This window comes from Globicephala melas, chromosome 10 (assembly GCF_963455315.2).
Source record: "Globicephala melas chromosome 10, mGloMel1.2, whole genome shotgun sequence".
In the NCBI taxonomy this organism is placed as follows: Eukaryota; Metazoa; Chordata; class Mammalia; order Artiodactyla; family Delphinidae; genus Globicephala; species Globicephala melas.
In genome coordinates this window covers 44,098,832-44,170,920 of record NC_083323.1, presented here as the reverse complement: position 1 = coordinate 44,170,920, position 72,089 = coordinate 44,098,832, and positions in this window count along the sequence as shown.

Genomic DNA, 72,089 nt, shown 5'->3' with positions numbered 1-72,089 from the left:
GGAACCTTCCTCAACACAATAAAGGCCATATATGACAAACCCACAGTCAACATCGTCCTCAATGGTGAAAAACTGAAAGCATTTCCACTAAGATCAGGAACAAGACAAGGTTGCCTACTCTCACCACTCTCATTCAACATAGTCTTGGAAGTTTTAGCCACAGCAATCAGAGAAGAAAAGGAAATAAAAGGAATCTAAATCGGAAAAGAAGAAGTAAAGCTGTCACTGTTTGCGAATGACATGATACTATACATAGAGAAACCTAAAGATGCTACCACAAAACTACTAGAGCTAATCAATGAATTTGGTAAAGTATCAGGATACAAAATTAATGCACAGAAATCTCTGGCATTCCTATACACTAATGATGAAAAATCTGAAAGTGAAATCAGGAAAACACCCCCATTTACCATTGCAACAAAAAGAATAAAATACCTAGGAATAAACCTACCTAAGGAGACAAAAGACCTGTATGCAGAAAATTATAAGACACTGATTAAAGAAATTAAACATGATACTAATAGAGAGATATACCATGTTCTTGGACTGGAAGAATCAATATTGTGAAAATGACTCTACTACCCAAAGCAATCTACCGATTCAATGCAATCCCTATCAAACTACCACTGGCATATTTCGCAGAACAAGAACAAAAAATTTCACAATTTGTATGGAAACACAAAAGACCCCGAATAGCCAAAGCAATCTTGAGAATGAAAAACGGAGCTGGAGGAATCAGGCTTCCTGACTTCAGACTATACTACAAAGCTACAGTAATCAAGACAGTATGGTACTGGCACAAAAACAGAAAGATAGATCAATGGAACAGGATAGAAAGCCCAGAGATAAACCCACGCACATATGGTCACCTTATCTTTGATTAAAGAGGCAGGAATGTACAGTGGAGAAAGGACAGCCTCTTCAATAAGTGGTGCTGGGAAAACTGGACAGGTACATGTAAAAGTATGAGGTTAGATCACTCCCTAACACCATACACAAAAATAAGCTCAAAAAGGATTAAAGACCTAAATGTAAGGCCAGAAACTATCAAACTCTTAGAGGAAAATATAGGCAGAACACTCTATGACATAAATCACAGCATGATCCTTTTTGACCCACCTCCTAGAGAAATGGAAATAAAAACAAAAATAAACAAATGGGACCTAATGAAACTTCAAAGCTTTTGCACAGTAAAGGAAACCATAAACAAAACCAAAAGACAACCCTCAGAATGGGAAAAAAAATATTTGCAAATGAAGCAACTGACAAAGGATTAATCTCCAAAATTTATAAGCAGCTCATGCAGCTCAATAACAAAAAAACAAAAACCCAATCCAAAAATGGGCAGAAGACCTAAATAGACATTTCTCCAAAGAAGATATACAGACTGCCAACAAATACATGAAAGAATGCTCAACCTCATTAATTATTAGAGTAATGCAAATCAAAACTACAATGAGATATCATCTCACACCAGTCAGAATGGCCATCATCTAAAAATCTAGAAACAATAAATGCTGGAGAGGGTGTGGAGAAAAGGGAATACTCTTGCACCGCTGGTGGGAATGTAAATTGATACAGCCACTTGGAGAACAGTATGGAGGTTCATTAAAAAACTACAAATAGAACCACCATATGACCCAGCAATCCCACTACTGGGCATATACCCTGAGAAAACCATAATTCAAAGAGTCATGTACCAAAATGTTCATTGCAGCTCTATTTACAATAGCCTGGAGATGGAAACAACCTAAGTGTCCATCATCGGATGAATGCATAAAGAAGATGTGGTACATATATACAATGGAATATTGCTCAGCCACAGAACAAAACAACATTGAGCTATTTGTAATGAGGTGGATAGACCTAGAGTCTGTCATACAGAGTGAAGTAAGTCAGAAAGAGAAAGACAAATACCATATGCTAACACATATATAAGGAATATAAGAAAAAAACAATGTCATGAAGAGCCTAGGGGTAAGACAGGACTAAAGACACAGACCTACTAGAGAATGGACTTGAGTATATGGGGAGGGGGAAGGGTAAGCTGTGACAAAGCGAGAGAGATTCATGGACATATATACACTACCAAATGTAAGGTAGGTAAGTAGTGGGAAGCAGCCGCATAGCACAGGGAGATCAGCTTGGTGCTTTGTGACCGTCTGGAGGGGTGGGATAGGGAGGGTGGGAGGGAGGGAGACGCAAGAGGTAAGAGATATGGGAACATATGTATATGTATAACTGATTCACTTTGTTATGAAGCAGAAACTAACACACCATTGTAAAGCAATTATACTCCAATAAAGATGTAAAAAAGATAAATAAATAAAAATAAAAGGAGATTCAAATCTATAAAAAAAAAAAGATGTTAAAAAAAAAGAAATTAGATACCTAAAACTAAAAAAAAAAAAAAAAACTTTGCATCTGTGTGAGACCATATGATTAACTCTGCATAATGGGCTATGAGTGGAAGTGATGGGTGTCACTTACATGTGTAAAAATTTAAGACCCAGTCAACAACACTCTTTCAATTTTCCGTCTACCATAATGATAGAAGAGGAAGCACATTCCAGAGGTGTAGCTAAAGATGGTGGAACACTGGGACCCTGTGTAATGGTGTGGAGTAGAGGTCTCTGCTACTTCCCTCTACAGAGTACATCCAGGGTTATGTACTCTGGATGAGGAATATATTTAGTCTTACAGTAAGTCCTGAGAATTAGAGATTAATACACAGAAGATTTTGTAAAAATTAAATGAGACAATGATTGTAAAGGCATCATTTGATAAATGGCATATTGTAAGAGCACAATATTTAACTCACTGTTTGAAAAGCTTTTTCTGTAAAAGGCTGGAGAGTGAATAGTTTGAGCTTTACATGTCATACGGACTTTGTCACAAGTACCCAACTCTGCTACTACAATGCATGAAGTGCCAATACATTACATGAAAGCAACCACAGAATATATGCAAAGAATGAGTGTTGCTATTATCCAATAAAACTTTACAAAAATGAGTTGGTGAGTTGGATTTGGTCCAACGGTCATAATTTGCTGTCCCCTCTATTAACTCACTATTATTTGATTCTGATGATGATGAAGACAATGAAAGAAAAGGGCTTGGTTGAACTGAGTTGAATTCATATGCATTTAGGAAGCACATAAATGTACTTGGAACTCTGTTATTCACTATGGGAAAGACATTTACGTACACTGAGCATTCTCCACGTGGCGAGCAATCTGTTAATTTCTTCGTATACATAATTGCATTTAATCTTGATATGTTGGTATTTTGCACATAAGGATCTTGAGACCCAGAGAGTTTAAGTGAGAACTCAAGTTAACTCTGTTAGCATCAATAATTCTCAGATGTAGGATTAGAATCCAATCCTGTTTGACCCCAAGTATTGAGTTTGCTCTTTGTTCTTGTAACTGTTACGTTGAATAAGCAAGACCCAGAAGCACAATCACAAAGACATTTCCTCTTCATAATTGCCTCTACAAACCCAATCTCCGCGGCTGTTATTTTACTCTCCTGAAATAACATTTTGGCAAATAGCTCAGATAGCTCATCTGTTTATACTAAGATAATAATAATATTTACAAAATTATTCTCTTTTCATTTCAGTCACTCCAATAGTCTCAGCTCAGTATATCTTGTCCTGCCCAGTGTAATAATAAAAACTGAACTTTTGTCAAAGTGAAATCTTTTGGATGTTAGCTGAACCAAGTGTGGTGATCATTTCACAATATATGTAAATCAAACCTTCATGCTGTATACCGTAAACCTATACATTGATGTATGCCAATTATTTTTCAATGAAACTGGAAAAAAAAGTGAAATCTCTGCCTCAACTTTAGTTCAGGTCTGCTATAGGCAGGAAACAAACATCTGGGCAGGATAGACAGTGGGGAACTTTTTTTTTTTTTTTTTTTTTTTACTGATGGGGGCCCATCAGTCTTACCTCACTGGCAGTGACCTGGCTATGAAAGGTGTTTAAATGTGAATCTTTCTCTTCAGATACCACCAACCACTGCTGAGGATGTGGGGAGTGCACTCATCTGCATTTCCCTTTCTCCACCAAATGCATCCCCTCCTGCTGATTCCTTACTTCCTCAAGCCTCCTTCTGTCAAGGTGTATTCCTCCCCACAGGTGATCTAGGGCAGGATTTAAAATACCTCTGTGTCCTCTGTCTCTCTGTCTTTTTCTTTTTCTCATAAACACTGTACTTAAGGGCCACATCAGGGTTTCTCAAGCTCCAAGCCTCTCTTAAAAGCACTTCTTATTTCACTAGAGGGGGAGTGGAGGCGTCCCGCCCACTTCATCCTCATCCATGGTTGGGGTTCCTTAGACCAAACCTACAATCCTCTCCAGCCTCTGATTCCTGGCAGCTTCAACTTTTGAATGACTTTCTCAAATCCACCTCCTCACCTGTCCCTGTCTAGTTGGTCAAACACCTCCTGATGAAATGTGGGGAAAATTAGTGTCTATTATTCTAGAATATCTATAGAAACTTTCTAGCAGTCTTGTATAAAAGCCTAAAATACTCTGTTTTTCCTTAAGGCACTTGCTCTATGGTTGTGAATACAAAACTAATACTCCAGAAATATTTACAAGTTTCTTACGGATCAGAAGGGACTTAGAGGTCAATAAGTTCATTCCTTGGCTGAAATAATGAATATTTACTCAGTACATAGTATTTGTAAAATGCTGGACTAGGGCGTAGGTAAGACAGAAACCAAATGCAGATACCCTTACAGTCACTACTTTAAAATTATTGGTTTGGGAGAATTCACTACCCCTTTAAAAGTCCCATTTCCATGTTTTAAAATCTTGGGGTCTCCCTATTATTTTGAACAAATATGCCTGCCTTGCAGAGAAATGTTAATCTTTATAGAATAGCCATTTAAATGTTGAGAACAAGGCTCACCTGTCCTCTCATCTTCCTTAGACTTTCCATCGCTAGGTCTTCTAATAATTCCTTTTATAACATGTGTAACAGTGGTACATGTGACTGCCCTCCAATTGCCCTCAAGTACAGATGCTGGAGCTCTCTTTTAGAGACCACCCTTACTACTAACCACTGTGGGTAAAAGAATCCATCCTGAACTTCTGGGTGCTTACACATAGTTTGGACCATCTCTTGATGCTGACTCTGCATCTGTGCATATAATCTGTCTAGGTCCAGTTCCTCATCCCCGGCTTCCTTGACTTTCGTTAACCAAAAATGCCAAAATGGTGGGTTTCAGGTAACAAATATCTTTTAAAATGAAGAACTGGGTTCCAAAAGTAAAGAAAATTCACAGGGCATGGGAAGGTAGAATGTGATAAAGTAAATCTAAACTAGTGGCTGCCCACCAGGCAAGTCTATCACATCATAGTAGTAATGGGGAAACACAAACATAAATATCAATATCATGGTATAGTGACTAGATTGTCACAACTTTAAAAGTTGACCAATAGCAAGTGTCGCTGAAAATGTAAAGTAAAAAATGCTCCCTACTTCTGGTGGGAGTATAAATTGGCAAAATCACTTTAGAGAGCAATTTAGCAACACCTAGTGAAGGAAAAAATGGGCTGACCCTACAGTCCAGCAATTTCTCTCTTAGATAGTCTTCTCATAAAGACTTGGTCAAATTTGTACACAAGGAGATCTGTAAAATAATCTCTTAGCAGCATTGTTCATGACCAAACACAAACAAAAAAGCAAACAAACAACAATAACAGCAACAAAACTTGAGGCCAGCTTAATGTCCCTGGTAGAATAAATTTTAAAATGTGGCATATTTAGACACTGGAGTACTATACAGCAATGAAAATGAATGAATCAGATTTAATAATATAAATGTGTATGGATCTCACAAATATAATTTTGAAAATAAAAAGGAAATTGTATAAAAATAATTAATAAAGTTTAAGAAACATTTAGAATGGTACTCTATTTTGTGTAGAGAAACATACACATGTAGAAAATGTACAAAGGAATGTATGATGTAATGGAACTCTGGAAAGCCACATAAAAAACTAAAATAGTGTTTCCTGAAACAGGGTGAGTGAATAGGAGGAGACATACAAATGAAGGCAGGTATAGGAGTAAACTTTAAGTGTATGCTATTTATATTTTTAGTTATAAATTCTATGAATATATTCCTAATCAAAAAATACCATTGGAATGATAAGCAGCTAAATTCTGGATAGAGGAGAGGAAAGAGAATGTAATTGGTTGGAGAGATCTCAAAAGGAGCCACAAATTATATTCATAACATTTAAATTATTAAGCTGAATGATGAATACATATTTTTTTATTATTCTTCATACCTTTTGCACGTTTGAAATATAATATTTTTAAATAAAGCTTTGGCTTTCAAAACTATTGTTTCTGCTAAGGGCTTGAAAATCCTATTTTGGAAGTCAAAAAATAGGTATTAATGTTTTATTCTTCTTTGTAATTTTACTGTAATATTATCAATTTAAGTCAAAGAAACATAGATGATTTTGTCAAAATATGGGAAAGGCAAATTATCAGGAAGTACAGAGGTGTGGAAAAGAAAAGTAGATTAATATTTTAAGGTATTATTATTTTATCCAGTTTACACATCCCTCACTCTCCTTAACACTATTGATTTTGATATATTTTTTTTAAAAATCTTTTTTCCAGAATTAAACAAATCATTTCAGATATTACCTGAAATCTTTTTTCCAGAATTAAACAAATCATTTCAGATATTACCTCCCAATGGTAGTATTTATACTTTCTGTATTAATCTATCTCATAGATGAACTAACATTCTATTTATGTAAGTATAAACTATGGTTTATTTCTTTAAACCATAGTTTCCTTTTCAATTATTTTATGCACAACTTCTTAGGACAAGTGTTATATAAAATGAGTTAAACACCTAATACTGTTTCTCAAATGCTATAAGTAATGAGGTAAGTTCCATTTATGGCAAAAAAAAAAGTAGTAAGAAAGAAATTTAGGCCTACACATTAAGATATCATTTAAAATATATTTAACAGGAACTCTATAAGAAATTTAAAATGACAATTTTGTCTTTAAGTTTTTTTTCATTTAGAGTGAACAAATAATGATGTGTTATACTCAATGTCTACATATTGAAATAATTTAAAACTAGTACTTCAGGTTGAAGTAAAGTCTTTTAGTCGTGTTTTCACTGTAACACACCATAGATTAAGAAAAGAACAACTTAACCTGGCACCTACTGAGACTGTGTTTTAACACCATAGCTCATGATGCATTTCCCCTGTCCTGGCAAACAGGTAGTGGTGCTATTTTTGTTCAAAGCATATAGTCAGCTTGTTTTGAAATCCAGTTATATATTGGACGTGCTGACCCCCTGCCATAGTGAATTCCACAGGCAGGAGCTCCATGCTATGAAAAGTGGTATTCAACTAGAGGGGTTCATGAAGAAAGTGAAAGTTTCTCAAATTAATTTCTCAAAATGCCCTAAGCCACAGCCATCACCCTTCTGATATTCTTTGCAGCTGCTTAACACTTCTGGACTAGTCGAACCTGAGTGAGTTGGCTGTCTCCCCCTTTGGCAATATTTCCTTTTAAAAGGGCAGTTGCCATGGTTGTATAATTTTGTGCAGAGCGGGAGCCTTTCTGATTGACCAAGCTGTGCTGAAAGATAACAAGGTCAAGAGCTACAAGTTTAAGCTGAGGAAGACTTAAACTCTCAGTTGAAAGTTGAAGAAAGAGTGTTTTCCACAATGAAAATGTGTTACACTTTTAAATATCACCTAACTGCAAGAAGCTCACATGCTTAAAAGGTTTTATTGAGATTTTATTGTCAGATCTTTGTCTCCTAGTGAGCATGTGGTGAGCAGAAGAACTGTAGATAGAATTAGTGCAAAGTAGAGAAACAGAGGAATTGACTAAAACTCTTAGCTCTTTTACTGTCACATCTTGAACCATGTAAATGGTTGGCAACTCCTAGTGCCCCCTTTTGGTCTAGGTTGATGCCCTATCATTCGCTCTGACATTCTCATTATTATCTGTTATCCCTGGCATCAGGCAATTTCTTCCACTTGGAATTCTTTTGTTGCAATATTAGGTTTGAGCAAAGTTTTGGACCCAAGTCTCCTTTCTGCTAATAAAACAGTAAAATACTGACTGGCTAATGGTAGTATTGAATAGATTTGAAGATAGAGGGAGAACATTCAAAGAATGTTGATCAAAAATAGGCTTTATATATACCAAGCTGCCCAATATGTGTCAAGAACTGTGCTGGGTACATTTGCTTACATTATCTCAATTAATCGTTTTGACATACATGTTAGTTGACGACCACTATATCTTTTTTCTTACTAAAATAACTCTAATTTTTTTTAAGCCTCCACTTTTTCCAGCTAAAATTCCAGATTCAGCAAACTGCATTTGCATATAGTCCTGGTCATATGCATAGTTCTGGTCAATGTAATGGAGGTGAATGTCTCTGGGGGAAGGTTCCCTTTCAGAAATTTAACTTCAGTTTAAAGAAAAGGCAAATCCCTGGAAAGGAAAAGCTTTGCCTTTTGTCCTTAGCTGTTCCCTCACTCCTTCTTCCTACTTGGGACAACAGTGTGATAGTGATCCCAGAGGAAGAGCAGCCATCTTTGATGAAACCACATAATAAGAAGGGCAGAGTGGAAAGATAAACTAAGCCTGAATTTTAGGTGACTTTTGGGGCAGTTCCACCAGCCCTGAACTTTCCACTGCCAGCATTTTTGTTATATAAAATTTTTAATCCTATTTAAGTCTTTTTCTTTTTTTGGTCAAGTTTTCTGCTACTCCCAGTGTAATGCAGTCATTACTTATGCACATATCATAGTAACTCTCCAAGGTATGTGGTAATATCCCACAGTTTGGAAACAGGAAAAGTAGGTAGGATTTGGAGCTCTCTTTATAACTCTAAATTCCATTATCTTTTCACTCACTTCTTATGGTCCTATATAGCTTAACATTCAAAGACTTTTTTAAAATAGATTTTTGAATATAATCTTTAAAGGTTACACTCTATTTACAGTTATTACAAAATATTGGCTATTTCCCCATATTGTACAATACATCCTTGTAGCTTATCTTACACCCAGTAATTTGTATCTCCCACTCCCCAACCCCTATATCCATACCCCCCTATCCCACAACTGGTAACCACTAGTTTGTTCTCTATATCTGTGAGTCTGCTTCTTTTTCTGTTATATTCTCTAGTTTGTTGTATTGTTTAGAGTCCATATATAAGTGATATCATACAGTATTTGTCTTTCTCTGTCTGACTTATTTCACTTAGCATAATACCTTCCAAGTCCCTCCATGTTGCTGCAAATGGCAAAATTTCATTCTCTTTTATGTGAGTAGTAGCTTAACACTCTTTGGTTAGTGAATTAAATGGAGAGATAGAAGAGCAAGTCATCAGATTTGCAGTTTCCCAAAGCTTGATTGATAGCTAATACATCACAATCTGAGGCTGCACATGTCTTGATATATTGGATTTCCTGTGTCAAGCTTTTCACCATTGGTTGAATTTATATTCACATAATTCATGGTTTGGTAAGTCTATTAGAATCCAAGTAGAGATATTGAGTAGGCAGTTGTATGTAGTAGCCTTGAATTCAGAAGAGAGATCTATACTAAAAATATAAATTTATTCATCGATGGCATATAGATAGTATTTTAAACAAACCACATGACTGGGTGAGGTCACACAGAAAAAGAGAGTAAATAGAAAAGGAGATAGGATTAGTGACTGAAGCCTAGGCTTCCATAGTAATGTTGTTGTTAAGAGTAAAATACACAAAGAAGGAGCAATCAGTGAATGTGGCATCCAGAAAAACAAGTGATGAAACTCTATGATCTATGGTGTCAGATACTGCTAATTTGTCAAGGAAGATAAAAACTGAATTGGCCATTGGATTTAATTGCATGAAGAATCTTGGTAGGGTGACTGTGCATCCTATTCTGCCTGTGACACTCCCAGTTTGTACCTGTTGTCTTGGTTTAATTAATAATAATGTTCCTTTCATTCTTAAGCATCATAGTTTAGAAAATAAATTAAATGATCATCTTAGTCATTGGTGATCTTCGCAAGGGTAGTTTCAGTGGAATTCTGTGAGATAAAAACCTTACTGGAGTATATGTAAAAACAAATGAGGAAAGAGTATGAGATGCAAAGGGTAGTTTTGTTGCATGGGTATGCAGAGAAATGGGATGGAAACTGGAGTAAAAAAAACAATGCAATTATGTGCCAAAGGGACATAGTATAGTGAAAAATTATTGATGTAGGAGAGAGAAGGAAGAAGTCCTCAAATAACTGAGAAGGAATTGGATTTGTGTTTAGTTGGAAGGATTGGTTTAGAATAAATAAATATTGGAGACCATTCTCCAAGGGTCTCTTGCATTTCTGCATGTTTTGTGGTTGAGGCATTGATTGCCCTGTGTTCTGGACTACTATTTCAAGGATATTTATATAGTCAACAGCCTTGGAAGGGAGAAATAGACTTTCTTCATAGCAAAGGGTAGATTTGCTTATAGTCCTGCAGAAAAAAAGACAGTGTCTTCTTCTGGAGGAAAGGGCAGACATATTTACTGCCGTTTATAAAAATGTGAGTTCCCTAAACTCAGAGTTCCTCTCCTGTAATGTCATCCACTGCATGTTTAGGTGGCTATGGCCTTCCTCATGTTACCTGTGGGAATTGGGGCTTGGAGAATTGGAGCCAAGCTTCTGATGTACTGCTTGTTGCTGCCTGTGTGAGTAATAAACTGTTTTACATTTCTCATCCAGGAATTATGTGTCCTCTCCCACTATCCATGAAACATGTGGGCTAACTTGTTTGCTTGGAAGCAGGGTAAAATATTAGACCCTTGATGATAAGATCTTAGTTCATCTAGGATAAAAAATACTGCAAATATAGCCTCACTTTTTACTATGTTTTTCACTGTATACATGATTTAGCTTTTTATGTAATCAAATCTATCAATCTTTTATAACTTGTGGGTTTCATGGCTTGCTTAGAAAATTTTTATTCACTTTCTAATATATGAATGAAAGACTGTCTTTTGTTTTCTTCTAGTCCTTATCTTTTATAGTATTTTTTAAAGGTTAGATATTGAATCTACGTAAAATATATATATGTTTTATGAGACAAGGTTTTCCCTCCAAGTGATGGCTATTTGTCCCAATACCATTAAAATTCACCCTAACCTGATTCTTTGAAATGTCTTTCTGTAATATATTAAATCTCTAATATGGAAATGTTCATGTTATGGACTTTTTGTATCCATATATACTTAATCCTTTCTTTCAACACATGTCCAGTTAGTGCCTACTATGTGCTATACACAGGGTATACATTATTCCACAGTGATTAACAAAATGGACATGGTTTCTGCTCCCATAGAAGTTGGAACCTGCTTGGGAAAATAAATATTAAAAAAGTAAGCAAATAAATATATAATTTAAAAGTATAGTAAGTGCTATGAAGGAAATAAAAAAGATGCTTTGACAGAGTGTTGAGGCAGGAGAGAAACCTATAAATGTAGATCTCCTCTGAGGAGGATATAATTCAAGCCTACACTCAGACTATAAGAATTGAGGATTACAAAGAGCAGGTAGAAGAGTGTTCTAAGCTGATAGAACAGAATGCCATAGATAAAAGTTGTTTCAGAAAAGGGTCATGCAATTGTTTTTGCTCATCAACCAACAAAGTCTATCATATAAGCTTGATCTTTCAGCTGGCTGAGTTCAAGTCAACTTCCTTTTACAGTTAAGGTCACATCATTGTTTATATAGTAGTGGTCATTATGATTAACTAGGCAACTTCTATTTGAAATAATCCATCTAATCTCCTCTTCTTGCTAGGAATTGTTTTTAAGGATAAAGTCAAGTTTGGAAAATAAGATGTGAAGAGAATTGTACTGGGTAGATTTTGTTAAAAAAAAAATCCCAACTTCTGAGAAAGAATCATAGAAATAAAAGGATACTGTATGCTTAAGAGTTTGAATGTAACTTTTGACCTCATGCAGGTACTTGCTGTGGGTTTGACAATCAGTCAACATGTGGGAGAGCAGAGCAATGAGAACTGCAGAATAGCAGAGCCAGAGCCCTGGCATATAGTGCCTGGAAACTACCAAACTTCTGGGCTTACTTTTAAGGGCAGTAATGCATTTCATTTTAGTTAACTCAGTTTTAATTGAGGTTTTCTGTTTTTCTGCAGCAAAAAAAGCATTCTAAAACTTGTAATATTTTAAAGTCTGAGGCCTCAAAAGGAGGAAAGGACTATCAGAGAAGAGTGGCTGATAGAGTCAAAACTCCCCATTCCTTTTGGCCCCGAACAAACAGGTTTACATAACATTTATTGAAATTATTTGACCGGGATTGTGGAATTGCAACACTTTGTGTTTACCATGTTTTGTTAGTCTTTATTACGATGTAATGGAATTTTTTTCCTTACATCTGCTGCTTCGTAAATAAGCATGGCAAGTGGTGTTGGGCATTATACCCTTAAAGACACACTCCTTCACTGTCTGTTTCATACTTGAGCAAGCCCTGGGAATAAATTAGACTTATGATTTTTCACCACAGAGCTGGGATTTATAGTGGAGAGTGGGATCAAACTGTGCTACTTGGTACTGAGTCCTTCGTCTCCTGTGCTCTTGCCCTGTACCTATGTATCCCAAGGTTCTGTATTCTCTCTTTGCGTACTGCTGAGTGGGAGTCCATGTCATTTTCATCATCATCATTAACTCCTGACCACTCATTCATTTACTTATACCTTAGTTGCTTCTTGTAGGCTGTAAGTTTTGTTAGACCTGATATTCAAATTTTTCTATTGTTTCTGTTTACCAGGAGAATAGATATCTCCTTCTTTTTCATGCACCTTCTCTTTTTGGGTTGTTTTTCTGCCCTGTATAGTGCTAGAGTTGTAGTGAAAATATCTATTGTTAAAATGCATACTATAAAATATATTTTATACTTGGAAGATGTACTGCTGAGATAATTTCAGCCCATAACTGTTCTTTGGTGAAAATAACTGCTTGAGTATTTATGACAACTTTTTGACTTGCACATTTACAATTTTCCTGGACTTTATAGTTTTGTTTTGTTTTGTTTTGTTTTTTTGCGGTACGCGGGCCTCTCACAGCTGTGGCCTCTCCCATTGCGGAGCACAGGCTCCGGACGCGCAGGCTCAGCAGCCATGGCTCACGGGCCCAGACGCTCCACGGCATGTGGGATCTTCCCGGACCAGGGCACGAACCCGCGTCCCGAACCCGCGTCCCCTGCATCGGCAGGCGGACTCTCAACCACTGCGCCACCAGGGAAGCCCTGGACTTTAGTTTTAATTCAATTATATAAAAACATAAATTCACCATCAATAGAAATTCCTATACATAGGAGCAACAACAACAAAAATAATCCCTCAATTTGTTTTGCTGCTTTCTAAGATATTTTCAGAAATTATATATCACAAATAACTCATTGGACAAATCAACTTTTTGATTATCACTGTCTTTATGTTATGGAATTCCAAGTTGAAATGATAAAAGTGTTTAAATGAGCATCCAACTTGCCACCAAGATGATTTGTGCTTGTGTATTTGTTACTCAAGGAATGTAATTAGTGTGTCTGAATGTTAAGGACAATGGAAATAATTGGTGGTTGGAAGAAGGTGACTACGTGGAGTGATTATTAATAGCTGTTAAGAATATAGGGGATGGAAGTAGTAAACAACTGAATACTAATTTTCTTCATTTAAATCATTATATTTCAGTAGCTTCAAATTCTAAATCTAAAGTTTGAGAGATCCATTGGAACCTCTTCATTTCACGAATGGAGAAAGAAAGGCCCAGAGAGAAAAATATTTTCTCCTGGTAAGTAATGAGGTATAAAAAGTAATATTGATTTTGTCTTAATTGTAAATGTGTGAATGGAAAAACAAAATAAAATCAGTCTTTTTAAAAAACAAAGAAAAAGATTTAAAAGTAAATAAAGTCATCAGTCCTTTATTGGAATTTTTCTAAATCTCCTTTGAAATGGGATTGGCATAATGATATGTGAATAATGAGACTATTGGTAGACCTCAAAATGTTGTAACCCTAGATAACAAAATTTTGGTAGGCTCTTATTTAAATTATGTGATACTTGAATTGTGTATATCCTCCTTGAAGTTGATTTCAGTTTGAAAAGAAATTGAGAAAAGCCTTAAAAATAGTTTACTAGCACATGGAAATCTTACATGAAAGTCAGTATAACAGTTTGCCTTGAACTGCACCCAAATATACTAATTTAGTTCATAAGTCAGTTTAATCCATTCCTATATATTCCAGGAAGAGAAATTAAAATCATTCCCTGGCTATTTTATAACTTTTCCATTACTGGATAAAAAAGCTGTTAAGTCATATAGATTATTTTCTAGAAACAAGTTATTGATGATCGTTTTACAATCACTAGCATATATGGATTGTGCTTTCATATCTTACTTCGGAAATGCAGATGCAAAATGAGGTGGTTGTGAAATGACCTGAAGGAAAAAGTTTTGTGCTGTATGAACAAGATTTTTAAAGGCAAAGAGACATGGAAAAACAGGAAAATAAGAAATGTAATGTTTAAACATGTGGCATGTAAATCGTTAATTTATGAGTTGATAAAAATGCTAAAAAGCAGCTTAAATATCCTCTCAGGAAGACATCACTGAACTGAGGGTCTGGCTCTGTGTTTCCCTTATGTGTCCTACTTCAAGTCCAGATGAGCCTTGCTCATAGAACCTATTATACATCACTGAATTATCTAGGCTTTCCTTTGCATATGTTTATTAGCCCTTTGTGATTTCTTAATTGTGAGTTTCCCATTCATATCCTTTACTCATTTTAATGGGTTGTTGGTCTTATTCATTTTTTCTTTATCAAGACATCATTAACAATTTTTTTTAACATTTATCCATTCATATAAACATTAAAATCATTCTGTCTAGTATAAGAAAATGATTGGGACTCCTATTTCTAGGGAAATGATTGGCTAGATTATTTGCAGGAAACACTCTGCTAAAAATATCAAAATAGATCTAAGATATTTTTAAATCATTTTAACCATAAAAGATCCAGCAGGAAGTAAATCAATGTAGGAGAATTAAGAACTTGGAGAGGTGAGTAGAATACTGAAGCCACTTTTGCCCTTGTTATTTACCAATCCATGGATAGGCAAAACTTTCATTTACATGGCCCTGAGTGCTATAGGGAACAGAAGTTGAAGCTTTGGGTCTTCCAAAGTGAGGACTCTAAAAGGACACACTCCATACTAAGCTGGGATTCCTAAAACCTAAACCTTCAGAGTAAAGGACCCAGAACTACTGCCACCAGCAATTATCACGGAAAGTTGCTTAGAACTTGGCAGAGTAAGGAATTGAAATGAAACGTAGTACTTCCGTGTATTTGCAGTTCCAACCAGACCCATATATTTATAAACCATGGATGGATGACAGAGATGGAATTGCAGATCAATGGAGAGAGCATGCACAGTTGAGTTGGCATGAGCCAAAAGAGATATTTTAGACAAAATTTCAATGGAGGGAATGGATAATCAGTTCTATTCCTTTATATTCTGGAGATTAGAGGCACTGTTCTAACACACATGGTGTTGTTTTATTTCCTCAGTGTCAGGAGACGCCAGGTGTGTGGATTGAATTGCATCCCCCCAAAGAGATACATGGAAGTCCTAACCCCTGGTATTTGTGAATGTGACCTATTTGGAAATAGGTCAGATATAATCAAATTAAGAAGAGGTCATACTGAGTTAGGCTGGGTTCTATTCAATAATACTGTTGTCCTAAGACATCAGGGAAGAAGGACACACAAAGATAGCAGCAGAGGTTGGAGTGACACAGCTACAAACCAAGGAATACCAGAGAAGCTGGAAGAAACAAGATTCCTTCCCTAGAGCATCCAGAAAGTGTTCCTGCTGACACCTCAGTTTTGGACTCTTGGTCTCCAGAACTGGGAGATAATAAATTTCTGTTTTAAGCCACCTAGTTTGTGATATTGATACTTTGTTAGGGTAGCTCTGGAAAACAAATACACCAGGCCTACCATTCCTGTCAGACTTTTGCTTTCAGCTTCTCTAATGCCTGGCCTGGGGGTGTGTTTATCTGAGATGAACGATGCTAACTTCCCCTGCAGAACTCCGTCCTCATCAAAGTCTTCAAAGTGGGAGACTTAGAAGTGGTCAGAGATGAATGAGGTTTTTGGTATGACCTTGCGCTTTCCAGTTAAGTCTCACAGGCTCCAGTTTGTCCTTATTTTCTCCACTTCATATCCATTTTCTTTACCGAACTGCATCCCTCACAGACTTCAGGGCTTCAGCACCAGGCACAGAAATAACAGTCATCTATTATCTCCTAGCGATTCTGCTTCTCTGATTGAACCCTGACTGATTTCACCCAAATATAATAATATATGTTTCTGTGAACTTATTTTGGTTAACTGTGCAAAAATTATCCTATATTATTTCCCAATAATAGTTTGCTACTTTGTCTCTTACATTATTATCTTTTAATCTTAGTTTTTTAAACTATTTAGTGAATACATATTATAATATCACTTTTATTTTTAGCTAAATGTATAATATGCCTTGAAAACCCAACAAATGGTTGCACCTGTGAAAAATAAATAGACGAAAATCTCCTACCAACGTGACAATTAGAGCATTAGCAAATGCAATAGACATGAATCAGAATGGGTTCTACTACCGAGAACTATAAAGCATTAACCATTTGCAGTTGGCATCAGTTTATACACAGAGAATGATTCTGTGTGATAACTAAAATATGCATGAAATCAGTTAATTTTTTGATGAAATAGCGTATTTCTTTAAAATAAACCAACACAGTTATTTGTATGAACAGATGATTTAGATGTTAAAATATAAACTGACAATTCAGTTTAAAAATATTGGTTTAGTAAGGCAAGTATTAACATTTTCAAGTATTTTAATCTTACAAGCACCCCACACCTAAGATATCTAAAAATCTAACCTAATATTTTTACAGACACAAATGCAAACATATGTTCCACCCACAAACATACTCACAGAAGTTTATGATATACATGCTATTTAAAAAGGGGATTAGCACTGTGAAAACTTTCTTTTGTTTCTTAGATTTTCAGAAATGGAGCCTGAACTCAAAAGAGGCATAGGAAATGCTCTGATTAAAAATGTTAGAAAAAGAGCTGTCTTGGGGGAAGGCGGAAGATGGCGGAAGAGTAAGACGCGGAGATCACCTTCCTCCCCACAGATACACCAGAAATACATCTACACGTGGAACAACTCCTACAGAACACCTACTGAAGGCTGGCAGAAGACCTCAGACCTCCCAAAAGGCAAGAAACTCCCCACGTACCTGGGTAGGGCAAAAGAAAAAACAGAGGCAAAAGAATAGGGACGGCACCTGCACCAGTGGGAGGGAGCTGTGAAGGAGGAAAAGTTTCCACACTCTAGGAAGACCCTTCGCGGGCGGAGACTGCGGGAGGCGGAGGGGGGAGCTTCGAAGCTGCGGAGTGGACAGCAACGGGTGCGGAGGGCAAAGCGGGGAGATTCCCGCACAGAGGATCGGTGCCGACCGGCACTCACCAGCCCGAGAGGCTTGTCTGCTCACCCGCCGGGGCGGGCGGGGCTGAGAGCTGAGGCCGGAGCGCAGGGAGAGGACTGGGGTTGGCGGCTTGAACATAGCCTGAAGGGGTTAGTGCACCACAGCTAGCCGGGAGGGAGTCCGGGGAAAAGCCTGCACCAGCAGAAGAGGCAGGAGACTTTTCCTTCCCTCTTTGTTTCCTGGGGCGTGAGGAGAGGGGTTTAAGAACGCTGCTTAAAGGAACTCCAGAGACGGGCGCGAGCCGCGGCTAATAGCGCGAACCCCAGAGACGGGCACGAGCCGCGGCTGAAAGCGCGGACCCCAGAGACGGGCACGAGCCGCGGCTGAAAGCGCGGAATCCAGAGACGGGCGCGAGCCGCGGCTGAAAGCGCGGAATCCAGAGACGGGCGCGAGCCGCGGCTGAAAGCGCGGAATCCAGAGACGGGCGCGAGCCGCGGCTGAAAGCGCGGAATCCAGAGACGGGCGCGAGCCGCGGCTGAAAGCGCGGAATCCAGAGACGGGCGCGAGCCGCGGCTGAGGGCGCGGACTCCAGAGACGGGCGCAAGCCGCGGCTAAAAGCGCGGACCCCAGAGGCGGGCGGGAGACGTTAAGGCTGCTGCTGCCGCCACCAAGGGGCCTGTGTGCGAGCACAGGTCACTCTCCACACCCCTCTTCCGCGGAGCCTGTGCAGCCCGCCACTGCCGGGTTCCCGGGATCCAGGGACAACTTCCCCGGGAGAGCGCACACCGCGCCTCAGGCTGGTGCAAAGTCACGCCGGCCTTTGCCACCGCAGGCCCGCCCCGCACTCTGTGCCCCTCCGTCCCCGCCGGCCTGAGTGCGCCAGAGCCCCCAATCAGCGGCTCCTTTAACCCCATCCTGTCTGAGCAAAAAACAGACGCCCTCCAGCGATCTACACGCAGTGGCAGGGCCAAATCCAAAGCTTAGCCCTGGGAGCTGTGAGAACAAAGAAGAGAAAGGGAAATCCCTCCCAGCAGCCTCAGAAACAGCGGATTAAAGCTCCACAATCAACTTGATGTACCCTGCATCTGTGGAATACCTGAATAGACAACCAATCATCCCAAATTAAGGAAGTGGACTTTAGGAGCAAGATCTATGATTTTTTCCCCTTTCCTCTTTTTGTGAATGTGTATGTGTATGCTTCTGTGTGAGATCTTGTCTGTATAGTCTTGCTTCTACCATTTGTCCTAGGGTTCTATCCGTCCATGTTTTTTTTTTTTTAATTTTTTTTTCTTAATAATTAATTTTAATAACCTCATTATACTTTACCTTCGTTCTTTCTTTCTTTCTTTCCGTCCTTCCTTCCCTCCTTTAGACAACGAATCATCCCAAATTGAGGAGGTGGTATCTGACAGCAAGATTTAGGATTTTTCCCCACTTACCTCTTTTAGTGAGGGTGTATGTGTATGCTTCTGTGTAAGATTTTGTCTGTATAGCTTTGCTTCCAACATTTGTCCTAGGTTCTTTCCGTCCCTTTTTTTTTTTTTTCTAAATAAGAAGTTTTTAATCCAATAACTTTATTATACTGTATTTTATTTTTACTGTATCTTCTTTCTTTCTGTCTTTTTTCCTTCTTTCCCTCCTTCCTTCCTTCCTCCCTCCCTCCCTCCCTCCTTTCTTTCCTTCTTGCCTTCTTTCCTTCTTTGCTTCTTTCTTTCTTTCTTCCTTCCTTCCTACCCTCCTTTCCTTCTTTCTTTCCTCATACTTCTACTAATTCCCTCTACTTTTTCTCCCTTTTATCCTGAGCCTGTGGATGAAAAGCTTTTGGTGCTCCAGCCAGGAGGCAGGGCTCTGCCTCTGAGGTAGGACAGCCAACTTCAGGACACTGATCAACAAGAGACCTCCCAGCTCCACATAATATCAAACGGCGAAAATCCCCCAGAGACCTCCATCTTAACACCAGCACCCAGCTTCACTCAACGACCAGCAAGCCACAGTGCTGGAAAACCTATGCCAAACAACTAGCAAAACAGGAACACAACCCCACCCATTAGCAGAGAGGCTGCCTAAAATCATAATAAGGCCACAGACACCCCCAAACACACCACCAGACGTGAACCTGCCCACTAGAGAGACAAGATCCAGCCTCATCCACCACAACACAGGCACTAGCCCCCTCCACCAGGAAGCCTACACAACCCACTGAACCAACCTTAGCCACTAGAGACAGACATCAAAAACAGGAGGAACCACAAACCTGCAGCCTGCAAAAAGGAGACCCCAAACACAGTAAGATAAGCAGAATGAGAAGACAGAAAAACACACAGCAGATAAAGGAGCAAGATAAAAATGCACCAGACCTAACAAATGAAGAGGAAATAGGCAGTCTACCTGAAAGAGAATTCAGAATAATGATAGTAAGGTTGATCCGAAATCTTGGAGATAGAATGGACAATAGATTGGACAAAATGCAAGAATCAGTTAACAAGGACCTAGAAGAACTAAAGATGAAACAAGCAACAATGAACAACACAATAAATGAAATTAAAAGTACTCTAGATGGGATCAATAGCAGAATAACTGAGGCAGAAGAACGGATAAGTGACCTGGAAGATAAAATAGTGGAAATAACTACTGCAGAGCAGAATAAAGAAAAAAGAATGAAAAGAACTGAGGACAGTCTCAGAGACCTCTGGGACAACATTAAACGCACCAACATTCGAATTATAGGGGTTCCAGAAGAAGAAGAGAAAAAGAAAGGGACTGAGAAAATATTTGAAGAGATTATAGTTGAAAACTTCCCTAATATGGGAAAGGAAATAGTTAATCAAGTCCAGGAAGCACAGAGAGTCCCATACAAGATAAATACAAGGAGAAATACGCCAAGACACATATTAATCAAACTGTCAAAAATTAAATACAAAGAAAGCATATTAAAAGCAGCAAGGGAAAAACAACAAATAACACATAAGGGAATCCCCATAAGGTTAACAGCTGATCTCTCAGCAGAAACCCTACAAGCCAGAAGGGAGTGGCAGGACATACTGAAAGTGATGAAGGAGAAAAACATGCAGCCAAGACTACTCTACCCAGCAAGGATCTCATTCAGATTTGATGGAGAAATTAAAACCTTTACAGACAAGCAAAAGCTGAGAGAGTTCAGCACCACCAAACCAGCTTTACAACAAATGCTAAAGGATCTTCTCTAGGCAAGAAACACAAGAGAAGGAAAAGACCTATAATAACGAACCCAAAACAATTTAGAAAATGGGAATAGGAACATACATATCGATAATTACCTTAAATGTAAATGGACTAAATGCTCCCACCAAAAGACACAGATTAGCTGAATGGATACAAAAACAAGACCCCTATATATGCTGTCTACAAGAGACCCACTTCAGACCTAGAGACACATACAGACTGAAAGTAAGGGGATGGAAAAAGATATTCCATGCAAATGGAAGCCAAAAGAAAGCTGGAGTAGCAATTCTCATATCAGACAAAATAGACTTTAAAATAAGGACTATTAAAAGAGACAAAGAAGGACACTACATAATGATCAAGGGATCGATCCAAGAAGAAGATATAACAATTGTAAATATTTATGCACCCAACATAGGAGCACCTCAATACATAAGGCAAATACTAACAGCCATAAAAGGGGAAATCGACAGTAACACATTCATAGTAGGGGACTTAAACACCCCACTTTCACCCATGGACAGATCATCCAAAATGAAAATAAATAAGGAAACACAAGCTTTAAATGATACATTAAACAAGATGGACTTAATTGATATTTATAGGACACTCCATCCAAAAACAACAGAATACACATTTTTCTCAAGTGCTCATGGAACATTCTCCAGGATAGATCATATCTTAGGTCACAAATCAAGCCTTGGTAAATTTAAGAAAATTGAAATTGTATCAAGTATCTTTTCTGACCACAACGCCATGAGACTAGATATCAATTACAGGAAAAGATCTGTAAAAAATACAAACACATGGAGGCTAAACAATACACTACTTAATAATGAAGAGATCACTGAAGAAATCAAAGAGGAAATCAAAAAATACCTAGAAACAAATGACAATGGAGACACAACGACCCAAAACCTGTGGGATGCAGCAAAAGCAGTTCTAAGGGGGAAGTTTATAGCAATACAAGCCCACCTTAAGAAGCAGGAAACATCTCGAATAAACAATCTAACCTTGCACCTCAAGCAATTAGAGAAAGAAGAACAAAAAAACCCCAAAGCTAGCAGAAGGAAAGAAATCATAAAAATCAGATCAGAAATAAATGAAAAAGAAATGAAGGAAACAATAGCAAAGATCAATAAAACTAAAAGCTGGTTCTTTGAGAAGATAAACAAAATAGATAAACCACTAGCCAGACTCATCAAGAAAAAAAGGGAGAAGACTCAAATCAATAGAATTAGAAATGAAAAAGGAGAGGTAACAACTGACACTGCAGAGATAAAAGAGATCATGAGAGATTACTACAAGCAACTCTATGCCAATAAAATGGACAATCTGGAAGAAATGGACAAATTCTTAGAAATGCACAACCTGCCAAGACTGAATCAGGAAGAAATAGAAAATATGAACAGACCAATCACAAGCACTGAAATTGAAACTGTGATTAAAAATCTTCCAACAAAGAAAAGCCCAGGACCAGATGGCTTCACAGGCGAATTCTATCAAACATTTAGAGAAGAGCTAACACCTATCCTTCTCAAACTCTTCCAAAATATAGCAGAGGGAGGACCACTCCCTAACTCCTTCTATGAGGCCACCATCACCCTGATACCAAAACCAGACAAGGATGTCACAAAGAAAGAAAACTACAGGCCAATATCACTGATGAACATAGATGCAAAAATCCTCAACAAAATACTAGCAAACAGAATCCAACAGCACATTAAAAGGATCATACACCATGATCAAGTGGGGTTTATTCCAGGAATGCAAGGATTCTTCAATATACGCAAATCTATCAATGTGATAAACCATATTAACAAATTGAAGGAGAAAAACCATATGATCATCTCAAAAGATGCAGAGAAAGCTTTTGACAAAATTCAACACCCATTTATGATAAAAACCCTGCAGAAAGTAGGCATAGAGGGAACTTTCCTCAACATAATAAAGGCCATATATGACAAGCCCACAGCAAACATCATCCTCAATGGTGAAAAACTGAAAGCATTTCCACTAAGATCAGGAACAAGACAAGGTTGCCCACTCTCACCACTATTATTCAACATTGTTTTGGAAGTTTTAGCCACAGCAATCAGAGAAGAAAAGGAAATAAAAGGAATCCAAATTGGAAAAGAAGAAGTAAAGCTGTCACTGTTTGCAGATGACATGATCCTATACATAGAGAACCCTAAAGATGCTACCAGAAAACTACTAGAGCTAATCAATGAATTTGGTAAAGTGGCAGGATACAAAATTAATGCACAGAAATCTCTGGCATTCCTATATACTAATGATGAAAAATCTGAAAGTGAAATCAAGAAAACACTCCCATTTACCATTGCAACAAAAAGAATAAAATATCTAGGAATAAACCTACCTAAGGAGACAAAAGACCTGTATGCAGAGAATTATAAGACACTGATGAAAGAAATTAAAGATGATATAAATAGATGGAGAGATATACCATGTTCTTGGATTGGAAGAATCAACATTGTGAAAATGACTCTACTACCCAAAGCAATCTATAGATTCAATGCAATCCCTATCAAACTACCACTGGCGTTTTTCACAGAACTAGAACAAAAACTTTCACAATTTGTATGGAAACACAAAAGACCCCGAATAGCCAAAGCAATCTTGAGAACGAAAGAAGGAACTGGAGGAATCAGGCTCCCTGACTTCAGACTATACTACAAAGCTACAGTCATCAAGACGGTATGGTACTGGCACAAAAACAGAAAGATAGATCAATGGAACAGGATAGAAAGCCCAGAGATAAACCCATGCACATATGGACACCTTATCTTTGATAAAGGTGGCAGTAATGTACAATGGAGAAAGGACACCCTCTTCAATAAGTGGTGCTGGGAAAACTGGACAGGTACATGTAAAAGTATGAGATTAGATCACTCCCTAACACCATACACAAAAATAAGCTCAAAATGGATTAAAGACCTAAATGTAAGGCCAGAAACTATCAAACTCTTAGAGGAAAACATAGGCAGAACACTCTATGACATAAATCAAAGCAAGATCCTTTCTGACCCACCTCCTAGAGTAATGGAAATAAAAACAAAAATAAACAAATGGGACCTAATGAAACTTCAAAGCTTTTGCACAGCAAAGGAAACCGTAAACAAGACCAAAAGACAACCCTCAGAATGGGAGAAAATATTTGCAAATGAAGCAACCGACAAAGGATTAATCTCCAAAATTTACAAGCAGCTCATGCAGCTCAATAACAAGAAAACAAACAACCCAATCCAAAAATGGGCAGAAGACCTAAATAGACATTTCTCCAAAGAAGATATACAGACTGCCAACAAACACATGAAAGAATGCTCAACATCATTAATCATTAGAGAAATGCAAATCAAAACTACAATGAGATATCATCTCACACCAGTCAGAATGGCCATCATCAAAAAATCTAGAAACAATAAATGCTGGAGAGGGTGTGGAGAAAAGGGAACACTCTTGCACTGCTGGTGGGAATGTGAATTGGTTCAGCCACTATGGAGAACAGTATGGACGTTCCTTAAAAAACTACAAATAGAACTACCATATGACCCAGCAATCCCACTACTGGGCATATACCCTGAGAAAACCAAAATTCAAAAAGAGTCATGTACCAAAATGTTCATTGCAGCTCTATTTACAATAGCCCGGAGATGGAAACAACCTAGGTGCCCGTCATCGGATGAATGGATAAAGAAGATGTGGCACATATATACAATGGAATATTACTCAGCCATAAAAAGAAACGAAATTGAGCTATTTGTAATGAGGTGGATAGACCTAGAGTCTGTCATACAGAGTGAAGTAAGTCAGAAAGAAAAAGACAAATACCGTATGCTAACACATATATATGGAATTTAAGAAAAAAATGTCATGAAGAACCTAGGGGTAAAGCAGGAATAAAGACGCAGACCTCTTAGAGAACGGACTTGAGGTTATGGGGAGGGGGAAGGGTGAGCTGTGACAGGGCGAGAGAGAGTCATGGGCATATACACACTAACAAACGCAGTAAGGTAGATAGCTAGTGGGAAGCAGCCGCATGGCACAGGGATATTGGCTCGGTGCTTTGTGACAGCCTGGAGGGGTGGGATGGGGAGGGTGGGAGGGAGGGAGACGCAACAGGGAAGACATATGGGAACATATGTTTATGTATGACTGATTCACTTTGTTATAAAGCAGAAACTAACACACCATTGTAAAGCAATTATACCCCAATAAAGATGTTAAAAAAAAAAAAAAAAAAAAATGTAGCTGTCTTTAAGCAAAAAAAAAAAAAAAAAAAAAAAAAAAAAAAAAAAAAAAATGTTAGAAAAAGAAAGAAGCATAAATGAGAAAGTCTGACTGACTGTGGGGATCCAATTATAAGAATTATAAGCAGCAACTTCTACTTAAAAAAATACAACTCCCTGTTTTACTCCTCTCAGTAAAAAATAAAAGATACATTGCAGTAAAAGATAAACTGATTTATTCATTTATCTATACTGAATATAAAAGAGCCCATGAGGATATTATTACTCAGAAAATACTTGAATCTGATATGACTCCTGACTGCTAAATGTAACTAACAATGATATTAGCTAATCTTTTTTTTTCAATTGACTACATGGAATTTATTTATTTATTTTTTAATTGGAGTATAATTGCTTTACAATGTTGTGATAGTTTCTGCTCTACAATGAAGTGAATCAGCTGTGTGTACACATATATCCCCTCCCTTTTGGACCTCCCTTCCCATCCCCATCTCACCCATCTAGGTCATCACAGAGCACCGAGCTGAGCTCCCTGTGCTATTGAATTTTATGTTAGTCACTGCATTAGCAATTTTGTGTGTATTAACTTGTGTAATCTACACGCTACTACTACCAGGGAGATACTGGTTTTCCTTGCAATTTATAACTGAATCCCTGGATCTTCAAAAGTTTAGGTAACTTTCCCCAATACTAGCAGTTTGTAAGTTAGGGAACCAGCATTACATTCAGTTTATTCACCCGGACTCTAGAGTCTGTATGTTTAACTGCTGTGCATGCTGGGCTGCGTCTTTACTGGTCAACCTGGATTGTGCTCTGGATTGGATTATGGTTGCTCTGGATGATGACAAAGGGGAAATATCAGATATTCCTCAATTTTCTGTTAAAGTGGCCACAAATACATATGTAAGGGAGTTCTTTAGAACAGCACATGAAACTAATGACAACTAATAGCGATGGAATCAAGCACGCTCTAGAGAGGAGCTGATAAATAGGATTAAAAACCCACTAATGACTGTGATTTCTGACCTATCTTACAGGAAGACAGAGTAGGCTAGCTGGGCAATGGTGCAAAGTGTTGAACTACAGGTTAAACAAATACGTCACCAGACTAAATATAAAATCCTGTACTAACTCAGGTTTCCACATTTGGTTTCTGAGGCAACAAGTAAAATAATCAATGGTTGCACTTTGGCAAATTAGGTAGCATTTAATTATAAATAAATAGATAAATTTAAAAAAAGAAAAAAAAGCATAAACTTCTTGTCAGATTGATTTTAAAAACTACATGCAATCAAATAAAATAATGTAATAATAATAATATAGTAAACTGTTTTGTTCCATACTTTAAAAATTTATACCAGTTGGCATTTGTGGAGAGAGAGAAACTTTTGTCATCAGTAGCTGGTATTAAATATTTATTATAAATAAGTTTTAGTTTGGTCCAATATTATTGGCTGTGCAAGTTTGCTTTTTCAAATATATTTTTTGTGGGAGTATGTATGATCAACTTTCAAAATTATTCAGTGAAGGCTTGCAAAGACATAAAATCAATTTTGTAAAACTCAAAGTTTAATAAATATACATGAAAGCTATTTTATAAGTCATTATCTCAAATACTTTGTATTCTATTTTTTAACCAACACGATCTCTCAGACTCTGAGATGTCTGTCAATATAAACGTTTCTGTCACCTTCTCCTCATATTTCTAACACTTTCCCCCCTATTTGTTGGGTGCTTTTTAATTTGGAGAAAATAATTTTAGGACAGTTCAAATATGTATAATAACATCAGCAAGGTAAAAATATACCCACAATGTTTTATTTAATATTTTAATTCAAATTCCCTTATTATTAGTATTATTAACCTTTCATTCTTTTTCTTATCTGGCATACCTCACAAATCTTTGGCTTTTTTTTTGCTTTTCTGTTTAATTTTGATCTCAATGTGTTGCATTTAAGTAATACATACTGTAACTTCTGTTTTAAGATAGTGAGCTGAACACACACTTCATTCTTACCCTCCTGTGTCAAATATCTAGAAACAATATAAAATTTAAATAGCAAGGAAATAAACTAACCCAACAAAAATAGGCTCTCTAACTGGACCAGAAGTTATGACCAGTTCCTTAAAGTTAGAAAACCAATAAAATTTAAGAGATAAGCCTCAGCTAAGGACACATACAGGAAATATGTGAACGGTGCCTCAAGCTAGTTGAAGCCAAAGAAACTCTGCAGTGATTAGTCTATACCTTTTCTAAAACCTCTTACATTTTATCTTCCCCATTATGTGAGCTAGGTATTAAGCAACAGGATGTATGCCTCAGCATACCCTCAAAATAAAACAGAATACAAATTTCTTTTAACCATTTGTGATATATTACATTAACAAAAATTGTCTATGTTTAAGAGGAGACTCAGAAACATATTCAAAAAGTTGATAATGTACATGTCAAATTCAATGATCATAAAACAAAAATTTTAAAAATTGACAGAATGTCCCTCAATCATAAAAAAGTATAAAAATACTTTTAAATAACTCTTGGGTTTAGATAAAACAGAGATCACTGACTATCTAGATTTACATGACAATGTCGACATTAAAAATAATACGTACTATTTATTGTGTATTTAGAGTGTGTAGATGCTCTTCCAAATGTGTCAGTCACACTCAAATATTTAATCCTGAAATAAACTCTATGAGATCAGTATTATTATTAATCCCATTTAAAGACACAGGGAGGGCTTCCCTGGTGGCGCAGTGGTTGAGAGTCCACCTGCAGATGCAGGGGACTCGGGTTCATGCCCCGGTCCGGGAAGATCCCACATGCCGCGGAGTGGCTGGGCCTGTAAGCCATGGCCGCTGAGCCTGAGCGTCCGGAGCCTGCGCTCCGCAATGGGAGAGGCCACAACAGTGAGAGGCCGCGTACCGCAAAAAAAAAAAAGACACAGAGAGTTTAATAAATACCAGATTTCACATAGGTAAGATATAATAGAGCTAGGATTTGAAATTAAGCAGTTTAGTTCTAAAGTTCAAACACTGAATCACTATGCTTTACTTTCTCCACAGTCCAAGGGAGATACCACATACTAAACTAAAGGATCAAAGTGACAGAAGAAAACATAGCTTTAAATATAATTATTAGAAAATAAGAAGAGTAGAAAGAAATGAACTAAACCCACAATTCAATAAGACAGTAAAAGAACAATAAACTAAATCTCTAAACAGAAGAAGAAAGGAATTGATTCTAAAACCAGAAATTAATGAAACAGCAAACAAACAAAAACAGAATTGACCAATAAAGAGAAAAGCTGGTTCTTTGAAAAGATCGATAAGACAGACAAGCCTTTAACAACTATGATCAAGAGCTAACTAAAGAGAAGACACAAAAGGAAAAAAATATATACGTGTGATGAAAAAAGGAGGTCATGACTGTGGGTCCAGAAGAGATTAAGATAACATTTCCAGAGCACACTATATACAACTTTATAGCAAAAATTTTTTAACTTAGACAATCTTGAAGAAAACTATAGATCACCAAAATTGACCCTGGATAAAGTAAGAAATATGATTAGAGCAATAACTTTAGAAAAATGAAAATGGTTGTTAGAGATTTGTCCTTAGGAAAGCATAAGCGTCCGGGTTTTTTATGGGAAATTTCAAGTGAGTGATAATTCCAATCTTAGAGAAAGTATTTTTAAGAACATGGGAAAAAATAGGAAATAACACACTCTACTTTACAATGCTCATGTATACCTGATAAGAAAATTGGATGAAAACAGAATAAAGGAGAAAACTAAGGACCAATTTTACTCTTGAGCATAGATGCAAAATGTTATGGTATCAGCAAATCAAAATATTCCTCTCTTGGCTGTGTTGTGCGTGTGTGTGTGTGTGTGTGTGTGTATAACATCACAACAGGATATACAACCTCTAAACTATGTCTAGGTGCACATTTCCTATGATAAATATGACCAAATATTCATACTCCAAAAGACCTACTGATCTGAAATAATGAATCATATGAGCTCAGGAAAGTATTTCTCTACCATAGACCTGATTATTGATTTTGATTTTATAAGCACCAATTATTGCCAGGTTTAATTACTATTGATATTTTCTGTCTTTATTGCAGATGATTGTTTTCTTTTTCTTTATGCACTTTAGGAAATTATCTGTTTTTCCCTCCACATTACTGATTCCATTTTCTATAGCATCAATTACTATATTTACTGCTTCTATTGCACATGTTTCTTTGCTAACTTTTGCATTTACTTTTTCCTCTTATTTCATGTAGTTTTTTAATAAAACTGTAATTTAGCAACCTTCCTTTTCATTTTAGTTTATTCCTTATACTTTTTTAGTCTATAGAGGATACAATTAGATGCTTTCTAAAATGTATTCCTTTTTAATTTAATGATAATATATTTTAATTAAAAAATGGAAGAAATGTATTCCTTAAATCTTATATCTACAAACACAAACGTAACTACTGACCTCAAAATTTCCAAGTTCATAAGACATATATTGAACAACAAAGGACTAAGGATGGTCAGGTCTCCAGACTGCTTATCAGTTCATAGCATTTGGCTGTGAAATCTGTTTGAAGATGAATAAAACAACATCTGTTATTAAAGCTTGCTTCATTTTTGAAACATTATCTTTAGATCTGATACCCTTTTCTAAAGGAAACTGAGAGAATCAATGCTATCTTGAACAACATCATCTGGATTCATGAGACTTTGTTTTTATGACTTTCTCAGTTAAAAACCCAGTGAAGGTAATTTTTTTAATCTCCAGGCTCTCTGGTCAGTGGGATGTTTCTCATTACCGGAGTACTTTTCATAGCAACCATTATCATTAATTTGTAAATGAGAAATTTATGTGTTCCAGGTATTTCTTCTCCTAGCAATCATAATTATGAGATTTCAGGCCATTAGGTCTGAGTTGTTCTGAGTTTTGCATGCAAAATCCTGCTGACAGTCACTTGACCCAGTCTCTGGATAAAAGGACTCTCTTCATTTGCTTTACCATTTTCTGCTCAGTTTTTGAACAAATAACTGCAAATTCTTCATTTTTAGATTTGCAAGTTGAATGTTGACATCACTCTCTTGGAAACCCTAGAAATCTGGAAAATCTCTTTCTATTTTAATTCTCTCAGTGTTAATTTCCCTTTTTCTCTACGTGTGGACCTTAAGATTCTTTAATTATATTTCTGATAGAAAACTTCCGGAGAAATTTGCCTAGCTGGTCAGTTCATGTCTAATGTCTATAGGGTATGCCTGTTTACACAAAACTTAACAGTGGAGTCATGATCTGAGGATGTTTGAATCCTTTTTTAAAAAATACTTTGAATCAAATCTATAGCATATCACGGGGTATTTACAAAGTTCCTCCTCCTTGTGCATCATCACTCATCTCAAGGACTAATCATGTTGGCTGACTTCTTTTTGGTTTTCAGCAGTTCTTTCACTTTCTTCAAATCGGTTTTGTGGTAATCGCTTAGTCCTACCCTCAGATACCAGATATCATCAACCACATTCAGTACCTTTTCTCTAAGCTTTGGTGAAGCCAGCGGAGGAGATGAGGTGCCTAAATCAACTGGCATAAGGTTGCACACGTCTTTTTGACTCCCTGTAATACTAAACATGCAACTTCATTAATTTTTTCTTATGTTATGTATGGAAGTGTTAACTCTGCATTCCATGATATTTAACTAAGGTGCCAAGGTCTTTCTACTTTATTTTTCATTTCTACCCAAAGATATTTCCATACATGTGGATAAATAGAAAGTACACTATTGACCAGTAAAGAAGTAAGATAGTAATGAAAAAACGCAAGATTTACAACCCAGTCTCCCAAACCTTTCATAACTTTCTAATTTGAATGGGTTTGTTGGCCATGCCTACTTATCTCATGACTTTCTAAAATTTCTCCTGCCTTTATTAAGAGAGAACTGGAAATTATTACCACATCATTGAAGGAGAGCACTGAAAAACAGTGTGTTTTCCTAGGTAAGCTTGATGACTTTTCTATAAACAGATATAACAATTTAACGGAGTATAGGCTTTTCCTCTCTCTTTCCCTGAGGTGGCCTCAACTTTGTTCCAAAGCCTTGGCCCCAACTTGGTATCCAAATTTATTGCCAAAAAATGTTCCTGCTTTCCTCAGACAGCATCAAGGACAAATTCTCTACCATGATACCAGAGATAGAAAGTGCTGGAGGCCTCTCCCCCAACATGTCCAGGAGTAATATGTCTTTTCTTTTTTGCTTCATGCTCTGGGGTAGATGCTCAGACACGACCCACCCATATGAGACACTACCCACAAAATTTTGAGACATGATGAAAACATGTCTCAAAGAGACAGGGGTCTTGGGGATGAATAGAGATTTTGCCATATAAGATTTCCTATTACAAAGCTCTCCCTCAAGTAAAATAACATTCCCTACAACTACAAAGTAGGGAATGCCTTTTGAGTATCTTTGAATTGGACCAACGGTGCTGCTGCAAAATACATTTTAATTGACAACAGTAGGGTTTTTGTACAAAATAGTAATGATAGCCATGGAAGGCTATATTTTTGTTTCTAAGGACTAGCGTTTTAATGAAAGAAGATAAATTGTCCCAGGATCCTTATTAAGAGAAAGCAAAAGGTATTTAAACTGATCCACCAGTGGAACAAGGTGGGAATATTTGGGTCTTTTGTTTCACCACTGCTTAGGTCCAACTGAATTTGTGAATTCCTGTGTTTGCATTATCTGTTCTTAGATGTTATTCTGCCCTGGCTCTGTGTCATCTCAGTCATTTGACTTAGAAAGTGACCTTCGAAGGACCCTGTTCACTGCTGCACTTTTCAATGAATTAAAATTTATTTCTGTTCTAGTGAAAAAAAAAAGGAGTACTGGTAGTGACAAAGACATAAATAATGGCCCTTATACAACTTAGAGTAGTTTGAGGTGGTTATAACACCAGACAGAGCATAGATGACTACAGCTCCTATTGCTCCCTTGTCTTCTGGTATTTCTACCCTTTCTGCTGCTGAGATCACAGCTCAGGTTAAAATGTACCGTCACTTGGTAATTTCTGCCTTTGACCCTGTTGCTCTATTGGGAAGTGTAACCAAAAGAACGTAGAAGAAAATTTAGTAATAAACTAATGGCCCTATGTAACTACCTCTGAACAGAGCAACAGAGTTACTGTGCTATAGAGTTAGAAGGACCTTCTAAGGGAAGTACCTGGGTTTTTAAGGCATCAGAGTTCAGTGGGGTTAGTGTTCAAGTCTTACTGTCCTGCTGTTTTACCACAGTAACATGGTTTTACTATTGGAAATTCCTCCTGGGCTTTGGTGAAGTTGACAAATATTGCTAGCTTCAAATTCTATCACTTTACATGTTTTTTGAAATTCTTCTCTGTGCAACACCTGCAAAATTTATTTCTCTCTACACTTTTGTAACAGTTATGAAAGCACTTGTATAACATTTGTCAGACAGCATTATGTTTGTTTTTAAATATTGTAAAGAGAGAAAATGCTTGTGTGGTAAGCATTGCTTAATTCAGAAGCCTATGGATTTACTGAATCTGATTATGCGTCCATAAAAGCTAGGTTTTCCACCTTATGACTAGCCCATCATGTTTTCTTAACACTGTTGATTGCTTTGACTTGGCACCAATTGACCTAGCATGTTGTCATAAGTCAACATCAGCATCTTTCACATTCATTAGACAATTGTAAATACAAGCCTTGGTCATTACCCTGGAGGATCTTAATTACAATAAAAAGATCATAAAGCAAGAGGTTATAAGTAATAATTTGAGGTGTGTCTTTTTTTTTATCATAGTTTGGGAACTCTTATTTCCATTAAACTTGTCTTATTTACCCTCTTATTAGAAGACTATGCCATAGATTGTGGCACAAAGAAAATAATTTTTAATCATTTACTAAATGAAAATTGAAAATTAGTATAAGTATGCTGTCAAGAACTAGGGTTTACCACTGAGAATTATTTTAGAATCTTCTTTAATTTATAAGGCTATTCAATAAAAAATTTTGTGTCTAATATATACAAGACAAGGAATATTTTAAAAGCCTATTTCACATTTTGGAGATTAGAAAAAAATACTGGATAGAATTATTTGAATGCTACTAAGCATAAAACTTAACAATATGGAGACCATCAAAGAATTGAAAACTAATACTTATTTGTTCAGGCATCATTGGAATTTCGTACTTGCTCTTGCTGAGCAACGTACACAGGTTGGACCTTGTTCACAAGTCCTGACATTTGGCTGAATTTAGCCTACTTTGTAATCCATTATAACTCATATTTATTGTCATATAATTAACAATAATTAATACATAATCCATATAACCCGTATTGAAACTCAGGGCCTATCTTCTGAGCTCTAAGATGTCTCATTACTTTGTCAATAGTTTTTCTTTTATCTTTTTGGCCATTTTTTCTAACCTCAGAGTCAGGTTGACCAGGCAGCAGATTGTCTGGGCTTGGGGCATTAAAAATCAGTTTTAGCCTGCTCACTGCTATTCTGCCATGTTTCCTTGAGGGGAAATCTTCCATTGCAGTGTAAGTGGAGGTCTGTGCATTCTTTTCATCAATCACAAGAGCTTTACAATGGATTGAGAGAGATTATAACCATAGTCTTTATAAAGTTATAATTTCAGTAGACTCAGAAAGATGTTGAGGTTCAGAGTGAATTTTAATTGGAATAATGACTTTTCAACTAGTGTAAAATTTCTATCTCAAAAATAGAAATAAGCAATAAAAGAATGGTTATCATTTTATCAATCACACTGGTCATAGACCAAAGGTCTATGTAATTCCTGCTAAATCATTTCAAGGGTTGCTATTTACCATCAAGATAATGTGATGGTAGACTCATTAAAATAGGAAGTTTTCTCTTTGATCCAAGTAGCTTTCCACAGGGAAAAATGGAAAAATATACAGAGACAGTTTGCTCCCAATCCTAGTTTTCAGGGCTCCTAAAGCTATTATGTCAACTAGGAGGCATTTTAACAGATATAAAGTTCATAAGTCTGTCAAATTGGTTCCCCACATCTGAGAAATCTATATGCATTTTAATGGAAAGTTAATATATTAAGACATTCCAATTTGTTATTTCCAGGAAGTTGGATTAAAAGAAGGAAGGAATACATTATTTTTAATACATCAGGTAGCTCAGAAATTAAAACTTTGATGTTACAGAAAAATATTATAAAGTTTTATACACAAAAAGTATCTGAATATGAAAGTATATAATAGTTCAGAATTTATTTCACAAATGGAATCATTGTGCAGCACATCTCCATGTTGGTTTATGTATAATGTATAAAGCAAGCTTTGACTTTTCTTTTTTTTTAAGGCAGCAAATACTGAAAAAGAAACTCTAAAATTTTGTCTGTAGCTCTACTATTAGATAGTAGACATGTGGCCATAAAGTTCTAAAACCTGCCTTTTTTTCATTTGTTTTTTTAAAACAGATATACTGAAAAATACATGTAAAGGTGCACACTTTGGAGTAGCCAACATGGTAGTTAATACATGTTTTTAAGAGTTGTTTCCATTGATTAAAACTTATTTGGACCCTTTTGAAATTGCTATCTGAGATTTTGAGTAACATAAGATTGTAAGTATCCTGTTTTTATTTACCAAAGTTAGCATTAAATAATGTTTGGCTGTTTTAAAAAAACTGCTAAGAGAGTAGATTTTAAATGTTCTCACCATACATATATGCATGAAATGATAACTGTGAAAAAAAATCTATGGAAACCTAAATGCCAAAGTCAGGATTTTGATGACCTCTGGTAGAGTTTGGAAATCAGAGGGATTTCAACACTACAATTAGTATATAGGTGTTTCTTATCTTATTTGCCACACTTTCTAATATGCCTAAAATATTTCATAATTAAAAAACAATAAAGATAAAAATAAAACAAGTCCACTCTTAACAGAGATACCATTAGTCTCAGGATATGCACAATAGTACACTACAAATTCTGAAAGAATTCCAAAAGCATTTTTTTGTAAGAAGTTCCCTTCTGATTTAACAATTTCAAACATTAAACTGTGATGGATTTTCAGGTTTATTTGCTAAAATATCATTGATGATTCTTTATAGTCAAATCACATAGGTTTGTCTTTTTTGTTGTTATGTGGGAATTTTTCATGAATGAATGTCAGTATTACATTACATTTTCTGTATTTCGGACACACACGAGAGATACAAGAAATACCTAAGACCATTAAGCATCAGTTGCTCTATGTGCAGCCTCTTGTGCTTCAGCCTACTCTCTTCTCTCTCATGATCAATCAGGCATCAGTTCTCTTCTTTTTAATTATAGCACATATGATGGTGGATATTAACACACATGACATATTCCCCTGACATCTAATTGGAACTCCACTTTCCCTTCTACTTGAGAGAGGAAACTTTAATCCTTTATTCACAGAAGTAAATTACATGCAAAACACCTCACAACTAGTTGACCCATGTGAGTTCATGATTGTGAACAGCTGAATGGGGAGCTAGTAGTCCAGGATATCTACACGTGTCTCAGAAGAATTATATGTCAGTGGTGTCTATTCAATGTTAAAATGCAGAGATGGAGAATATATTTAAAACTTTAGTTCATTAACAGGCCTATCTCTGTGTCCCCACAGTGTCCCTGATCTGCAGATTGGCTCTCTTGCGTCTGTGTCCCTATTTTAATTTTTTTTTTTTTCTGTCTGATTTTAGGGGCTAATATCTGAAAGAATTGCCCATTTGATAGTAGTCTATAGCTTCCTTCAAACTCTTTATTCCTGCAGAATGTCTTACTTTCCTTTTCAATATATTGGGGTGGGGAGTTGTTCCCAATCCATTTGTGTACTTCCTGCTCTTATCTTTATAAGAATATATATCCCTAGTATATAAAACCTCACCTGGAAATAAATAGTAGCTACTATGCTTATGTCAGACAAACAATTTTTTCATGTTTACCTTCTAGAAATATTTCAAAGCAATCTTTCTCTTTTAGGCCTGGTGCTGCTGCTTTTTTTTTTTTCAATTAATTAATTTATTTATTTTTAGCTGTGTTGGGTCTTCATTGCTGCACATGGGCTTTCTCTAGTTGCGGCAAACGGGGCCTACTCTTTGTTGCGGTGCGTGGGCTTCTCATTGCGGTGGCTTCTCTTGTTGCGGAGCACGGGCTCCAGGTGCGCAGGCTTCAGTAGTTGTGGCACGTGGGCTCAGTAGTTGTGGCACACGGGCTTAGTTGCTCCGCGGCATGTGGGATCCTCCTGGACCAGGGCTCGAACCCGTGTCCCCTGCATTGGCAGGCGGATTCTTAACCACTGCGCCACCAGGGAAGCCTGGTGCAGCTGCTTTAATTCAGGACACTCTTATTCTTAGAATATAACCTCTTTGAAACCTTAGCATCTCTGAAACCTTAGCACTTGACATGACACCTGACTTAGAGTAGGCTCCTTAACTGCTTGTGGACTGAGGAATGGTCCAGTCTTGCCCTGCTGATCCAGCCTATTCAGGCCTTGAAGATTTTCCCTAGTTCCCTCCATTCTTGCTAGCTCCTATTAGCACTTCTCTCTTCTGAAGTCTTTTGCCCTTATACACCACATTCCTTACAGCTCACAGGGAGACCTTTAACAATGCTGTTCAAATTCTAAGAGCATATAGGCCAAAAATGGTAGTTTGGGTTACACACTGCTTTAAACTATTCTCAGTTCGAAAGTCTTTAATTGAAACGTTCACTTTCAGGTTAACCAGTCACCATCATTCCTCGTTGTTTTACATAGTAAGCCCTATCCACATTCTTTTGTTATCTGCCTGGCTGGGGTGGACAAGATGTCTTGACTCCTATCTATGTTATGTCCATTGGTAGCTAATTATAACATCCAGGTGAATGACATTTGTTCTTAAGAAGAAGAAGAGGAGGAGGAGGGGGAGGAGGAGGGGGAGGAGGAGGGGGAGGAGGAGGGGGAGGAGAGGGAGCAGGAGGAAAAAAAGTAAAGGTTAAATTCTGAATGTGAAAATTCATATACTCTAAAAACATAGAAAATAAATACATATAAACTCATATTTGCCAGGTATATTTTTAAGATTTACTTAGATTTATTTTTCAGAAATAAAGTGTTACGCATATCACTAAAGCACTACTCCTCCATTCATTTGATTTCCTTTCCAGAGGAAACAGCCATCAAAGTTAGTGTGTATCCTTTCTCTGCAGTTTTTTTATTTTTTTAAATTAATTAATTTATTTTTGGCTGCGTTGGGTCTTCGTTGCTGTGCACGGGCTTTTCTCTAGTTGCAGCGAGCGGGGGCTACTCTTCATTGCTGTGCACGTGCTTCTCACTGTGGAGGCTTCTCTTGTTACAGAGCACGGGCTCTAGGTGCGCGGGTTTCAGTAGTTGTGGCTCGCGGTCTCAGTAGTTGTGACACACGGGCTTAGCTGCTCCGCGGCATGTGGGATCTTCCCGGACCAGGGCTCAAACCCGTGTCCCCTGCATTGGCAGGCGGATTCTTAACGACTGCGCCACAAGGGAAGCCCTCTGCAGCTTTTTTTTTTTTTTTTTTTTGCGGTACGCGGGCCTCTCACCGTTGTGGCCTCTCCCGTTGCGGAGCACAGGCTCCGGACGCACAGGCTCAGCGGCCATGGCTCACGGGCCCAGCCGCTCCGCGGCATGTGGGATCCTCCCGGACCGGCCTGCATCGGCAGGCGGACTCTCAACCACTGCGCCACCAGGGAAGCCCCCTCTGCAGTTTTTTAGTACGTTTATTTTCTGTGTTTGCTCCCCTCTCCCAATAAAATACAATTTTTTATCCTAAAATCCTATTATATTGTACTACCTAAAGAAACATTCCTATTTTTTTGGATAGTGTTATATTTTGAGATATCATTATTTTGAAACTTGACAACTTACTTCACTTATTTCCATAATCATATAGTGAGAGACTGAATATACAGACAATTGCTACATCATATATAAAAATGTTGAATAGAAGTCTGACCCACAACGTCTGCATCAGTCAACCCAAGACAATAAATAACCGGGTCAAGTACCTGCCAGCAGCTGGAATTTTTGTCCCTGCTTCCAACTGAGGGCCAATTAGAGAAAGCTAGATATGCTCTCTAACTAATTACATAGATGCCTTGCTTTTAGTTAGCCCTCCTTCAGCTTCCCCATGCCAACAACCTCCAATCACACAGTACACCTCAAGCCTTCTCTTTTTTCCACTTTAGGTTTCACACTCTTCCACCTGCCTTCGAGTCTGCCAAAGGCCAGTGATGGTGGCTGACTCCTTTACTATGCTTTTTCTCAATTTGTGGTCTTCACTTATTTCTATGGTAGAATTCAAATCCTATGTTCATTCTCACAACGATGGATATTCAAGTTGTTTTTAAATTATCATTTGTACAGTACTGAAAACTACATTTATGTACGTATGCAAGAGTTTGTGTAGAATGTTTATCTCGAAGATACAATAGAATTTTAGACTAGTTATAACTTCAACTTTACTAGTTATTCCAGAATTACCATTAAAGCTTGAAAAAATTTACTTTTTTCCCAGTAAGAGTTTCTATTTCCCAAATCTTTCTCAACAATTACTCTTATCAGACTTTATATTTTTTGGCAGTGACCAGAGCTATTATAGGCTAGGGCTACAATAAGAAAACAAATGTTAGTAGCTTTATCTAAAAAAAAGGATTACTCATTTATATAGAATATGATATTGGTCTATTTATTTATTAGGTTTTTCAGAATTTGTGACAAATTTCTATGAAAGTTTTGCATATTTTTGTTAGGTTTATTCCTTGATATTACATGTTTTAAGAGGTTTTGTAAATTCTATGTTAAATTTTCTTTTACTAATTGCTAGTATATAGAAATATTAATTTTTATATGAAGACCTCATATCCAGCTTGCTAAAGTCACTTATTAATTCTATAGAGCATTTTGGATTCTTTAATTATCTGGAAATAAAGTGTTATTTCTTTTTTTCTATCTTTATATATTTCATTCCTTTATTCATTTTTTTAATCATTGGCTTTTAGTACTGACTAGGATCTCCAGTACAATGTTGAATTGAATAGAGGTTGTGATCTCAGACATCCTTGTCAACTCCTGTTCTCAAAACGGGCAGTGGGGAAATCTTTTCAGTAATTCACCGTTAAGTTTGATATTTGTTATAGGCTATTTACGAGTATTTTGTCAGATTAAAAAAATTTCCTTCCATTCATTTTATATTTACATTTATTAACTAATCAGGAGTTTAAGTATCTTTCCATATTTTAATTGAACATTTGTGCTTCTACTTCAATAAATTCCATTTCATTTCCTTTGCCCATTTTTCCTTTGGGATGTTTGTTTCTTATTTACATGTTGCTTATTTTACATTCTTATTTACACTTTTATATATTTCTGTAAATTTGTCATTTGTTAATTATAGGTTTGAAAATATCCTTTCCTATGACCTTTCTTTTCATCATGTTGATTGTATCCTTGTCATACTGAAGACTTAATTTTTATGAAGTGAGTTAGATCTTTCTTCCTTATAGTAATTCTCTCCATTGCTAATAGGCTTTCTTCTTAAAGTCATTCTTAACCTGATCTATCTATATATTATCTATCCAGCCATCTATCTATTCAGTTTATCTCAGTTCATATTTAGCTAGAATACATTTTAAAAATCATCTTACTTGCAATATCATGAGGTCCTTGACTTCTAGGTTTGTTTCTTTTAAAGAATATACAGCTTTAAATAAAATAAAACATGTATTTCTTTTAACTGATATGCTTAATTTATATTTATCATGATTTTTAATGTATTTAGGCATTTTCCCTTCATCTTATGTTGTTTTGCTTTCCTTTTGAATATATTTTGTAATATTCTTTTGTACTCTTTCTTGCCTGTTTTTGTTTTCTCCTTTTCTCCTTCCTTTCATCTTCCTTTTTTATTTTTTTCCTTTCATTATTTCTTATCTATGTATGCATGCGTGTGTGTGTGTGTATGTATGAATGTATTTTTCATTCAGTATTTGTGGAAGTTACATACCCTATATTTATTTCTAGTAGTTATTCTCAAAAAGAATTGTCACATATATTTAACATATATAGATTTATATAATATTCCTTATGATTTCTCTCTGGATTAGAAAGTATTCAAAAATATGTTTTTAATCTTTTATATACATGAAGTTTGGGAGTTTTTTGTTTTGTTTTGTTGCTTCAATTTTATTTTATTTTAATAAGGGAACTCTATGTTCTAGATGATATTTATTATTTAGTCTTGTTGAAACTTTTTTCTACTCCAGTAAATGATTAATATTTGTAAATTTTCTGTATGTCCTTGAAAAAAATGGATAACCTACAAATTTTCAATATAACCTGTATATATTATATATATATATATATATTTGGTTATATATATATATTTTTAATTGAGTTTATCAAATATTCTATACCCATGCTAATTTGGTTTGCTTTTCTTATTCCTATCTTTCTGACTGTGATATATTAAAAACACTGCTACTAAAATTCTGATTTTTTTCAATTTAGTCATGTAATTCTGTCTAACTTTATATATTTGGAGAATTTATTGTTGTAGGCATAAAATTCACCATTAGTACATTTTTCTACAGATTGTTTTCCTTATTGTTATTAATGGCCTTCATATCTCTAATAAAGTTTTTTAACTTAAAGTCTATTTTCATCTGATAATAGTAGTACTTTATCAACTTCCTTTAGTTTTACATTTCTTTGGTATATATATTTTCCATTCTTTTAGCATCTATGTTTCTGTAAGATTATGGGTTTTTTTTAACACCTTTATTGGAGTATAATTGCTTTACATTGTTGTGTTAGTTGCTACTGTATAACAAACTGAATCAGCTATACTTTTACATATATCCCCATATCCCCTCCCTCTTGCGTCTCCCTCCCACCCTCCCTATCCCACCCCTCTAGGTGGTCACAAAGCACTGAGCTGATCTCCCTGTGCTATGCAACTGCTTCCCACTAGCTATCTATCTTACATTTGGTAGTGTATATATATCCATGCCACTCTCTCACTTCGTCCCAGCTTACCCTTCACCCTCCCCATGTCCTCAAGTCCATTATCTACATCTGCATCTTTATTCTGTCCTGCCCCTAGGTTCTTCAGAACCATTTTTTTTTATTCCATATATATGTTTTAGCATACGGTATTTGTTTTTCTCTTTCTGACTTACTTCACTCTGTATGACAGACTCTAGGTCCATCCACCTCACTACAAAAAACTCAATTTCGTTTCTTTTTATGGCTGAGTAATATTCCGTTGTCTATATGTGCCATATCTTCTTTATCCATTCATCTGTTGATGGACACTTAGGTTGCTTGCATGTCCTTGCTATTGTAAATAGTGCTGTAATGAACATTGTGGTACATGACTTCTTTTGAATTATGGTTTTCTCAGGGTATATGCCCAGTAGTGGGACTGCTGGGTCATATGGTAGTTCTATTTTTAATTTTTTAATGAATCTCCATACTGTTCTCCATAGTGGCTGTATCAATTTACATTCCCACAAACAGTGCAAGAGGGTTCCCTTTTCCCTGCACCCTCTCCAGCATTTATTGTTTGTAGATTTTTTGATGACGGCCATTCTGACCGGTGTGAGGTGATACCTCATTGTAGTCTTAATTTGCATTTCTCTAATGAATAGAGATGTTGAGCAACTTTTCATGTGTTTGTTGGCAATTGGTATATCTTCTTTGGAGAAATGTCTATTACAGTCTTCTGCCCATTTTTGGATTGGGTTGTTTGTCTTTTTGATATTGAGCTGCATGAGGTGCTTGTAAATTTTGGAGATTAAGCCTTTGTCTGTTGCTTCATTTGCAAATATTTTCTCGCATTCTGAGGGTTGTCTTTTCATCTTGTTTATGGTTTCCTTTACTGTGCAAAAGCTTTGAAGTTTCATTAGGTCCCATATGTTTATTTTTGTTTTTATTTTCATTTCTCTAGGAGGTGGGTCAAGAAGTATCTTGTCGTAATTTATGTCAAAGAGTGTTCTGCCTATGTTTTCCTCTAAGAGTTTGATAGTTTCTGGCCTTACATTTAGGTCTTTAATCCATTTTGAGTTTATTTGTGTGTATGGTGTTAGGGAGTGTTCTAAATTCATTCTTTTACATGTAGCTGTACAGTTTTCCCAGCACCACTTATTGAAGAGGCTGTCTTTTCTCCATTGTATATTCTTGCCTCCTTTATCAAAGATAAGGTGACCATATGTGCGTGGGTTTATCTCTGGGCTTTCTATTCTGTTCCATTGATCTATATTTCTGTTTTTGTGCCAGTACCATACTGTCTTGATTACTGTACCTTCATAGTATAGTCTGAAGTCAGGGAACGTGATTCCTCCAGCTCTGTTTTTCTTTCTCGAGATTGCTTTGGGTATTTGGGGTCTTTTGTGTTTCCATACAAATTGTTAATTTTTTTGTTCTAGTTCTGTGAAAAATGCCATTGGTAGTTTGATAGGGATTGCACTGAATCTGTAGATTGCTTTGGGTAGTATAGTCATTTTCACAATGTTTATTCTTCCAATCCAAGAACATGTTATAACTTTCCATCTGTTTGTATCTGTTTAATTTCTTTCATCAGTGTCTTACGGATTTCTGCATACAGGTCTTTTGTCTCCTTAGGTAGGTTTATTCCTAGGTATTTATTCTTTTTGTTGCAATGGAAAATGGGAGTGTTTCCTTAATTTCTTTTCAGATTTTTCATCATTAGTGCATAGGAATGCAAGAGATTTCTGTGCATTAATTTTGTATCCTGCTACTTTACCAAATTCATTGATTAGCTCTAGTAGTTTTCCATTGCATCTTTAGGATTCTCTATGTATAGTATTACGTCATCTGCAAACAGTGACAGTTTTACTTCTTTTTCTGATTTGGATTCATTTTATTTCTTTTTTGTCTCTGATTGCTGTGGCTAAAACTTCAAAAACTATGTTGAATAATAGTGGTGAGAGTGGGTAACCTTGACTTGTTCCTAATCTTAGTGGAAATGGTTTCAGTTTTTCACCATTGTGGATGATGTTGGCTGTGCGTGTGTCATATATAGCCTTTATTATGTTGAGGTAAGTTCCCTCTATGCCTACTTTCTGGAGAGTTTTTATCATAAATTGTTTTTGAATTTTGTTGAAAAGTTTTTCCGCATCTATTGAGATGATCATATGGTTTTTATCCTTCAGTTTGTTAATATGGTGTATCATATTCATTGACTTGCATATACTGAAGAATCCTTGCATTCCTGGGATAAACCCCACTTGTCATGGTGTATGATTCTATTAATGTGCTGCTGGATTCTGGTTGCTAGTATTTTGTTGAGGATTTTTGCATCTATGTTCATCAGTGATTTTGGCCTGTAGTTTTCTTTTTTTGTAACATCTTTGTCTTGTTTTGGTATCAGGGTGATGGGAGCCTCATAGAATGAGTTAGGGAGTGTTCCTCCCTCTGCTATATTTTGGAAGAGTTTGAGAAGGATAGGTGTTAGCTCTTCTCTAAATATTTGATAGAATTCACCTGTGAAGCCATCTGGTCCTGGCCTTTTGTTTGTTGGAAGATTTTTAATCACAGTTTAAATTTCATTACTTGTGATTGGTCTGTTTTTATTTTCTATTTCTTCCTGGATCAGTCTCAGAAGGTTGTGCTTTTCTAAGAATTTGTCCATTTCTTCCAGGTTGTCCATTTTATTGGCAAATAGCTGCTTGTAGTAATCTCTCATGATTCTTTGTACTTCTTCAGTGTCAGTTGTTACTTCTCCTTTCGTTTCTTATTGTATTTGATTTGAGTCTTCTCCCTTTTCTTCTTGATGAGTCTGGCTAATTGTTTATCCATTTTGTTTATCTTCTCAAAGCACCAGCTTTTAGTTTTATTGATGTTTGCTATTGTTTCCTTCATTTCTTTTTCATTTATTTCTGATCTGATCTTTATGATTTCTTTCCTTCTGCTAACTTTGAGGTTTTTTTGTTCTTCTTTCTCTAATTGCCTTAGGAGTAATTTTAGGCTGTTTATTTGAGATGTTTCTTATTTCTTGAGGTAGGATTGTATTACTCTCAACTTCCCTCTTAGAACTGCTTTTGCTGAATCCCATAGGTTTTGGGTCACTGTGTTTTCACTGTCATTTGTTTCTAGATATTTTTGATTTCCTCTTTGATTTCTTCTGTGATCTGTCGGTTATTTAGTAGTGTATTGTTTAGCCTCCATGTGTTTGTATTTTTTAGTTTTTTTCCTGTAATGGATATCTAGTCTCATAGCATTGTGGTTGGAAAAAATACTTGACATGATTTCAATTTTCTTAAATTTACCAATGCTTGATTTGGGACCCAGGTTATGATCTCTCCTGGAGAATGTTCTATGAGCATTTGAGAAGAAAGTGTATTCTGTTGTTTTTGGATGGAATGTCCTATAAATATCAATTAAGTCCATCTTGTTTAATGTATCATTTAAAGCTTGTGTTTCCTTATTTATTTTCATTTTGTTTGATCTGTCCATTGCTGATAGTGGGTGTTAAGGTCCCCTACTATTATTGTGTTACTGTCGATTTCTCCTTTTATGGCTGTTAGCATTTGCCTTAGGTATTGAGGTGCTTCTATGTTGGGTGCATAAATATTTACAATTGTTGTGTCTGCTTCTTGGATTGATCCCTTGAGCATTATGTAGTGTCTTTCTTTGTCTCTTGTAATAGTCTTTATTTTAAACTCTATTTTGTCTCATATGAGAATTGCTATTCCAGCTTTCTTTTGGCTTCCGTTTGCATGGAATATCTTTTTCCATCCCCTCACTTTCAGTCTGTATGTGTCCCTAGGTCTGAAGTGGGTCTCTTGTAGACAAGATATATACGGGTCTTGTTTTGGTTTCCATTCAGCCAGTCTATGTCTTTTGGTTGGAGCATTTAATCCATTTACTTTTAAGGTAATTATTGATATGTATGTTCCTATTACCATTTTCTTAATTGTTTTGGGTTTGTTATTTTATGTCTTTTCCTTTCTTGTTTTTCCTGCCTATAGAAGTTCCTTTAGTATTTGTTGTAAAGCTAGTTTGGTGGTGCTGAATTCTCTGAGCTTTGGCTTCTCTGTAAAGGTTTTAATTTTTCTGTCAAATCTGAATGAGATCCTTGCTGGGTAGAGGAATCTTGGTTGTAGGTTTCTCCCTTTCACCACTTTTAATATGTCCTGCCACTCCCTCTGGCTTGCAGAGTTTCTGCTGAAAGATCAGCTGTTAACCTTATGGGGTTTCCCTTGTATGTTATTTGTTGCTTTTCCCTTGCTGCTTTTAATATTTTTCCTTTGTATTTAATTTTTGATAGTTTGATTACTATGTGTCTTAGCATGTTTCTCCTTGGATTTATCCTGTATGGGACTCTTGCACTTCCTTTACTTGATTCGCTATTTCCTTTCCGATGTTAGGGAAGTTTTCAACTATAATCTCTTCAAATATTTTCTCAGTCCACTTCTTTTTGTATTCTTCTTCTGGGACCCCTATAATTCAAATGTTGGTGCATTTAATGTTGTCCCAGAGGTCTCTGAGAATGTCCTCAATTCTTTTCATTCTTTTTTCTTTATTCTGCTCTGTGGTAGTTATTTCCACTATTTTATTTTCCAGGTTACTTATCCGTTCTTCTGCCTCAGTTATTCTGCTATTGATTCCTTCTAGAGAATTTTTAATTTCATTTACTGTGTTGTTCATCAGTGTTTGTTTGCTATTTAGTTCTTCTAGGTCCTTGTTAAATATTTCTTGCATGTTGTCTATTCTATTTCCAAGATTTTGGATCATCTTTACTATCATTACTCTGAATTCTTTTTCAGGCAGACTGCCTATTTCCTCTTCATTTATTTGGTCTGGTGGGTTTTTACCTTGTTCCTTCATCTGCTGTTTATTTCTCTGTCTTCTCATTTTGCTTAACTTACTGTGTTTGGGGTCTCCTTTTCGCAGGCTACAGGTTCATAGTTCCTGTTGTTTTTGGTGTCTGTCCCCAGTGGCTGAGGTTGGTTCATTGGGTTGTGTAGGCTTCCTGGTGGAGGGGACTGGTGCCTGTATTCTCGTTGATGAGGCTGGATCTTGTCTTTCAGGTGGGCAGGGCTGCGTCTGGTGGTGTGTTTTGGGGTGTCTGTGAACTTAGTTTGATTTTAGGCTGTCTGTCTGCTAATGGGTGGGGTTGTGTTCCTGTCTTCCTAGTTGTTTCTCATGGGGTGTCCAGCACTGGAGCTTGCTTGTCATTAGTGGAGCTGGGTCTTAGCATTGAGATGGAGATCTCTGGTAGAGCTCTCTCCAATTGATGCTATGTGGGGCCAGGAGGTCTCTGGTGGTCCAATGACCTGAACTCAGCTCTCCCACTCGGAGGCTCAGGCCTGACAGCCAGCCGGAGCACCAAGACATTGTCAGCCACACAGCTTCAAATCTTCTTCAATGTGTTCTTTGAGTGTGAAGTGATCAGGTGTAAGCTGTGCATGTAGTACATTTGCATCGTAGCTAAGGAACCCTGAGCTAAAGAAACTCCAGTCCTTTAAAGGGACTGCAAGCAGAGCTGTTCAATCTTTCCCCTGGAGGGAGACATTATCTTTGCTATATTGGATGGAAAACAAATCTGCTCTCTGAACCAGGAGACACTATCCCTATCTTCCAAAAACGTTTGCTATATAAACATCCTTGTAAAAGGAGTTCTAAACAGAAGTTGTCATCACCTCTGCTGACAAGGTGTACAGAAACATGAGAGAGACCTATGAAGAATATACCAATGACAAGGACAATACTCCGTTACTTATGAATAAACAGTAAACCAGCACACTTCAGTCTATGCATTGTTTCCATACTGTTTTATCCACTGCTTTGTTATTCACCCAGGAATTATTCTGACTTCCACGGATTCCCTAGGCATCATTCCACAGATCTTGGATCTCAGTCAGCATTACAATTTAGGAAGTTACTCTTCTAACCTCCCTGTTTCTAATCTACAAGTCTGCTGCCAACTCTGAGGACTGACTTATAGCCAGATGTATATCTCAACTAGATTTTGAGTGATCCTACTCTAGCTACATTTTCTTTAGATAATACATCCTCTACCTGCCATGGATTTTTCATGTAATATCACCATCTCCTAGTGCACCTGCTTCCATAGTAAATTTCCATCCTTGGTATTACTCATAGGTCTTAAAAGCACCATTACCCCTACAACCCAGCCACTAACTAAGGGAATATGAAAATGGGAAAGATGATGTCTAGATGTCCAAGGAATGGTATAAAGATATATTAACCAGTGTTTGGAAGTATGCCCAAGATATTACTCACCTCTTCTCTCGATGAACAGATGTCGAGACGCAAATTTGGAGAAGTACAACCTTGAGGCCTACCCTGCAAAAAACCCCTACACCTCTATTCTACATTCTGTTCTAGACCCTTCAGATGAATCCATCTCACCCACATTGGCAGAGCTGACTGAGAAAATTCAACTCATCACTTCTACTTTGAAACAACGTAATATTCTCTAGTTTTGCTTCTTTTTATCTATTCTTGTCTCTGGAGCCAGAGAATTATTTCTAAGTTGCAACTTGAAAACTCAAATCATGTCACTCTCTGACTTAAAATCTTTTAATATTAAGCTTCATATACCACTACTTTCTTACATGCCTGCTTTGCCCCCAAACTACTTGCAATTCTGAAGGTTAAGATATTTTAGGCACCCACATTTTACCCAGTTCTTTTGTCTGGACGAACCTGTATGTATGCCACCGCCCCCCCCGCCCCCTGCTCTCCTCACTAACCAATTCTTCAAGTTTAGTGTAGAATGGAACATCATAAAAAGGCAAGCCCCAAAAGAATGATGAGTATGTCTTACTTACTGTTAATCCCTCCTGTCTATCAAATTATAGGTGATAACTGTATATTTTTATATTAATTGTAAGCATGGGTCTATCAATTTTTATATGTTAAAATGAAGAACTGTCATATTTTAGAGATATATTTCAAACCACTTGTTAAAATCCGTATAGATACCTCCTGGTAAATTGCAATGTGAAATTTCAGTAGGAATTTGCTTGTTAGGTTACAAGTAATACTCCAGTGTGTGTAACTAGAGGCTTATGATTCTTTACTCTTGTACAACCTGAAGAGTTAATTTAGATTCAAGGCTACAGATCTTTCTGCTGATAGGTGCCATGAGAGTGTCAGAACACTTCAACTGAACTTTATCAAACTGAGTGGCAGATTGGTTTATCCAAATTGAAGGGCTTTTTTTCCTCTACCTTTTAATTGTGGATCATTCTTAAGGTGTTTTATTATAATTGTTCACAGCTTGTGCTGCTTTATTGATTAAACTGCTGTGAAGCTCTTGGTGAAAGTACAGCCTAAACCATGTGATATAAGCCTTTTAAGGTTATTGTTATGCTTGTAGTCAGATGGCTGCAGTTGTGACGTTGGTGATTGAAAAACAAATGAAATGTTTTTAGGAAACTGTTATCACATTAGTCTTGACATTTCACTACTTCTCCCTCGGTAACTAATAGATTCTTTCCATTTCTAAAAGGAAGCTTCTAGTTAAATATTATTTTTCTTCTATTTTTTAATGAAAGAATTCTAATTCTATAAAGACCTAGGAGCTTATATAAAATTCATCTCTTTATTCATATTTGAGTGTCTACTATACTTGACACTAAATGTGTGTGTGTGTGTGTGTGTGTGTGTGTGTGTGTGTGTGTGTGTGTATACACATATATTTCAAGAAGTTTAGGTGGGTTTCCTTATGGTGAGACACAAAGAATGTGTGCTTGTACGGAATTAGATTTTCTTAGAAAACACATGGAGAACTGAAATATGTGACTCAGAATGGATTTGTTATTAGTCCTATAAAACTATTAACGTCACTGAATATGAATAAGAAGCTAACAAAAGAGATGGACTGTGAGTTCCTTAGACTTCGTGATACTGTGAGATGCTCTATACTTACTAAGCCAGTACAGCAAAACTTAAGCAGGCTCAGGAGTCAGATTGCTGGAATTCGAACCTAGGCTTTATCAAGTATCAACTCTGTGATCTTGAACAAATCATTTAACCTTTTATGTCTCCATTTCCTTATCTGTAAAAGGAGAATAATAATAGTACCTAACCAATATGATTACTGTGAGGATTTAGTAAATTACTTCAAGCAAAGTATTTAGTTTAATTTCTCAGCAAATGTTGGCTTTCAGATCTATTTTTACTATCCATATTTCTCCTCTTCATTCAACTAAACTCACTATGAACAGATAGAACACCTACCTATCAGAGGCATTAGGAGATACAGAAGAAAAGAGAGAATTTCTGTCCACCATGGTATTCAGGTATCCATCCATTGGATATATGACATTGTTCTGAATACAAACTTGGTAGAATTTAAGTATTGGCATCATTTCCCTTGGGCAGAAAAAAATGCCACTGGAAGCATTACTAAGTCAATAGGTGGTAACTGTGTTGCATATGAATAGTGGTTGTGTTTAAAGGAAAACATTCGTACTGAGTCAGTAATGCTGATGAATAAGTTAAGCCTTACTGCTGGTCAGTATTTTGAGAATTGATGTTACCACTTGCTTTGTATTCAGAGATTATGTGTAAGTAACGTTAAACTACCCATTGTAGCTCATTAAATGTGCAAGTTCATACACATAGTCAACTAAAAAATAAATATTTAATTTTCTCTGGTGGGCTAAGTCTTAGGATATACACATTATGGATGAATCTGACCAGCATTAATTATTGGGCATTGTAACATCAATATTCAATTTGCCAACGTTAGGACCCTTCTCAGGAGTGAAATAGCCATGATTTATCTCTCTAAATTAAAAAGGTTGAATGGCATTAATGCATATACATAATTCATTTTAATTAAATGCATATTCTTAAATAGCTTCTTAATGGCTATCCAGTGCCTCATTAATCTTAAATGTAACAAACTGAATCCTTTGGGAGGTCATGTGATAACTCAAAATTCACAAACATAATGTGTAATGCCAAGTAGAGTGTCTGTTAGGCAATCTATACCGGTTGAGTATATACCAGCCATGACATTCATTTCTGATATAGTTAGGCAAATATTAAAGAGATAGAAGCCACGGAGTCAAAAGAGCTGATTTTTATACCATCACCACTTTCAAAATTGTGTTCCCAACAATATTGGGATACCCATGATATTTTAATTTCTCTTCTATGAGGAGAGTTTATGGAAGTGTAGTATGTGCTAGGTTAATGCAAATTAAGTTAGGTTTCTTTTGTGAAATAGGGGTTTCCTGTAAACATTAGACTATGGATTTCCAAAAGGAGAAAATGCAGTCTGTTTTGTTTAATTGTGTGCCATCAGAATCTAGAAAATTCCCTGACATATAGACATTCAGTAAAGATTCCATGAATGAATGAATGGTCTTTAAATACATTAGAGTACATTGTGACTATCCAAGAAGTAGATATATCATCATTGACCTACTTGATTTTGGCATCCTTTGCTATATCTTTTGATACAGTAGTGCTCCAAAGAAGTAATTTGAGTAACATTCCTCTGGTCCATAGTTATGTCTTCCACAACAATCTCTGGTGGAATTCATTCCACCTGTGGAGTATCAAACTAAAGAATATGATGAATGACTGCAAAAACCCACCAACATTACTACAGAAGAATAGATGTGAATCTCCCAAATAAAACAAAATAGAATTCTTATCCTATGAGCTCTCCAAAATAGATGAATTAATCATTAAACATCTGAGAAATATACCTCACATATTCCTTTGTAAAAATTTCTTACAGTGCCTATAAGATATAAAACCACAATATACTTTCATTATTTTTGCATATTATATTCTAGCTTCTTTACAAAGACGATTCTTCTGAAAGAAGAAAAATAAGTATCTGAAGTTTCTCTGGTACATCCATTAATATGAGGGAAGGAATGAAAGTGACACAGGACACACATACACATTTCCAGGAGAGCCTGCAGAGGCTCCAAGACAGCCAGTCACAAACACCTTGCTTTTTACTGACTGTCAAACTGCGCTCCTATGAAGTTTGAGAAATGCACGAAGCACTCTGCTTTTTGAAGCACTTTTACTTCATTAATTAGGCAACACTTACAGAAGCTTAGTGAGCTGAATCAGAAGCGTGGTCCACATTTTACAGGTAATGAAATCCTGACACCGTGAAGTAGGAGCAATTTGTTTAAGGTCATGTGAATAATAAATTGCAAAGACAAGATAAAAGAGTATGGTCTCTAAATATATTCACTGATATGGCTATGAATAAAATACAGAAGAGGGTTGTGATAGAGAAGGGACAGAATTGGACAAATAGAGATTGATACAGAAACCTGGTGATATGTCACTGATCTTTGTAAGTCTTGAGTGAAGTTCTATGGAAGAACTTATGCTGAAAAACCTTGTAGCTAATCACACACAAAGAATACAGCAATGAAACTCAGAGAGATGTTTTCCTAAATGAAGCTACACAAACAAGAATTTAAGCCAACTGTCCTTCAGCTTATTTAAATATAAAAAATAAACCATATATTTCTTACAGTGTGCCAGGCACAGTTCTTATTGTTTTGTATGTATTAACCCATTTAATCCTTTCAACAATCCCATGGCATTACTATCCCCATTTTGTTAATTAGAAGATTGAGGCAGAAAGAGATTAGGTAACTAGTTCAAGGTCACATAGCTGAAACTTGAACCCAGTCAGTGTGTCTCTAGAGACTACAGAAATAGCAGAAATAGTATTTCTCCTTAACAGCATTCACTTCATTGTTCTCTCAGTTACTGAGAAGAGCATGTTAAAATTTCCAGTATGATTACAGATGTTTATTACTCCATTTTAGTTCTTCAATTTTTGCTTCATGCATTTGAATCTCTATTTTTAGGTACATATACTTTTAGTATTAATATGTCTTTCTCATTAATTGACCTTTTTATCATTATCAATTAAAAAAAAATTTCTGACGATAACTGTATTTACTCTTTTACATTCAATTTGTCTGTGTCTCTATATCTAACTTGTTCTTGTTTTCTGAAGTTTGAATATGATGTGCCTGTATATATATATGCATGTTTGTTTTCTGAGGGCTTTTTTTCGGGCGGTATGGGGAGCATGGGAAGATACTTATCCTTCTCTCAGCTTCCTGAATCAGTGGGTTTGATTGTCCTGGTATTAAAATTATGTATGTGTTACACCTTTTGATATTGTCTCACAGTTGTTGTTTTTTTTTTTCTTTACATTTCAGGTTGGCATATTTCATCCTATCTTCAAGTGCACTAGTTCTTTCCTTGGCCATGTCCAGTTTTCTGATGAGTCCATCAAAGACATTTCATTTCTGTTACTGTGTTCTAACATTTCCTCTTGATTCTTTCTTAGAGTTTCCATGTCTCTGATGCATTACCCATCTGTTCTTGACTGTTATATATTTGCACTATTAGGGGTCATAACATATTAATCATAGTTATTTGAAATTCCCGTATGATAATTCCAACATCCGTTTCTTGTCTGAGTGTTGTTCTAATGATTGTTTCCTTTCTTCAGAATGTTTTTACTTGCCTTTTGGCATGACTGCTAATTTTTTGTTGAAAGCCAGATATGTTATGTTGCATTAGGCAGTAGGAACTGAGGTAAGCAGGTCCTTAGTGTGAGGATTTATGCTAATCTGCTAGGAGTTGGGCTATGTTTAATATCTGGTGTAGCTATAGGTACCAGGGACTTCTAATTTTTCCGGTGTTACTGTTTTACTCCCTGTTATATTTGGGCTGCCGTGTATTCCTGCTCAGAGAAAGTCTGTGTCTTGTTTCTCTTCAGCTATAATGCACTATCATTATACTGGTGCCTTGTTGGTGTGGTTATAAGTGGGGGAGTAGAAGCATTTTATAATATTCTGAATAATCTAGCCTTTTAAGTGGGCCTGTTTCTCAGGGGTATGAACTTCACGAGTGTTCCTCAAGTGGCTTAGCTTTTGTCCTCTCTTCCCCCTACTCTCTTTCAATCTATTTCCTTGAATAGGAAGGAATCATCTTCGTAGGTTTTGTGCTCTTGCCAAGTCCTTTCCCTTGGAGATCAGGTTTTTGCTATGGAGAAGACTCCATTGTGCTTCACAGTGGCTACTCTTGCCCTTCCCTTCCACAGCCACTAGGGGGCTCTCTTGGATCCTCACTGTGAGAACCTGGTGGGGTTTCTGTAGGAAAAACTCAGGTGTAACTCTTCCCACCCAATACTGCAGCCCTCAGGAATTTCTCACTCTCCATCTAGTCCATAATCAGCCTCCAGCAATTAGTCATGACTCCCACTTAAGAGTTCCTATCAGTTTATGGCTCCAGTGGATTCTGTTTTTGGTAAACAGGTTTCAGTTGTCTCTCTCTAAGATGTGCCTGTCTCTCCAGGTTTAAAGATGGTGGTTTGTTCTGCAATCTCAGATCTCTTGTGGGCCCAAGAAAAGTCACTGATTTTCAATTTTTCCAACTTTTTCTGGTTGTCTGGTTGCAAGTAGTTCTTTACATGTCAGAACTGAAACCAGAAAGTCGATAGTATTTCTTATATGCAACATATAGTTGGATCATTCTTCTTGTCCAATCTGACAATCTCTGCTTTCAGTTGGAGTGTTTAGGTCATTTGTATTTAATGTTATTATTAGTATGCTTATATTGAAGTCTACTATCTTGGTATTTGCTTCTTATTTGATTTGTCCTGTTTCTCTGTTTCTCCTTTCCTGACTTTTCTCAGTAAGCTGAACATTTTTTAATATCTCATTTTATGTCCTCTGTTGATTCATTAGCTATATTTCTTTGTTTTATATTTGAGTGGCTATTATAAAGTTTACAAGATTTGTCTATAACACCACAACCTAGTTTTAAATTATATTATGTGACTTCATGGCAAACGTGTAAACCTTATAATAGTATCATTTCATTTGCCCTTCCCTCTGTTTTGGCTCCTATCATACTTTATATTTCTTCATATGCTAAAATCCTCACAATGCACTGTTATTATTTTGTCTAAATGGTCAATAATCTTTTAAAACGTATATACTTATATAAATGTGTACCTTAATGTTGCTGTAACGTTGCCTTAACGTTGGTTGCCTTGACATTGGTTAAGGCAGAGAGTGAGTGCCTCTCAGGATTTCCTTTCAGCTTTCTTGTCCTGACTTCATTCAGTCAGGTGTTGCTTTGTTTAGTGAAAAGCCCCACATGCCTCTGGGAGGATCTCACAGTTATTTTACCTTGAACCCAGTCTTTGGTCTATTCCTGAATTTGCTGTAGGACTATGAAAAGTGTTGCTAGATGAAGACAACTTGCTGTGTGGTGGGGCTCTTTGGAATTCTAATTTATCATGTCAGCCCATATGTAGCTATAAAAAGTATGTATGAATTTGTCTGGTGTCTTTTCCTCAGTCTATGGCAGAGTCTTCTTTCTTCTGCTTCACCAAGGATGAAAGCAGTGATGATGTCTTCTCTTATACTATGCACTCATCCTTTTCTGGATATTAGCTTACTTTGATTTCTTTGCATTCTCGTCTCTCTGAATTTATTTTAGATACTGTTTGGTAATTTGTTCAGCTTATTTTCATTTTTATGGTTAGATCAACATTATTACGTTTTCAATCCTAACTGGAAATGGAAGTCCTCTTATTGTTTAAAACATCTTTCTCCTCTTTGGCAGGTACCATCAGCCAATTTGTAGTAACCTATTTCATATCCAAGTAAAACTTTTCTCTATCTAGTCTTCTCTTTATACTAATTTATGCAGAATAACTCTGTTTAGGGCATGGATGAAGAATCTAGGGCTATGGAAAGGTCTTACCAATCTAACTCAGAACCACTGCTGGGGCATCATGCAGGGTTTGTCACAGGTCATGCAAATTGTTCAGCTTGACTAGTCAAGCATATGCCTTCTTTTTTTTTTTTTTTTTTTAACTGTGTCAGTCATAGGTCCTAGGGGTCTTGTGTCATCAGCCTCAAGGAGAATTATATGAACACTGGACTGTGAGCAACAAGGGAGAGGGGAGGACAACATGAGTTTTTGCAAAGATGTGAACACAAATAAAGGTCGGAATAATATCTGTTTAGCAATCTGTTTAGAATCTCTAAATGTCTAGCTCCTTCTGTGGTGCCCACCACTCAGGGAGAGGTGGTAGAAAATGACAGCCCCTAGTAATGAACAGTCTGTAGTCTTAAAAATGCACAGCACGACTGGCCACTCAACCCAGTCATGGAACTACTCTTTGGATAATTACCTTTTATAAGGATGCTGCTTACATATCATTTCTCCTCAAATGCATCTATTTCCTAGTCCATAGGCGCTTTCTCCATCCCCTGCCCATACCTACCTCACAAAAAAATTGCATGTGTAAGTAAATATATTTTTTTGAGGAGGGTTTCTTATATCTTTTTAAAATTAAACTTTATTTTTTAAAGTTTTAGATTTACATAAAAATTGTGAAAAAGAGAGTGTTTCATATACCCTAAACCCAGGTACCCCTACTATTAACATCACACGTTACTATGCGATTTATTATAATTAAGTCCATACTTTATTCAGGTTTCCTTACTTTTCGCCTAATGTAAAAATCCAGGATTTCCATCTAGGATACCACATCACATTTAGTTGTCATGTCTCCTGCAAGCTCCTCTTGGCTGTGACAGTTTCTCAAACCTTCATTGTTTTTGATGACCTTGACAATTTTGAGGAGTATTGGTCATATATATTTCAGAATATCCCTCTATTGGAATTTTTCTGATTTTTTTCCTTATGATTAGACTGGGGTTGTAAGTTTTGGGGAGGAAGATCACAGAGGTAAAGTATCCTATCAACCTGAATTATGTTGATAAGTGATGTCGACCTTGATCACTTGGATGAAGTAGTGTTTGTCAGGTTTCTCCACTATAAAGTTACTCTTCCTTTTTCCTTTTACATTCTGCACTCTTTTGAAGGAAGTCACTTGGTGCAGCCTACACTTAAGGTATTGGAAGTTATGCTTCTCATCCTGAGATTCGTCCCTCATCTTCCACTGGTTTATTTGTTCAGTCATTCATTTATATCAGTACAAGACTCATAGGTATGTACTGAAGCTTTAGGTTATAATCTAATACTATTTTATATATTTGCTCAAATTTTTCCAATTTTGGTCATTGGAAGTTCTTTAACTTGGCTTCTGTGTGCCTTTGACTTACTGCCATCATCATCATCACCATTATTATTATTATTTTGCTCCCTTATTTCTGGCACTGCAAGATGCTCAAGCCTCATCTTATATATTTCCTGCTCCATTCATTTCTAGTCAGCCATTTTGCCAAGGATCCCTGGTTCCTTTTAAGGAAGAATGGTATTAGAAACCAAGAAGCCAAGATCTGGTGTATTGTTTATTGCTACTGCTGTGTGTCATTTCTTCTAGGTAGTCTCAGCTGACAGAGCAAGGAAATATATATGTCTGCACCATACACATATTTATATATTTCTATATGTAACCAATGGTATCTTCATTAAGCTAAACCTGAGTTCATATTTATGTCTCCAATTCTAGTCCATTACTACATGGACCATTCTTGACTTATCCTATTGCTTAGCTATAAACTTCCCCTCCAGCAGTGAGAAAATTTGGTCCCCACCATATCTGAATACATTTCAAATGATTGAAACATACAAAGTTTTGTTTTCTGCCAGTAATGGTATTAAATAGAAATCAATAGGAATAGCAAGAAAATCCCAAAATATTTGGAAAGTAAGCAACTCTGGATAACTCATAGGTCAAAGAAAATATCACACAGGAACTTAGAAAATATTTTTTGCTGAATAATAATGAAGAACAACACTACAAAAACAAACAAATGAACAAACCAAAGAACTCCCCTGCTTTGCAGATTGGCTCCATGTTGGGGCCTTTCAGCACTTAGCCTGGGAGGCCATTTACAACTCTGACAGCCTTAACTTCATGTTTGCACCAAGGCTACAGATCAGTTATAGGTGAACACTTGGGGTCTTCTCAGGTCTTTTCTGAGCATGCATCCTGCCCTGGACATGCACATGTGTGTGATTTTTCCAAATACCCCAGCTCTTTTGACTACCCTAATTTCCCAAAGAAACTCTCCAGCTTTTCCTCTCAGGCTTTCAACACTCTCCGTTTGCCTCCACTGTATTCTTTTGCCCCAGGTGGCAGCAAGTTGTTCATTTCTTAGAATATTTTTGAGGAATGACAGTGAGTCTGCCATGAGTAAATTCTGAGTTAGGAGAAACAAAGACATGCACTTTGTGTCGTTTCCTCAGGCAGCTTCCAGGCAGGAAGCTGAGAAGCAGACAAATGCCATTCTTTAAGAACAGGTTCAGTTCTGCTCCCTCCAGAACCAGAGCACAGGGTCCTACATTTGCAGTGTGAGCTGCCATCTTCAAGACTGCCACTGAGCTGGAAAGGAGAGCATGGCAAGGGCAAGTAAAAATGTTGCAAAGCTTCCTTGTTGTTTGAAAGTTGCCTTGCTCCTGTTTCAGCATTTTCTTTGTTGCTGTAGACCTTTGGCAATTTGCTAAAGTTCTGGCAATGTTTATTCTAACTGTTTTTGCTTGATTTTTTGATGTTTCTTTGGAGAGATGGTACTATGGAGTTACCTACTCCACCGTATTTGTGGACACCACACTGTATACATTTTTCTGGTAAGGTGGTTATTCAAATCTTTTGCCCATTTTTCAATTGGATTATTTCTTTTCTTACTGTTGAGTTTTGAGAGTTCGTTGTTTTGGTCACAAGTCCTTTAACAGATATATATTTTGCAACTATTTTCTCCTAGTATTTGGCTTATCTTTTGATTTCCTTAACAATGTCTTTCATAGAGAAGAAATTTTTATAATTTTAATGAAGTCCAACTCATCAATATTTCTTTCATGGATCATGCTTTAAGGTCTTGTATTAAAAAATTCATCACCAAACCCAGATTGGTAGTTTTCTCTTACGTTGTCTTCTAGAAGTTTTAGAGCTTTCCATTTAATATTTTGAGTTAATTTTTTGAAAAGTGTAAAGGTCTTTGTCAAGCCTTACTTTTTCACATGTCAATGTCCAGTTGTTCCAGCATCATTTGTTGAAAAGAATATTCTTTCTCCATTGAATTACCTTTGCTTTTTGCCTAAAGTTAGTTGATTATATTTGTATGGAGCTATTTCTGGGGTCTCTACTTCATTCCATTGATCTGTATGCTTATTCTGTCATCAATATCATACTCTCTTGATTACTGTAACTTTATGCCAAGTCATGAAATCAGGTAATGTGAGTTCTCCAACTTTAATCTTATTATTGTGTTGTTTATTGTGTCTTCTAGATATTTTGCCTCTCTATCTCAATTTTGCATTCAGTTTTTATATAGCCTGCAAATAACTTTCTTGGAGTTTGATCTGGATTGTGTTGAATCCAGAATTCAAAATATGAAAATTTAATACCTTAACAATATGAGTCTTCCAATCCATAAATATGAATTATCTCTGCATTTATTTAATTTTTAAATTTCTTTTCTGAGGATTTTGTAATTTTCCATATATAGATCCTGTACATATTTTAATGTATTTATTTTGGGGGTGCTATTGTAAATAATGTGTTTTTAAAATCTCAAATTCCACACAGCCATTGCTGGTGTATAGGAATGCAGTTGAACTTGTATATTAACCTTTTGTCCTGTGACCATGCTATACTCACTTATTATTCCTAGGAGTTTTAGTTGATTTTTAAATTTTCTTCACAGACAATCATATTATCTGCCAACAAAAATAGGGCTTTTTCCCCCTCCCAATTGGTACAGCTTTTATTTATTTATTTAGTTAGTTGGTTAATTAGTTATCTTATTGCACTAGCTCTCAGTATGAAATTGCATTAGGAGTGCTGAGAGAGGATATACTTGCTTTTCTCACAATCTTGGGGGCCAGAACCTCACTATTAAGTATGACATTAGTTGTAGGTGTTTTGTAGATGTTCTTTATGAAGTTGAGAAACTATAATCTTCTGATATTTTTGGTGGGCCTGTATCCCTGGGCTGTGACCTTGACAAGTGTTTCTTAGCTTTTATTTATTTTTTCTCCTTTTAGCTAAGACTGAAAGGCTATAGGGGGGATCATGTCTGGGAAATGACCTTCCTCCAGGTTGATAAGACTCTGGTAAAGTCTTTTTCTCTGGAGAGTAGGCTTTTGGTATGGAGAATGCTCTGGTACATTTCACATTGGTTACTCTTCCTTTCCTCACCTCTCCTAAAACCATGAGGAATCTCTCCTGGCTCTTCCTTTTGAGAACCTCATGCAGTTTCTTAAGGGTAAAACCCTTGAAAGTGTGTTGGTATCCCCCAAAACCGTGTCCTCCAGGAGTTCTCACTCTCACGCTAGTCCATAATCAGCCTGCAGAAATTCATCAAAATTATCATATATGTGTTCCCACCACTTTATGTTTTCGGTTGCTTCTAATTTAGGCAAGCATTTCTAGCTGTAACTCTCTGTGTTTGCCTATTTCTCCAGGTTTTTGGGGTGCCAGTTTACCCTGTGACCTCAGTTTTTCTCATAAGTCCAAACAAAGATGCTGATTTTTAGTTTGTTCAGCTTTTTTCTAGTCGTAGGGATGAGAAGGATTGCTTCCAAGCTTTTTACATGTTTGAGCTAAAACTGGAAGTAACTACATGTGTTTCTGAGGTGGAAGAATAGAGCATACTTTTTTCAGTTTTCTTTGCTATGGAATGAGGTTTTAAACAGTCTAAATTAGGGAAAGCGTAAAAGGATTAGAAATAGTGGTCTACATGGCAAAGAAATTATGAAGTTTGGAGCAAGCCCTTTTGCATTATTTCAATAGAGATTTATAGCTACTGACTTTCTTTCAATAGGTCTGTGTCTACATTGAATTTATTTATATTATATGTAAATATATAAAAATTTATATATATATAAATATGTATATATTCTAACTGCATTACTGAAGAGAGCTGTCAATAAATATCATGAACTCAGAATTAAGTCAACAATAATCCTGAAGTGTACTGTTTTTGTTAATTTCCTTGGTTTAAACACATAACTGGGACTTCCCTGGCGGTCCAGTGGTTAAGACTTCGCCTTCCAATGCAGGGGGTGCAAGTTTGAACCCTCGTCGGGGAGCTAAGATCCCACATGCCACAGGGCCAAAAAACCAAAACAGAAAACAGAAGCAATATTGTAACAAATTCGATAAAGACTTTAAAAATGGTCCACATCAAAAAATCTTTGAAAAAAATAATAAACACATAACTTACATTTCTAAATTATCTACCTCGCAAAGATAAATAGCCTGTGATACGTTTCCTTATAGTCATTTTAATGTCATGACTTAGAGTGCCAAAACATGGGATAAGGATCTTATTACTGAAAGTGGTGCATCAGTGAACATAAAGGGAAATGAACAAACTGGTTGGCTCGAAACTTGGCCTAGTTCTCCCTTGCCCCAAGCAGTCCCTGCTCCAATAACATCAGATACTATAAAAGGACCCATAAAAATAAAAAGCTTGTACTTTCTTTATAGCCCATTGCATAACAATGGGACCCTTTATTTTCATAGATGCAAAAGCAGTTTGGGGATTTCCAGAGCAGTGTTATAAAGATGTTCAAAATCGGAATATGCAGCTAAAATACTATGTGGGTCTCTCCGGGACAGCAGTAGAGTGGTGCTGTGCCTCAATTCCAGTCTTCTCTAGCAGTGTGTGTGTAGGGGTGTGTGCGTAGGGTCAAGCTCTTAAAGGGAGAAGCTCCTATGTTAAAAACTGATACAAAAACAAGATATAAACAGGTAATCAAGGAGTTACTTAACAAATTTACACTTAATTCAAGGATTTATGTTGGAGATACAAATTTATTTGTATGTTGAATCTGAAAACTTATGTGGATCAAATCTGAAATATGTGTTTATATAGATTTTTCAGTTTAGTTTTTAGGAAATAAAACTGTAATCCTCTCTAAAGGCATAACCTAAAGAGAAATTAAAATATATTAAACACTTAGACATATAGTGTAGGAATAAATTACATACATATTTTATGTATGTATTATGTCTGATATTAATTTCTAAGTCTAGGATTTGTTCATAGTTGTTTTTGAAAAATAATGTAAATGGATTTATTTAGCAGTTGCATAACTGAAATTTCCTTTCTTATCCTGCTGGCTCATATTGCACAGGTGAGCCTAAATATGCCTACTGTAAAGCATTTCTGATATTCAAAGAGTGGGAGGAAATATCGAGCATAAGTAAGCAAGTTTTACTAGCTTAGATGGGAAACTTTTTGAGCAATGGTTAAAAAGTCTGTATTTTGGGAGAGACTTATCAAGATATCTCTTGAAATTACTAGTTCATTTGATCTAGGAGCATCAGTTGAAATCAAAAGAAATATTATTAAATGGTAACATGAGAAGAAATGGGTTAAGATTTTAGAGGAAACCTAATTAAAAGGCAGAGGATTCTAAAAATATTCAAATTAATCTCAGCGTGAAGCCTGAGGTAGTAGTTTTTTAAAAGTACTGATAGTTAAGGCATACATAGAATAAAAATAGGAAGTAAAGATAACTTCAAAAATATTTATTTTTAACATTCTGAATATGTGAAAGACTTCTATAATGTAGAAGAGAATTTTGATGTTTCAATATATGTTCTTGATAATTTTAAACAATGTAAGTTGCAGAAGAGTCTTCTTTTCCCGGCTTTGGTTATTAACCCTAGATCACCTTAACTTATTTTTGTTGGAGAAATATATTTTAAACACAGTTTCGCCTACATGCCATACGTTTTAGTCCACTTTTTGTTTTTCAAATAGTATATTAAGTGTAGCCTCAATTGCTAAGTCTTCCCACCTCCATTTTTGTATCTTTGAGCCTGATCTTAGCAGGAGGGTAAAATACAGTGTGCTTTAATGCAGTATATTTAGCAGAGAAATTCTAAAATATAGAGTTGCTCAATAAAACTAACAGCAGCTTGAGCAAATTAGAACAAAATATCAAAGGAATCTATTTTGTAAGATTCAAAGCTATTCCTCCATTTTAGACAAGAATACATTTTCTAATTTTCTTTTGTTAATGAAGGATCATGTATTCTTTTTTCATCCAATATATTTTTTTACGGGTTGGAATGATAAATGGGGGTAGTATTGGGGGATGGTGATGTTGAGGGAAAATGAGATACTCTAAAGAGAAAAATGATGAATTCTATAAAGCTTGGCCAAATAAAAATCTGTGATTCCACACAGACGGTCACTGTATATCTTATACCTTTATTTTTCTACCATGCATGAATGGAATCCTCTGATTAATTCCACATTACTTTACATGTTATAACATCGAAGGGCAAATCACAGAAAAATTGCCTATTGAAACCACAAGAATAAAATTTTTATCTTGATTATTTTTTAGAACCTTAAAAGTAGACGAAGATAGGGATGATAGTTATTGAGACCAATGCCACAGATTGGCTCTAACCTCACAACCGTCATACACAATGCAGGTTCTTTGAGAGAGAAATGAGAGGATTCTTTATAAGGTCTACAAAATGGACTTGTATAAAGAGTCCTTTCAAAGTGACGGAAGGGAAAAATTACAAATTGATGAAACCTAATCTTTTGAACCCTTTAAAATCTTTAGGAGTTTATTTACTGACAACGGAAAGTCTTGGCATTATATATTTTTATAGATTCTTGTATCTTCTGTAAAATGAAATAGTTCATTTTTCTGGAGCTAAAATGATGAATTTGATTTAAGAAAATTTTATTTGAATTTTGATGATTTGTACTGATATATTTCCAACAATATTAATTTCTAAGTCTAGGATTTGTTCATAGTTGTTTTTTGAACACTGATTTCAAAGCAGCCTTGTAGTGACTTGTATAATTACTCATCAGTGGTTTTATTACTAAGGCTGTGATGATTGTTTTCTCTTTGAGTTTGGTCCTTTACTAACCATCTATTCTAAAGTATAGTTACCAGAACTTCAAAAAAATGTATCGGGGGTATACTTTTTCTACTATAGTGTCTAAATATTATTTGTTTGGGTTTTTTTTAGCAGTTTTAATACTTTTAGCATTTTTATAGGTTTTGTGTTAGCAAACATTTTCTGAGTTTCAGTTTTGTGCACTTTTTTTCTAGAGCTCAGTGTTTTGATAAAGATGCATATCACTTATTTCCTGCCTATAAGGATTTTGGAATTTTGTGGGGAAAACTGAACTATGTATTATGATTAGACAGTGAATATTATTAGCATTTGTGTGCAGATTAAATTTCTAAACAGACAATAGCATGAGTAGTTTATTTATGTATTTATTATTCATATTTTATTTTGTCTGTTTTGTTTGCTTTATATCTTCTCTCTCTGTCTGCCTATCTGCCCCTTCTAAAGCATCTAAGAACAAATTGAAGAAAGACAAAATAATTCACATAAATAAGTCAGCATTTAGCTTCTAAAAACATGAGCATTATCCTTACAACTATACTATAATTCTCACACTCAGGGAATTTAACATTGATATAAAATTTATATCTCAATATACAGTCCATATGCAAATATCCCCAATTATCTGAATGCTGTCCTTTTTAGCTTTTTTTTTTTTAATCCAAGATCTAATCAGTGATCACACATTGCATTTCATTGTCACATCTCTTTAATCTCCTTCAGGCCAGCAGCCTTCTATTTGTCTGTACGGTATGGACATTTTTGTCGGGCTCAGGCTAGTTGTTTTGCTGAATGGTTCTCAATTTGGATTTTCTGATTGTTTCCTCATGATTAGATTCAGGTTAAACATTTGGAAAGGAACTCTGTCTTAGGCGATATTGTTATCTTCTCAGTGTGTCACATTCAGAGCATAATGCACTGTTGAAATGCCATGCTGGTTGTGAAGTGCTTAGTGGAAGTAAATGCATGAGTGTCCAGAGGCTGGAGAATAGGTAGCTTTTAAATTAATTAAAATTGCTAAATAGTTGCAATCCACACAAACCAAAGTGATGGGGCAATGTGAACTTTATAATCTTCTGAGCTGAACTTTAGTTTTTCTAAACAGACTCATTGAGATGGGCTGGACCCTGGCCACTACTGACATCTTAATTCGGATGTTTGATAATTACAGATACAGGAGTGAGTCACGATAGTGAAGACGAATGTTTACTATCTCTTCTGGGCCCGAACTTCTGGAAATTGTAGCTAATATTTACATATTTAATGGTTCAAGTTCACAACAAACCTGGAAAAGAAAAAGCTGGAAAGTGGGTGTGTGGGAATTGTTGCTGTGTGTATTTGCTGACCAGACATTACAAACAATTTTTGAAAATTAAAGCTGATGCTCTAGTATTGCCCATATTATAAACAACTATATCAACACAACCGAAACCAAAACCAAAAGTTCTTTGAACTCGCCGCTCTGTCCGCTTGGTCCTGACATCTTTTGCAGTACAACTTTTCAGAATAGATGTCCAGAACTGCTGCCTTCATTTCATTGCCTCCCGTTCTCACCTCACCTACCCAGCCTTTCATCTACAGCATTTCCCTAAAACTACTGTGCTCAAAGTATTTAGTGACCATCATCAAATGATGAATGGCCACAACCTTGTCTTCATTTGATCCAGCTTCTCAGCAATATTTGACGGTTGAATACTCCATCCTTCTTAAAATTGTCTTCCCTTGACTGTTATGATAACATGTTTTATAGTTTTCCTTTTTCCTCCTTTACAACTCCTTCTTATTCTCCATTTTTGGCACCTTCCTTTTTGCTATGAAGTCTGCCTACTTTCCTCCACAACTACAGAGATCATTCTACTCCAAGCCACTATCATTTCAGCACTGGATTTTACGATAGCCTCTTATGCCAAACATATCCTTCCACTCCCTTAATTATATTCCTCAGAAGACAACCCATCAAACATAAGATAAATCCAACCTCCATCAAGAGCTCACTGGGTCTAGCATCTTGCCACCTGATCACTATGTGTATTAGTCAGCGTTCTCCAGATAAATAAAACCAATAACATGTATACATATGAAGAGGTTTATTATAGGAATTGGCTCACATGATTATGAAGGCTGACAAGTCTCACAATCTGCCATTTGCAAGCTGGAAAATCAGGAAAAGCTGGTGGTATAGTTAAGTCCAATCCAATGGCCTGAGAAGCAAGGGGGCCTATAGCGTAAGTCCTAGAGTCCCAAGGCCCATGAATCAGGAGCTCCAGTGTCCAAATGCAGGAAAAGATGGATGTCACAGCACAAGAAGAGAGAGAGAATTCTCTCTACCTTTGTCGTTTTGTTCTGTTGAGGTTCTCAACAGATTGGATAATGCCCACTCACATTAACAAGGGGAATCTTCTTTACTGTCTACTGAATCAAATGCTAATATCTTCCAGAAACACCTTCACAGACACAACCTGAAATAATGTTTTACCAGCTGCATGGGCATCCCTTAGCTCAGTCAAGTTGACATATAAAATTAACCATCACAACATGCTTCTAACACCGATGGCCTTTTTTTCCCTAAAAGACTCAAGCCTGGTTTTATATCAGAACCTTTGTATGAGCTATTTTTCACTATTTTATTTCACTAAGTGTTCCGCTCAGAGCTTCTCAAAGCCATCTCCTTGTCATCCAGGTCTTGCCTTAACTATTTTTTTTGTCAGAAATGCCTGCACTGACTACTTAGTCTAAAGTACGTTCCAGGTTCTGTTCCAAACACTTTACGTGTAATAGTTCATTTAATCTTCTCAATTGCCCCTTGAAATAGTTATTAACATACTTATTGCCATTTTGCAGGTAGGGAAATGCAAGGTCAGAGCAGTTAAAGCAATTTTCCAAAGTGGTAAGGCTAGCCAGCAATTGAATTAGTGTTCTCTACGAGGCAGATTCTTGAACACTAACTCCTAATCATTGTTAAATATCCACCCATAATTGCTATCATACCACCTTTTCTTATTTTCACTGTAGCATTTATACAATCTCCTTGTTTATTTATTTTTTACTGCATATTATTTATATAATATAGTCTCCATGACGTATTTTTAGTCTTCTTCAATACCCTACCCTATCACCTAAAATAATTCCTGGAACAAAGAAATCGCTAAGAAAGTGATTGATAAATAGATCAGTGAATCCCATTGACAAGAGAAAACCCCAATCCAAAACACAAAGGAGATGACTGCTGTGAAATTGGATAGAGTTCCAGATGTACTAACTGGAAAACAAAGAGAGGAATCTTGAGAAACCTCTGGGTCTTTGGTTAAAAAAAGGAATATAATTGGAGTGTTCATCTGGGCTGGCTCCTTATTACTTCTCAGCCTCATTTTTAGCACAAGCATAGACCAGCCAAAGGCATCTGTCTCCCATTGGGGTGACTATGTGCACTTGTGTTGGCAATTGAATTAAGTCAGTTTACTCTGAAACAGAAAAATGTCTTCTAATAAATGTACCTTTTACTTGTATAGAATTCTGTATCTTAACATGCTTTTACATGCAATTTTATTTAATCCTCATAATTACTATAGGAGATAGATATTATTATCCTCACTTTACAAACATTAATTGGAGAGTTACACATATTAACTTACCTGCTAAACTTAGTATATGGCATATCTGGGACTTGAACTTAGATCTTCCGTTGTCAAGTCCAGTGTTAATTTTTAAATCATAATATAGTTACTCCTCTCACGATTAATTTCTTATTTACTATTTTCACCTAAGATCTCTTCATAATATCGTTAGTGAATGTATGTAGTCAGATTTTAATTTGTTTTTCTATTTCATTAACTTTGCTTTTGTTCCTAATGAATTTTGGCTAACTTTTTGGTCACAATGTCTTGTTAAATGAAATTGAACTTATAAAGGAATAAATATAGTTAACATATTACTGAAGCATCGTTTTAGAGAGTTGATTTGGAAGAATAATCCTCTTCTTGAATAAAGTACTGAGGCATAATATGGGGATATAAGAAAATAAAAATCAAATCTTTGTTTAAAAAAATAACATGAGGCAGTAGACTTGGCAATAAATGTCTTAAAATGTGTATATTTGTGGAATAAAACAGTGAATGTTGAAAGTAGAATACTTTGAAGAGCAGGCATATGATTATATATTTTGATACAAAAGCTGTGATTAAGAAAATTCTATTCAAAGCTAAAGAATTTGACAAAGACTTCTAAAGTAGAGTCATACATATTAGAATTTTGTGGTACAAAAGATTTGCTGATTTTCATTTCCAAGTTTAATAAAAGATCCCCTTTACTTGAACCATGGCGACTGTAGCAGCAAATGGAATCTACACATCTTTCTGCATGTTATCCCCAAGATGACTATGTCTACACTATGCACCACTTATTACCATGTTAGAGACGACATGGTAATATAACTGTAGGAGTAAAGTATGGACTTTTAGTTCAGTCACACCCAAGTTAATTTAAAAACCACTTCTGTCTTTCTTGTTCACTGACTCTGAACAAGCTTCTTAACTTCCCTGGGCCTGTTTCCATTCATAAAATGGAGATCATACTACCATTTCACATGATTCCTGTGAGGATGAATTAAATAATGAAAGTAGCATGCACTGTGCTTGGAATAATAAGTGTTCTATCAAAGAAAACCAAGTCAGTCTTCCTTTTCCACCAACTTCAGTGCATCACCATAAACTAAGGTGGACTTGCTGGTCAGGAAAGCGTTGAATTTAAAGGTTAAAATAGAGGTTTACATCTATCTATCTATCTATCTATCTATCTAATCTGTCTTATTTATCTACATTTATATGTTGCTCTATATCTATGTCACTGTATTTATCATCTATTTATATAATTTCTTGTAATGATGGAAAACTGTAATAATGGAAACTTCCTTCAAATGAAATTTTAATTGAAATGCTAGTATGTAAAACAGTGTAAATGCTCTGACAATTGGTTTTCCCAGAAACAGCTCCACAGACCTGAATGGCACTGTGAGGTACAGTTTGAAAATCACTGGGTTAAATAAGCCTTTATGGGTTCTGCATCCATCCCAATACAACAAAGTTTTGCAACCTGAGTTTTTCAGACTTCATCTGCTTGTAGACACAACTGACACTACATTATCAACAATGGCTCAAATATTATTGGTTCAGTCATCCAACTTTTTAATGAAGGATTAAATGAATTTCTCCAAATGAATTCATTTCTCTCCAAATGAATATCCAGGAATAAATCATATTTGATAGTGATATGGGTACTCTATTTTTAAAAAATAATATCATATATATACCACACACACACACACACACACACACACACACACAATAGTTAACAGTACTGTATTATATATTTAAAGTTTCTAAGGGAGTAGATTTCTAAAGTCCTTATCACAAGAAAAAAATTGTAGCTATGTGAGGAGATGGATGTTAACAAAACTTATTGTGGTAATCATTTTGCAATATTTACATGTATCAAATCATTATGTTGTACACCTTAAACTGATACAATGTTATTAGTGAATTATATCTCAGTCAAAACTGAGAAAATAATAAAATAATAAATCAATACAGTTTTATTCCAAATCACACCCTAATATTTCCTAGCTGCCACTCAGCATTTATTTAAGAAGAAGAATTTATGGGTTTCGTGAAGGAAGGAGAAGATAATGCCTAGAACAAAGATGTCATTGCTTTGGCAAAACTTAAGTTTTTAAGTTCCATGAAGGAAAAGTTAGACTTTGTTGAGAGAGAAAAGAATTTCCTTAGAAATCTCAAAACTAAGTTTTAGTATCAATAGTCAATCCTAAATACTTGTAGCACAGAGTTATTATAATGAGCCGTGGAACAGGAAGGACAAGGCTTCAGTCTAGGAGAAGTTTCCTACTGGGAAGGATGAGGAAGAGAGGAGAGAGAGCAAAGATGAAGATGTAAATGTAGAAACACTCAGATTATGTCCAGTGTCCCATTTCCATGCTGTATCCTTGGGAGATTATAAACCTTCTAGAGGAATCTTGCATTAGTCGTGGATTCATGCCCCCTATGGCATGGAAGGGGTAGCAGACCAATTTTTATAGGTGAGTCTGTTGGTGCCTATGGGCAAACTCACCTTGGGTTCTGAACTCCTCACTATGTACAGTGAAGACAGTCCAGAATTCTGTGCTTTCTTGGTGTTTTGGAAGTGTGGAGAAAGCCAGTCAATAAGAGTGAGGGTAATTCCAAGTGGAGAAAATGGCAGAGTCCATGGTTATGAAAACAAATGTTAGCATAAACAAAGAATATCAAGTGAGCCAAGAAAATGGAGCATAGACAGACACTGGAGTTCATGGGCCAAATGGAATGAATTACCTCGCCCGAAGGCTATCATGGAATCCCTGTTCCTTCCCTGATTTCAGAATGCACAAAATCCTGAAGAGAAGGATAATAGCAAAGGGTAATAGGAGGTGGTTGGAAAGCTCCAGAATGACTGAACATTTTCCTCCCAGTTCCTGGACTTTGGACAGTGGACAGTGACTTGAATTTTACTGACAAATCTCTTGACCATATAGACTATCCTGGAACAGGATGGGGTAAAATGATTACTGAAGGCAGCCTGAAGCTAAAAAGCAAAGTTGTACAAAGTTATATATTTTTTAAAATAATCTGAGACCGCGTGTATGAATGTTTGTTACAATGTACTCATGAACTCACCTTCTTCTCCTATTGCTTTGCTAGCACCGGGATCTCCTAGTGGACATTCCCATTGCTGAAATAGAAATAGCAACAGTCACCGATGTGGAGCCAACAAACATCACCATCCTCACTAAGTAAAAGTCAACACCAGCATAAAGCTGTTGGGGGCCTCTTTGGCACTGTGGGGAGAGGGGAGACTCCTATCTCTCTTTGGGTGAGATTGGGATTTAAAAAGTCTTATGGCAAGGTTGCTTGTACAGACTTTACAGAAGAAACTGAAACTGTTCCTTTAAATTTTCTTGATCACAGCCCTGTTCGTCTCTCCAGGACACAGGCACAAATCCATGCATCCACAAGATGGATTTAAATGACTGCAACCACATTCAAAATCATTATTTCTCTCTAATAACAAAACTTTCTTTGTGGATAAAATTCATCATGCCTGCCTCTGTTTCCCAGCATGAGTTTTCCCAGGCTGCGGGGGGTGGGGGGTATTGGAGAAGTCCTTTAGATTTCTGGACGTATCTTGCAAGTTTGCTAGACATGGAACCTAGTTAGATTTTTTAAAACTTTTTATTTTATATTGGAGTTTAGTTGATTAACAATGTTGTGTTAGTTTCAGGTGTACAGCAAAGTGATTCCGTTATACATATACATGTATCTATTCTTTTTCAAATTCTTTTCCCATTTAGGTTGTTGCATAATATTGAGCAGAGTTCCCTGTGCTATACAGTATGTCCTTGTTGGTTATCCGTTTTAAATATAGCAGTGTGAACCTAGTTGGATTTAAGTATGACCCCAGCTGTCTCTTCATTCCTCTCTGGTATTTGGAGTTAAGTAACTGCATCATTATTCAATATCTATAGGAAAAAGTTATAATGGTGTATGGAGAAGAGCTCTGGACATTGAATTAGAGAACCCATATTTCTTTCATATCCTCCCATGCAGGAGCAGTATGGCATTTGACAAGTCAGCCATCTCCCTGAGCCTCAGACTTTTCACATAAAATGCATAATTATAATGCCCTGTATTCCTTACAGATTTGATAAAAATAACATGTTCACAAAGTATATGAACACTCCTTGCAAAGTGATATACACATATGAATATTTTTATTGCTGATTTTAGCTCACAGCATCCCTCATATGCAGTCAGAAGTCATGGTCATGTGCCAATGCAAACGGATCCCTCCCAAAGGATTGGAGGAATCTACCACATTTAACTAGGTCAGAAAAATGTGTTTACCTTCAATGTAGTTCATATATAATTCACTTTTATAACATAAGTAATTTTTTCTTCTACTTTTAAAATTTTGGTTGTTCCACTTAAACCTCTGTACATATTCCAAAATAAGCAGGAATCAAAGAAAGTATCTTTGTTGTGGCTTAAAACAGATAATTATTCTCAATGTGCTTTCCCTGCAATTTGAACATTCATGAGCAATAAGAGTACTGAAATCCAGCTAAGCATTATGATAGCTTTTTAGAAGTGATATTACTAGGCAGTATTATAGTGAGTCTTAGTTCTGCTTGGAATACTACATTTCCATGGGGTTTTTCTACTGAAATGGAATGTGTGCACATTATACTTTTTCCCACATTAAAGAACAGAACATTCTGCCTCATTTTCATCTGCTTCACATGCCATCTATGCACAGAGATCCTACTGACTTAATAAAATAACAATACATAGGGTGCTGCGTTAGATAAACTTTACCAAGATAGGCCTAAACTTTAAAGACACTACTCAAATTTTTTTCTCTGTTTCTGCATCTGGGTTTTAGGATAAATCATAAAATTCTCAACCCATCCCTCAAAAGCGCCATCTCCCATATTTACATCTGTAAACTGGTCAGTTTAATCAACTTCCCTGTGAGTAATAAAATTGCTGCACAGAATCAGTTTATTCTGACCATATTTTGACAACATAGCTGTACGTGCAGAAGGCTCACTGCTTACATTCAAAATGTCAAAATTGTCAATATTGGAGGTGTGGTAGATTACAACCCCCCCATCCCTCGCAAAAGTCATTACTTACTATGTATGCCCTTTGTACTGACTCTGTAGCTCCTCTAACCAAGAGATGGAGACTATTCCCCCTCCTCTTAAATCTGGACCGGCTTTGTGACTTGCTTTCAGCAACAGAATGAAACAGAAGTGACGTGCCATTTTCAAGCCTAGTCTTCAAAGAAGTTGAGTATTTCTGCTCACTATGTTGGAACAGTACCCAACTAACATGTTGAATAAGCTGTGTTGGCATACTGCAGAATGAGAGGCTATGTGGAGTAGAGCTGAGTTGTCTTAGCCTAGACCATGCTGGACCAGCCAGTTCCCAGTTGACCCATAAGCTGATCACAGTCACATGAGTGAGCCTAGCCAAGATCAACAGAGTTGACAAGCTGACTCAC